We start from the raw sequence: 64067 nt of genomic DNA on the forward strand, positions 1-64067 counted from the left end.
TAATAGAAACTTAGAACTTTGAAGGTTATGCATTCCTGGTATTTTGGTTACAAATTTTTCGTAGACTAACGTCCATCTCCGGAGTTACATGTACATTCTAAGGAACTAGTACTTTGTCATAGGGGCCCTTCAAGTATTACGTAAGCACTATAGGGGGGCGGGGGGTCTTTTCTTTGCTTATTTTGGATGACATGGGGGTGGGGGAGTCTGTATGATGATTACGTCATCGGTCGTAATTTAATTTTTTACACGAATGGCAACCCTCACATTGTCTTTGCTAAAAAAAACAATACATTAATTGAGAAATGTTTACGTAAGCATGGGGGGAGGGGGGAAAGAGCTTTGCTTACTTTTGCTGACAAGGGGGATGGGGGTAAATAATTGTGATAAATCTGCTTACGTAATACTTGAACAGCCCCATAGTGGCAGTATTGTAATTTAATTTTTTTTTATTACTCAAGATCAAAAGATTCAGCCTATTTGCTATTCTAGATACACAAAAATCTTTGCCTTTATTATAAGCGTATTTAAAATGTAGTTCAATTACTCAAGACCAGAAGAATCAGCTTGTTTCTCATTCCATTTGCCTAAATTTTTATTAGAATTACCCTACTTAATTAAAACACAATTTAAAAATGTCATTTTATTCAAATAAACTAAGAAAATCATAAACATGCAAACATGGCTGTATAGCCGCAGTTCCCTTTACCTTGAATGATAAACAGAAAAAAAGTTTGTTTGCCATTTACCTAAACCTCTTTGCCTCTATTAGGAGCATATTTAAAAAATAATTTTCAATTGTCATTTTTAAAAATAGAACGTGACCTCTAGATCGGGTAGAAAGTGCATCTAAGACAGATGCCCGCGCACCTTGCCGGGAGCCTGCGTTTTTGCGCGCGCATCTGCCCAAGATAAAGGTCCAGGTTCAAAGAACTCTGATTAGTAGGATCATGTTGTTATGTACTCATAGAATTGTATAAGAACACCTTGGACTTCTTCATCATCATCATCATCATCATTACATAGTATAAAACAAAGTTGCTGTCGCTGTCCGTCCCTATGTATGCTTAAGTCTTTAAATCTACTCAACGGATTTTGTAGCGGTTTTTTTAAATAGATAGAGTGATTCTAGAGGAAGGTTTATATGTATAATACATGTACACCCGTGTCGGGTAGCTATAAAAAAAGTCTAAAACTAAGTCGCTGTCGCTGTCCCTATGTATGCTTAAATCTTTAAAACTACACAACGGATTTTGAAGCGGTTTTTTTTAATAGATAGAGTGATTTAAGAGGAAGGTTTATATGTATAATACATGTACACCCGTGCGAAGCCGGGGCCGCTAGCTAGTTACTTTATAAAACATGCAACCGATTCACTGTTCGAGTCTTCGTGTTTCTTTCGCTTTATATGCATGTAGTAACATCTTTACTAATATTATGTTCGACCAATATCAATTAAAGTTCTCAATATTTATACTAGATGGCGCTAGGTGAAATGTACAACGCGCTATAGTTTCGTTTTCTTTGATTATGACCACTGTACGGAATTTTGTAATTATCGAGTTCGATTTACACCCGAATATATCTTTGTTTATTATCCAATTCGGTGTTGTTTGATTTCTTGGCCTCGAGTAAAACAATTATAAATGCGAAAATAACTCTGTCTGTCGCGCTCTCACGCCAAAATTACTGAACCGATTTAAAGGAAATTTAATATACAGATAGTCTAGTCCTTGAGAAGGGACATAGGGTACTTTTTAATGCGAAAAATCGGTTGTAAGGCATTTAAAGGGAGATGAAATTTTATGGAAATGTCGTCACTTTATAAGCGAGAAGATTGAACTTATTTTTTTAGGGTGTTAATTAAATATAAATAAATATGACATTCAAAGTTTGCAAAATTTTACCCTTGGGGTGGTAATTATTAAGGTAAGGGGGAAAATCATTTTATAAGCGAGAAGATTGAACTTATTTTTTTAGGGTGTTAATTAAATATAAATAAATATGACATTCAAAGTTTGCAAAATTTTACCCTTAGGGGGGTAATTATTAAGGTAAGGGGGAAAATCATTTTATAAGCGAGAAGATTGAACTTATTTTTTTAGGCTGTTAATTAAATATATAATTAATTAAATATGACATAAAAGTTTTTAAAAAAATTACCGTTAAGAGTGTAAAATTATTATTAAAATAAGGGATGAAAGTTTACATCGAAATTCGTCATGTTTGAAGCTAGATCTATGAAACTTTTTTAGGTTAGATTGTTAAATATTTTATGCTATTCAAAATGGTTTCCAGAACCACATAGAGATCAACCTGACATGGTACATTGCTGTGGGTTATCAGTCCACATTACTAACAATCTCCTTAGGACATGTGTCAAAGGTATGTAAGTCAAGAAATTTATATGAAATAACAAACAATTTAAAAATTAATGACTCTAAATACCAAGACTGAACTTCATTAGCAATATTAAATGCACCAAAGACATCCTTTGTTTGAGTATCATCTGCCGATCTTAAAATAAAACCTACCCTTGTTGACATGCCTGAAAATAACAACAACTGTTTCTCCGCTCTTCTAACTCGTATAAATGAAAAGAGATAGATATATCGTTCGGTGCGCGAGCGTAGAACTCGCTGTAGATGGAGAATGACAGTTGTTGGGGTTATGGAGTAGCAGTTGTTATGGCACTCCGCCTCTAGGGCCAGTCGCGTACGGACGTGTCGTGCGTCGCGTAGATAACGTTAACCGCAAACTCGCGTGTAGTGTTCGTGCGTTCGATATTTAAATTTCGGATATTTCATAATCTGTGACTCTAGTTTTTATGTGCTCGATATGAATCAATAGAGAAACGAAATTATTTTTTTTTACGTTTTGAATTTGGAATATAAAATCTTTTTAAATGATGGGCGTAAGCAGCTGCATGAGCGTCCGGCAGGCGAGGGGACCGTGCCATTGCCCCGCTTGCCCTAGGGCTTCGGGCCATGGGGCTCAGTTGCCGCCACCGACGCTCGTGCTGCCCCCAATGGCCCTTGAACCGGAGACGACCCCCGTCAAAGACAAAAAGGGGTCTAAAATGAAAGTGCTGAAGAAAATTAAGAAAAAAATTGGACTCGGTAAGTTTTATAGCGTTGTAACGTTCGTAACGGTTATTTTTAACAAATATTTAACGCAATTTGATAATTTGCTTTTTGATTATTGAATTTTTTTAGAAATTAATATGTAGGTAAGAAATATGATAGAAAATCTGTTTTTTATACGAATGAACAGAAAGTATTTTGGAAAATGGTTGATTTTTGTACTTACTGTTACGGTTGTAGGGTAAGAAAAGGTAATGAAAGTACTGGGATACGAGGCATGATACTATAGTCATCCGGAATGGCAATATTGTTTACATCAACCAGCGCTATCAGGATGTTTGCCATTCATTGAAATTTGATAAAAAAATAAATATATTTTATAGTATAAATATTACAAAATCTACCAGGATAACACAAGACTCATAGAAGTTACATCTCTCAATATTGTACCTAATATATTCATCTGCTGAGCGGAGACCTATTTGGTACTATAAATTAATTTAAACCTATATAATGTAACTTAAAATTTAAAAATTATTTTATTATTGTTATGTACCGAATAAACAATTTTCTTTCTTTTCTTTTCTTTAATAAGGATGGGGGCAATGAGTACAGTAGAATAATAAAAAATAGAATTAAGGAATTAATTATGAAGGAAGTAGAATTACGTAACTGATATACTGATATCATCGGTCACCGCAAATTTAATGTAGTTATCAATATAGATTTGTATGATTACATATATGTATGACCTTCATACAAACAGATTAATAAAACGGTTCAGTTTCCGTTTAAATCTATACATATAAATAAAATTGGAGTGTCTGTTTGTAATATTGAAGTAACCGTTTTTTACTACATGCATATGAATATAAATACGGTACATACACTAAAATTTTTCTTTTTTACAATTTTGGTCTGCCTGTTTGTTCCGGCTAATCTCTGAAATGGGTGGACTTTTTTTGGCAGGTAGCTGATGTAATAAGGAATAACTTAGCTACTTTTATTTTAGAAAAATATATATAATAGCTAGTGTTTTATATAGACTGCCTCGGTGGTCTAGCGGTTTAGCACTATCGGATGGTCGCGGGTTCGATTCCTCGCACGGTGCGAACAATTGTATTCATGAGTATGATTGTTTGTATCGGTCTGGGTGTTTTCTATGTATATTGTATGTATTTATATCAGTTGTCTAGTACCCATAACAAACTCTGCTTACCGTGGGACTAGATGGTTAGTGTTTTATATGTTTGTAACGAATGAACTCAAAAACTACTGTATCGAATTCAAAAATTATTTCACTGTTCGAACACAGAATTATTTATTACAGTCATTATCAGTTAAGATATTGAACAATAAACAAAAACTGGAGGGTAGATATGTTAAAAATATCTACGTATAGTATTAATATTAACTTTAGCAAAAAAGTACTAGTTTAGAATAAAAAAATAGGTAATTAATTGTTTCGGGAAAAAGGCGGGAAACGTTAAACTTGGCGGTGGCATAATAGGCAACACTAGCCTCTTGCTAAAGAAGAGAAAAAAAAAAAACTAACTACCGTCGAATTTCGTTGCCTTTATCCAATACTACAAGACCGTCCCGGCTTCGCACGTGTGGAGTTTTATATAAAACTAACTGACGCCCCCAACTTCGTCTGCATCACACGTACTGGACATTTATCATTATATTTCGCCCAAATAACACAATATCTTTAAATTATAGTCATAGTCTAGCTACCCACCAGCTATTATATGTATAATACATGTACCCCGGCTTCGCACGGGTGTACATGTATTATACATATAATACTTCCTCTTGAATCACTCTATCTATTAAAAAAATCCGATGCGTAGTTTTAAAGATTTAAGCAAACATAGGGACGGACAGACAGCGACAGCGACTTTGTTTTATACTATGTAATGATATGTTATTCTGATGTATAAGCTATATTATAGTAAAGGTTCATCAAAATCTGTTGAGTAGTTTTTGCGTGAAAGAGTAACATACATACATACATACTCACATAGCTTCGCGTTTATAATATTAATAAGATATAGTTTTTATTGATATATGTCCAGGGTTAGACAACTTACATCAATAACATTGCTATATGTACTATATTTACTTCGTTCTGTCTAAATAACTACATCAATATCGATCCAGCAATGACCTTCACATCTATACCTCCAATATTGTTGATTGATGGTTAAATGATACACGCTATCGTACTATTTGGGATAGACAGAGAACACAATTTTTTATCTTACATTACGACATTCGTCTATCATATATATAACTCAAACGTGACTGACATAGTGATCTATCAACGCACAGCACAAACCACTGGACGGATCGGGCTGAAATTTGGCATGCAGGTAGATGTTAGGACGTAGGCATCCGCTAAGAAAGGATTTTGATTAATTCTACCCCCAAGGGGATAAAATAGGGGATGAAACTTTGTATGACACTTTGTCAATTTTAAACCGATCGAGCTGAGACTTTGCATGCATAAAGCTGCGTAGTTGGCATCCCCTAAGAAAGGATTTTGATAAATTCCACCCCTAAGGGGATAAATTACCGCGAGCGAAGCCGCGGGCAAAAGGTAGTGTAAGTATAAACCTTTGAAGTAAGCATTAATCTCTTTTGATAACTAGTTTTCAAAACTTAAGTTTATTCAATTTGTTTGACGATCCTCGGTGGTTTAGTACACCGCTTGACGTCCGATGATCGCGGGTTCGATACTTCGATTTTTTTAAATCATTTAAAGAGGAATAATACTTTCATATATATTTTTTGGGTAACTTGAACCGTTTACAAATCAAATATGAATAATTTTCCCCGTTTTTGCAACATCTTTCATTGCAGCTCCGCTCCTATTGGTCGTAGCGTGATGTTATATAGCTTAGTCTTCCTCGACAAATGGACTATCCAACACAAAAATAATTTTTCAATTCGAACCAGTAGTTACTGAGATTAGCGCGTTCAAACAAACAAACTCTTCAGCATTATAATATTTTATTATTATTCTGAATTGTTCTAAATTAGTTAATATGTATGAAAATACATAATTAAGTATAATAATTGAAAAAGTGACCGAACACATCTGCTGTGTCCTTTAAGACGAGGTAATGATACGCCTTTTTTTTATACAAACAGCTGCTCGCACACCTTGCTTCATAAGTAAGCGTAGGTAGTGTTACTTAAGTTTAGTTTACTATATGTTATGTTGCTATATATCATTGATGTAAAGGAGCTTTCTAACCGTAACCGAATCCGAAATAAAAGTTTCGGATTATATCGGATAGGGGCGGACCCTAATTGAGACACGTCATGTAACCATTTTATTAGCTATTTGTATTTTACTTTTGGAATTCCTTAAAAAATTAATATCCGTAACCGAAATTATCCGAAACTAACGGATAATCTGAAATAATTTCATATCCGTATCCGTATCCGGTATAATAATCATTCCTGTATCCGAAACCTATCCGTATCCGAAATTTCATATCCATATCATCCCTGCTTGACTTTGTATGTCATCACTTTGATACTATCTGAAATTTTATTTATAAAGTAACAGTCAAAGACAAAACTTTATAAATGATAATAATGACTTTCTAGAAAAAAACTAACTTAAAATTCATAGCGCTGACAATATTATCGGATTGCACAACGAATGAGTGCGTGTTTCTATGTTGATTGTCGCATGCCTCCTCATTGTTAATACATATTTACTTAGAACAATATTTATTTAAAAGATCAAAACGCAAGTTTCTGCTTTATTCTTCTTGTGATGCGTCTGCGTGTCTAATGAGTGGTAGAATACAGAGGTATAACTGTTTAAAAGTAAGTTTATTTGAATAAACATTTTTCCAAATTTGGATTGGGTTATTTAAAGAAGTACGTAATTTAAGTATTTGATTATTGAATGAAATTAAAATTAAACTGTTTAAAAGTAAGTTTATTTGAATAAAGATTTTTCCAAATTTTGATTTAATTATTTAAAGTAGTACATAAGTTAAGTATTTGATAATTTAATGAAATTAAAATAGCTTTTTTTTATATCTATACATGACATGACTTGATGACTTGACTGATGATCATGACTCGCAGGCGCCTAGGCGGTGTGGAATAAAAAATAAATGAAATTTTAAAATAATAGTATCCCAATTTACTCCTTGAAAGATTAGCTATCTGCGAGTGATGGTCCTCTCAAAATCGGTACAGCTACTTCAGAGATTAGCAAGAATAAACAGACAGACAAAAAAATTGTCTGTCTGTTTTGTAAATTAATTTCTGATATACCTAAATGCCTTATGTACATTCATATGCATTTAGTGAACAACTGTTAATTGCATGTCACATACCTATATTTCAATTTTGTTTAGTCATATAGATAATAAACGTAGATAAAGTTAGAAATAGTTTTTATAACAAACCGTTTTTTTTTATATTTATTCTCTTTCTTTCTTTTATTCTTATTCTAAATGTGTATTGTGTATGTTATATATTTATTTATTTTAAAACGCAAGTTTCTCGCTCGAGCGGTAGAAAAATAAATATGACTATTCAAAAGTGCTTATATTTAGTTTATTCGAATAAACATTATTTCTATTCTATTCTATTCTATATCTAATTAATGTTATATATGAAGATAGCGTGACTTAAAACTGCGAGAAAGGGATTCACAATGAATAATTTTATAGTAACGACTTGGTCACGACTTTCGTTGTATCACCACGTTAATAGGTGGGCAGAACAAAGAGAATTATGTACGTAAACATTTAGGCGTGTGTGCCGGCGTTTATTGGTATAGTAGTCACTTCCGATGGTCGCGGGTTCGATCCACGCACGGTGCAAACATTTGTATTCATGAGTGTAATTGTTTGTATCGGTCTGGGTGTTTTCTATGTATGTTATTTATGTGTTTATATAAAAATGTATGTATGTATTTATATCAGAGCTATCTAGACCTAAGTTAAGCCAGCTAAAGCTTGTGTTATGGGTACTAGACAACTGATACAAATACATAGATATTTTTTCGTAAATACATACATATTGTACATAGAAAACAACCAGAATGATACAGATAATTATACTCATGAATATAAATGTTTGTGTCGTGCGAGAATCAAACCCGCGACCATCGGACGTAAAGCGGTGTGCAAGACCGCTAGACCACCGAGGTTGTCAAATATAAATAATGTTTCAATTAATCATAATTAATGTTTGTGTCGTGCGAGAAATCGAACCCGCAACCATCGGAAGTAAGGTGTGCTAAACTGGTAGACCACTGAGGCAGTCAGATCTTCTTGATACAGCTGTCTTGGTCTTCTCCTTCCTTTCTTTCCTCCTATTTTAGAACTTCGATAACATTGATAACTAGGGGAAGTGTATTGGTAGTATGTTATATGTCAGGTTGACCTCCACGCGGTTCCCCCTGGAAACCATCGTGATAAATTCCTGGTGAATTTATCACGATGTGCTAACTGACCTGACCTCATCATCTTATCATCCTCCACTGGTGCTCCGCCAGCGTAAACCGTTAGCGCAGGCGGATGCTCTATTCCATTAACATCCAAACAAAAAAAATATTTGTAACTTCGTTGTATCAAATAGTATTGTTTCTCAAAGTAAGGTAAATTTTTTTTCTTTACCAACATGTGTAAGGTAAATACATTATTCCTATGGCCAAGAACAAAAGCTTGACATCTGGCGTTAGTGTAAAACTTGGCAATAATCGTAACGCATCTGGCACTATCGCCAACTTCCGCAGTTATTGTTCATTTCCGAACCGGACCATCTGGCCGACTGATGTATTACAATTCGGGGATTTGAATTTGGAACCTTTTGTTTTCTTTTGTCTAAGGCGTAAGGTAATTGCTTTTTAATGCCACAATGCTAGCGTAACCATACGGCCATTTCTTAAACCGTTACAGTAGTCTATGGACGCCTGTAACTTAAAAAGCCTTGCATTTGCCAGTATTTACATTAAGAAAATAAATTTAAAAAGTTTTGTATGTCTGTCTGTAACGGCCGGATTTTGACGGGACTATCACTCACAGATAGCTAATCTTTCAAGGAGTAAAATGCTGCCAAACAAATTAAATTGCAGTTTTAGCATAGCCAAGGAAATAAAGTAATTGAATTTTTCAATATAACTGTTACTTGATCTAGCATTTCTTGCCAATCTCATCATTTGGGGCGTAATGTTTTTCTCTTCCATTCATCTCTGTTCGCAGTCATCTCGTTATTTACTCCCTTTCTTACCATATCATCTTTCACACAGTCCATCCATCTCTTTTTCCTCCTTCCTGTGGCTCATAACCATTTTTTTTTCTTCAAAATATTCTTTTCATATTACTGAACCTACCAGGATAACATAAGACACGTAGAAGTTACATCGAATAATAATATTATTCCTTATTCTATTTAATTTCACGCACACGGCTCTCTATATACTTTTTTTTTATTTCAAACTTACGCAAAGGAATTCTATTTAATTTTCGCATACATAAAGCATATTGACGCAAACTGCAGGCCAGTATTTCGGTCCTTTTTTTACTGTATACGACACAAAAAGGACAATGGTACAGCTGTGCGTTCTACTTGAAATGTTTTAATACCACCGAACAGATGACTTGTAATAGATGTAGGGCTGTCAGAAATCGGCTTTATTTTTAATTGAACGGAACGCGGACCGATCTTAGAAATCAGATTTGCACTCTTTGTAACGATACTCCTCCGAAACGGCTTGACCGATCTAGACCAAAATTTCAGCAAAGGTCAATCATCGGGCTTAACGCGCTCCCCTCAACATGTGACCACAACATGAAAATCGTACCTATCACAATAAACTAGGTTTGTTACCAGTTTATTGTGATAGTTACGATTTTTTTGTATTGTTTCTGTGTTAGCATCTATCTATATGTTATCTGTGGTCAACTGATTTTAAATCCATTGTTTCTTATATACAACGTTTTTTGTCGGATATTAAATTCTCTATGAAATGCTTGTTTTGTGTTGGTTCTTTAGTAGGTAGTAGTAGTAGGTAGTTCAAATAAACAATTAAAAAAATCTACCAACCATTTTTTTCTAGGTAGATTTTTTTTTTTGCTATAAATTGTACGCGAGTAAAACCGCAGACACAGCTAGTTACTAAATACGAAACTCAATGTGGCAACCCTAGCGCGGGTAGCACTTCAAGATCCCGTTGCGAAACAGCTGTTCCAAGTTTGAAAATGTAAGAGCGAGACAGAACATTACAGTATAGTGTAAAAGAGAGATGGCAATAGGACATATGTTTGTGAATGATAAGACGTATCTTTTGTAGTGATAAGGCGTGCTTCTATCGTAACACTAAGATTAACATCCGACTATGCCTCAGTATATTGATCAAGTTATGTACTGAGTCTTTTTGCCTCATTGTGGTACATATAAGGTCTCATCCATAAATAATCCTTACATAGTATAAAGTGACGTCGCTTTCGCTGTCTGTTTACCTAGATCTTTTAAACAACGCAACCCCCATGTGAAGCCGGGGCGGATAGCTAGTCACATAAATTTTAGATGATATTAAAATTAAGTAAATATCTATTTTATTGAACCTTTTTTACCACGGATTAAAAAAAACGAGTATTCAACTTGAATATTTTTCTTACCGATTTTGATAGTTCTTTTTGTCATAATATTTTATAAATAGTGTATATATACTAAAATTAGTCTAAAAGTATTTTTCTGTTGGTTTGCTACCTTTCACCTATACAGGGTGAGTTAAAGTATATAATAACCTATAATAAATATGAAGCAACAATAAAACAGCTGCTCCATCTTCCATCCTTAATAGAGTGAGATAGAAAATATTCCGTTAATGTCAGCAAGAGACAGACAAATGGTAATTGCAGTTGCTAGAAAAGGACGGGCAATATCCTAGCAATTTTGAATGAGACAGGTAAACCAAAGGTGTTAAGAAGACAGCTGATTTTGTACCCATTGTAATGAGTATAACGTAGTTTTTTGTTAAATGTAAAATTCTCTTTGAAATACATTATTTTTTGTATTTCGAATTTTGGTAGAAAGCCGTTAAAATTCAAAAATCTACCAAATGTGCTCGTTTTGGTAGAATTCGATTTCAATTCAAATGCGTTCTATAGTTTCAATATTTGAATTGGTATTCTAGAATTCGCTAAATGAAATTGGAAACCGTCCAAAATTACGTCATTGGAATAAAATATGATTTCTATAAATGTTTTTTTATATGTACAATTAGGAAAAATTGTAGTATCTTACAATATATTTTTTTTTATCTACCGCTCATTCGAAAAGCCGTCCTAAGCTTTTCGAGTGGTACATTAAAAAAAGTAACTATGACTTTTAAAAAATGCTTGAATTAAGATAATTGAATAATTTTGTATTCTATTCTAGGTTTTAATGAATTAGTTTCTATCTAACTTTACAGTTAGTTGCATCTCGTAGACCACAGATTATCTAATAGCAACAGAATCAAACGGAATCCAATGACCTATAGGTAGACCTTTCATTTATGTCCTCCTAAATCACTGACTAACGAGACACTCAGACGGCACTCGATCATTTTGACTTCTTGATGCTCATCCTCATTAGGTAATATTGAGAGATGTAAACTCTATGCAGCTTATGTTATCCTGGTAGATCAAGTAATGAATTGGATATCATTATTTAGTATAAAATAAAGTCGCTGTCGCTGTCTGTCCCTATGTATGCTTAAATCTTTAAAACTACACAACGGATTTTTTAATAGATAAGTGATTCTAGGGGAAGTTATATATAATACATGTACATGCGTGCGAAGCCGGGATGAGTAGCTAGTTTTAAATAAAGAGTTCTTGCCCATCCGCAGTATTTTAAGGTAATATTGAGAGATGTAACTTCTACGTGTCTTATGTTATCCTGGTACATCAAGTAATATAAAGAGAATATTAAAAAAGTAACTCTTGTGTTCTATGATTTTTTTTTAATTATTTTTATATTTAGGGACCTTTGCCAGTCCCATTGTACCCTAAAACTACCAGTGAACCCTCTCCAGTGAACAAATTGCCATAGCCGCACTGTCTGTAGGATCGACTAAAAGTTCTATGATAAAAATGAAGTTTTATTAAGTACCTCTGATAATTCTGCAGTTTATTCATTATATTATGTTAATAAACACAGTTTTGATATAAATTTATTTGTGTAAATATCTAACTAACTACAGAAGAAACAGAATTTGACAGATCAGCTAATTGAACTGAAATGTTGTCATTTTATGCCTATTTCTTATTGCTGGTGGTCACTCTATTCTCCCAAATTTGAATTTAAAATGAATCTGTATTATTGTAAACATGTACAACATTTATTTGAAAAGAATACGAGCTGAGTTTCTCGTCAGTTCTTCTCATCTCGAAATCATTCCGAACTGACGGTAGATTTGACATATCATAAGTCTGTATTAGACGTACTCGAATAAACATATTTTGAATTTGAATTTGGAATATAGTATATTCTACTAAATAGTAGATTTTGATCCGACCGCCATTACTAAATTAATTCTACTAAAGAATTCCAAATCTTTGAATTTCGAACGCGGTTGGCTCGTCTTCGGAACATTCCAAGCTCGATTCCCACGATCATTAGCTATCGGCCGCTCGGACTGCATGGCGCATGGCCGGTTCCGAGTTTTGAATTTGGAACCGACCGTGATGATCTAGCGGTGTACCATCTTAACTTACGCAGGTTCGAATCCCGTATAGTATAAATATGATTTTTTGATTACAGTTAGTTATTAAAGTAATTTGCATCAACTTTGTCTCGCCAAGCAGCTTGCTTTGAAAGGTGAAATATAACAGTGAAATTACAGGGTATATTAGTACCCACAAATGACAACGCATAAGTATCATATACGTTATGTGACTATATATACCTGTAGATGAATTCATGTAGATAGGCGACGGTTATAGTATATCATCAGGCGAATAAGCTTGTGTCCAAATCCAATAAAAAAAAAACAAAATGATAGTTTTACTTTCACACATACATCTATACATATAAATAAAATTGATATGTCTGTTTGTAATATTGAAATAGTTTTTTACTACATGCATATATATGAATATAAATACGGTACATACACCAATATAACATTTTTTACTATTTTTGTCTGTCAGTCAGCTTGTTCTGGCTAATCTCTGAAATGGCTGGACCGATTTTGACGGGACTCTTTTTGCAGGTAGCTAATGTTATAAGGAGTAACTTAGACTACTTTTATTTTAGAAAAATATACAGTGGACCCGCGGTAATCCGGCCCCTGTCTAATCCGGCCCCCCTTGTAATCCGACATTGTCTATTATTTGTTATTGAATATTACTTTGACAATATACTTCATAGTGCATATACATACATACATATATAACATAGAATCTTATCACTGGATCTGTAATTTGTCGGAATACAAGATACTCTTTTGTAAAAAATTCCGGACTATAAGCAGAGGACCCTTAAGCAGCACTCTATAATCCGACAAATACGATGGTCCGACACTGCCCTGCAAAACGTTTGTCGGATAACCGGGGGTCCACTGTATATGTATATAATATAAAGAATCATCATTGGATCTATAATTTGTAGGATTTAAAGGTACTCTTTTGTAAAAAAAATCGGACTATAAGGGGTCTTAGGCAGTACTCTATAATCCGACAAATTCGATAGTCCGACACTGCCCTGCAAAATGATTGTCGGACTACCGGGGGTCCACTGTAGTTAAATTCCACGCGGACGAAGTCGCGGCTGCAGCTAGTAGTAACTAAAACTGGTAGGCACCGACAGAGGTGTGAGCGCGATAGGTCGCAGGTCGTGGGATGAGCATCTCGGTACGCAGTGCCTACATTAGCAATACCGTTCACCGCTCCAGTAACTTTATGCAATTAGTTGATGTAGAGAAAGATTTGTTTGTGGTTACTTTACAGTTTACTAGTTAGCCACCCCGGTACGGTACCTTCGCACGGGTGTACATGTATTACACATATAAACCTTCCTCTTGAATCACTCTATCTATTTAAAAAAACCGCACCAAAATCCGTTGCGTAGTTTTAAAGATTTAAATATACATAGAGACAGCGACTTTCCTGCCAGTCGCGCTGCCTGAAATATTGGCGACAACTGAGCGAGAGGGCTGAATGTAAAAACACGCTGCCACTCGCGCTGCCAGTCCTTTGACTCGCGCACGAAAAACCGACAATCGAGGGAGCGCCGAGCAGCGCGAGTGGCAGCGCCAATGGCATGGGAAGTGTTTCCATCCGTGTTTACACTCTCGCGCTGCTCACTTCCCTGAAGCCACTCGGGCTGAGTGTACATTGGGCATTATGTTATCCTGGTAGGTCAAGTAATATGAACAGGATATAATACAGAAAGTAGGTCTGGATTGTCTACCCTCATTAGGTATTTTTAAGTAATTATTTAACTAATTGTATTTTTAAGTAATATTGACAGATGTAACTTCTATGCATCTTATGTTATCCTGGTAGGTCAAGATGAAGAGGATATACAGAATGATTGCCTATTTATTTATGTATAAGTAATATTGAGAGATGTAACTTCTATAAGTCTTATGTTATCCTGCTACGTCCTTTAGTAGGAAGAGAAAAATTTAAAGAAAGTAAGTTGTTGGCGACCGACCCTCTTGATATTTTTATTGTTTTTAAATCTACATTTTTAGAACAGTTCTTTTTAGTCGTCATGTTTTTTTATATATTACAATTATTCTATTATTGTCCTTTTGATAGTTCACAACTGCACATTAATATATTATATACTACGAGTTTTCAACATTTTAGACACGTATAGGTGTCACCAGTCCATCATAAGTACTTCTTGATGTTGCCTATCCTTTCATATAGTTAAAAAAAATATATTACTCTCTTAAAAAAAATAGTATGAAAGTAATCTTTATAATTATTTAATTAAGCTCTATAATAGAGTACTGTGCTTTCCCACGGCTAAAAACTTCAATCTAATTACTTTTAGGATAAAAAACGAGAGGTTGCGCGCGCGCATTACTCCTATACAATTCTGATCACGAACCAGAGATTATAGATGCAGAACGTCCACCCAAGAAATGTTTTTAATTGGTGAAATATTATTTTTATATAACTAGATGGCAAATTAACTTACTGCCATTACGGTAAAATCACGAGCATGTTGACCTATATAACCTGGTAAACCATAGGAAGATGTAACTTCTATACGTCTTATGTTATCCTAGTAGGTTGAGTAATATTTATACTTGTTTTATGCTATCCTGCTCGTAACCCATCCATCCTCCTTATTGAGTACAAAATAGAGACATGTATTTCTATGCGTCTTATGCTATCCTGGTAGGTCGAGGAATATTTATACTTTAAAATACTAGCAATTGAAATTTAAATAGAAACTTAGCCTACCTGATGGTAAGTTCTAACCGTCGCCTATATACGGTCATCACGTTATCATGTGATAACTAGGTGGCAAATAAATTGGCTACCTAGTGGTAGATATAACCCATACTAATCGGGTATAACACTGTGTGTTTTATGCTATCCTGGTATATATCCCATACTTATTGTGTATGAAATATAACTTCTAAGCGTTTATGCTGTCCTGGTAGGTCAACTAACATTTATACTCTAAAATATTACTTTTTAATAGAAAACAAGCTTACGGTCTACCGGATGGCAAGTAGTAACCATCGACTATATACATGAACAGCACCACGGTCATCACGTTATCATGTGACATCCGTAGTACCCCCATGTGTAGTAATTTTACTGACAAATCTCCCCAGAAGGTAGTTGTAATAGGGACTTGTGCTTCACCTTCCTTCCTCTACCTTCACCTATCATCACCCCTCCCCCCCACCCTCCTCCTTTTTCTCCTTATCTTATCAGGTCGATCTCTACGCGGTCTCCCATGAAAACCATTGTAGTTGATTCCCAGTGGGAGAATTCACCATTGAGTGCAAAAATATTGTCCTAACAATATTTTAGTTCGAAGAACAAGTTATTACAAGTCTGCGAACAAAGGTTTAGTCACGCTCTTGTTTTTGTCTTTTAAAATAATTTTTCCTTAAACTTGTTTATAATATTTGAATAGCATAATACCCTTTATGATTTTCTCACAATCGTTACATCTGTACAACAGATGCGTAAACCCTTTGAGTGAACAAAATTTTAAGTTCTCCAAAAAAATCGTGGGAATAACGTATTTAGTAATCCACGACATTTTAATTTTGACTCTAACTTTAACTTAATAAGGTTCGAAATCAAATTTGTATCTGTCATTTTTGCAAATGGCGACAATTTACGAATTGTTACTTTTTAATTCACAATACTTCCGAGATGCAGCTGTTTTTATAAACAGCTTTATATTGCAATGACTTTCTAAGTATATTCACGGCACTTATATGTGGTACTAGCTGTTCCCGCGACTTCGTCCGCGTGGAATTTAACTTTGTTTAAAATAAAAGTAGCCTAAGTTTCTCCTTATTACATCAGCTACCTGCCAAAACAAGTTATTTTGGAGTCTGAAATTCAACTTCAGTGACTTTATAAAGTCTACTTAGGTAGACTGTACATAGTTATGTTCTCCTAGTACCACTAGAATCAATCTATACATATAAATAAAATTGGAGTGTTTGTTGTAATATTGAAATAACCGTGCATATGAATAAATACGGTTCATACACCAATCTACATTTTTTTCTGTCTGTCTGTCTGTTACGGCTAATCTCTGAAATGACTGGACCGATTTTGACGGGACTTTTATTGGCAGCTAGCTGATGTAATAAGGAATAACTTAGGCTATTTTTATTTTAGAAGAATAATGGTAAATTCCACGCAAACGAAGTCGCGGGTACAGCTAGTCTGACATAAAGATAAATATAGAATTTTCGGATATAGTCTATTTTTATGTTAAAAATACAGACGAAGTCACTAGTAATAGTTAGTCTATTAAAAAAATATATATTTATGTCTACGGGTGTTAAGTTTTAGAGCAATATTTTGATATCTCTAAGTGAATTCTAAGTAGGATGTACTCGATGCTTGGAGATACGATTTTATCATTTTCGACAGCGGCACTCGTGCTCTACGCACATTTCGACACTCACAACTGTCTCTTTCCAGCGCACGGTGTCGTAACACCTTTCATTGTGCGTCCCTTTCGCACATGCGCGCCGCTCGCCCATTCTCACGGAACCGTGGGAACCTCACCTTTGATGCGATGTATCGATTTGTCATTCGATAGTACTGCATCGATATAATATCGATTGCTTTGTAAACATTAGTAGGAAAGTGGCTTTCAATGGAATCCTGTAATTATGAAATATGTGGTTTCTATATACGGGTATAAGTTTTTTGTTTATAAACAGATTGGAAATAAAAAACTAAATTTCAAGTGGATTTCAAGTATCACAATACATTAGCAACGGCTCCAGTGGTGGTATACCGTCTGTGAAGGATGGATACCAAGACGACGAGCGAAGCAAACGGCACCGATATAGTCGAAAAATATTATGTAATATAAAAACAATATAATATTATAAAAAACATAGATAATAAAAAAGATATAAAAATAGTTCGCAACACCGCCTTCCGATAGTCGCGGGTTCGATTCCTCGTACGGTACAAACATTTATATTCATGATTATGATTGTTTGTATCGATCTGGGTGTTTTCTATGTACAATATGTATGTATATACGAAAAAAATATGTATTTGTATCTACCCATAACACAAGCTTTAGCTATCTTAACTTGGGTCTAGATGGCGCTGTGTGAATTGTCCTGTTATAAAAATTAAATCCAAATCAGTTATGTCGTTACTTCTCTATAACGACTTAACCGATTTAGCGCACACAAATGCAGACAGATCAAAATTACTTCAATCTTTGTTTTGGATTCTACTACGTCAATAATATCTCATACAGTTGTCATATATCTTCAATTTATTTAATACAGTTAAATTCTAAATACATGTATAAATTTTAATTGCAATGCATTATCATTAAAAAAAAACAGATTAAGACTTACCTAGTATTAATCGAACTTATAAATGTAAAAACAAAACGGACACATTACCTTTATAATCGTAAACATACACTTGAATCGATATAGATTATAAATAAAACAAAAACATGGCAGTATACACGGTAGCCAGTAGTCTTCTCACGCAGTCAATAGTAAAAAAAGTCATCCTGTCACACGGTATAGAGTTGCGAATTGACAGATCCGTCTGGACTGATCGATTTAAATGTGATAGATTCTAGAATCGATTATATTTTATTAAAGCAAGAAGCCGCTCGATTGAAGCTGAAAAATAAGAATTATTAAATTTTCGACTTTAATATAAAATTTTATAGCGTTTTTTTAATATTTATAATTTAGGAGTTAATTAATAAAATTAACTTTTCAAATCGTAACTATAATGGTGATTTATATTTTAAAACTAGCAATATTTAATTTTTTGACTATTACTAGCTGTTAATGGAGCTATAGGTATACATTAGAAACAAAAAATCGAATATTTCTAATTATATTAATTAATTTTATTAGATAAAAACTACAATAAAGTAATGTCTGTCTGTTTATTATCATTTCATGACCAAACTACTGAATTACATGTTAGATTATATCGCGAGGACGGACAGGGTTTCTTATAAAAAAGACAGACGAATTCGCTGGACACTACTAGTTCTACCTATAAATTATTTTAATAAAATACCTTTAAAATGCGATAATTAATTACTGCGAATCGAATATCGATTAATCAGTATAATCAATTAAAAATAAATTCCCAATACTGGCCACTGCTATAAACAATAAAAACTACAACCGCCCGATGCGTAAAAAAGTAAAAAATAAGAAAATGGCGTCCTCAATATGAGTTTGTAAAAAGAATATAAGCGACAATTACGTGGGAAACGGGATGCAGTGCCGTTACTTTAAGTGTAGATCTATCTGTTGTTCGCGATTAGGGTTCCCCTTTTAGGTTTCTGAATAGACTGGTAAGAAGTTGACTATGAGCGTATCTCATTCGCACGTCTCAGCCACCACACATATTGTTTTGTAAGATGTGTTTCGGTTTTTTTTTTATGAAGATAATGTAATGGGGCACCTTTCTGTGCTAACGGTATACGCTGGTGGGGCACCAGTGGAGTATGATAGGATGAACATGAACTCGGATCAGTCCAGTTTCTTCAGTTGTAATACAGTGAAAGTACCAGGATAACATGAAGTTACAGGCAGTTAGATGATTTCTTTGATACTGTTCATATATAGGCGACAGTGGACACTTTTTGTAGAATCGAAGATCGTCCATACTGGAATAGTATACCCGCCTGAGTTTGGGGGAAGGGCATTGTTAGTACTGAGAACTCATGACCCCATTACTAGCAATATACCATGTCAGATTGACCTCCACGCGGTTCCCCTGGAAAACGTGATAAATTCCTGTTGAATTTGTCACGATGGGCTACCTGACCTGACCTTATGCTCATCTTGTCATCTTCCACTGGTGCCCCGCCAGCGTAAACCGTTAGCGCAGACGGGTGCACCATTACACTATCATCCGTAAAAAACCCGCCTGCGTTATAGGTATATGCTGTAGGGGCACTTAGGAGGATGTTAGGATGAGCATTAAGGCAGGTCAGTTAGCAGGTTAGATTGGTCAAGATGTTTTCCAAGGGAGGACTCCTGAAGGTCAACCTGGCATTACTACTACTAGCATTAGCAATGGACACAATAGTTTCCATTACTAATAATCCCCTCTCCACCAAAAATTGTCGGTTTCAGTGGTACACGACGGTAAGTGTATGATGGTAAGCTAACGGCAATCAGCTGGACTATCCAGGTTGTCACCATTCTCTTATAAAATAATAAGTGAGATACAGTGAAAGTACCAGGAGAACATGAAGATATAGGCAGTTTGGTAATGAATTTGGTAATTCATTTTGGAGTTCTGTACAATACCAGACTACTTGTATAATCATGTCACCCTAGTACTTTCAGTTTATCTCATTTATTATAGGAGATAAAATCTTAACTCTAAGCACAGCTTACAATATACCATCAGACGGGCCTTATCTATGATTGCTACCACTATGGTATTTATTATATCTTATATATAAAATTCTCGTGTCACACTTTTCGTTCCCATACTCCTCCGAAACGGCTTGACCGATTCTCATGAAATTTTGTGAGCGTATTGAGTAGGTCTGAGACTCGGCCAACATCTATTTTTCATCCCCCTAAATGTTAGGGGTACTCCACCCCTAAATTTTTTATTTTATTTTAAGGTAAAATGTTTGCCGGGACAGCTAGTAAAATATATATTTTTGAGGCTTTTTACTATGGAACCATATGTTGCAATGCTTATTTTCTCTAACAACTTGCTACTATAAATACCTATTAAACATAGTGGACAAACTTGGCCATTAAAAACGCAAAATCAATACGAAATAGTCTTTAACTTCCTAATATTAAGGTGCATAATACGTTGACATGGTACGATTATAACCGTGTAGGTTTTTCGTCCTTGCCACTAGTGAATGAACGATATTTTTTATCTGTTTTATGAACTAGTCTAAAGGTGTGTGCATACTTGTGTAGGTAACTGCATAACCGGATGCAGTAGTATGTTAACTTGCTACTTCGTCTGTCTAAACCCTTATTTACTCCTTCATGATTATTTTTTAAGCCAATACAGTACTCGAGGTACAATCTATGTGTCATGTTTAATTTCTAATTTCTACTCGTGAAAAAATAGGCAGACTGAGACTCTTTTATATTTATAACTACCTACTCGCCCCGGCTTCGCACGGGTGTACATGTATTATACATATAATACTTCCACTTGGATCATTCTATCTATTAAAAAAAACTGCTTCAAAATCCGTTGCGTAGTTTTAAAGATTTAAGCATACATAGGGACGGACAGTGAGAGCGTCTGTATTATACTATGCAATGATGTTAGTATGGAAATATGAATGTAGAATGTCCTTAGTCTATTCAAATTATATATAAAATAAACTCCTCAAACTGCACTGTCTACCTCATAACGAACCTGACGTGAAGATGGTTTAGATATACCTATATTTTAATTATTTAATTTTTATGACTTTCTACAAATATGGCATTATGTGAAATGTCCTTTGTCTAATCAAATTATAAATAAAATACACCATCTAACCGCAGTATGTTCTTTGCGTATGCTTTTATGAGCAATAAAAGAAATAAGTGTGTATTAAACACGTTCTATTTTCAAATAGCGATGGCGTGTTATATATTTTTTATTACGAAATTTGAAGTTCAGTGTGTAGCGAAAGTTTGAAGGTCCATGCACTTTGTCTATGGCCATTATGTTTTTCTTTTTTCAAAACTATTTGTACGAAACTGTGTAGGCAGTTCTTTTTTTAGAATCATTACAAAGTTTATGCAGACGAAGTGGGATAACAGATAATCTGGAATATACCTTATTGTTTTGATCATAATAGCGATTTCAGTTTGTATGTTACAAACCAGTTTAACTGACCTTCCACGTAGTACGTTCCCACGATCATTGAAGCGCTTGAACAACGTCAGTGTAAACGGGTACGTTAGTGGTAGGCCTATGTCTATACTAATGGTATATTAAATAAACAGATATATGCAATTTAAATGACAAACAGGCTGACGAACCACCGAAATAACAAAGTACTGTTTTTCTTAATTAAAAAATATATAAAATAAAAGTAGTTACTCTATGAATCTGCCGACAAGCTTTTTTTTTATTGTATTAAAAAAAATCAAAGTCAAAAACTTTGGATAAGTTACAGCTTATAACATTAGCTATTTGCGAGTGGGAGCCCCGTCAAAATCAGTCCAGTTGCTTCAAGCATGATTAATAAACCAACAGATAAACATAGGTTATGTGAACTATAATATAAGGGCGGTACTAATATATATATAAAACGTAGTTGTTAATTACTCTGTGATAAATATACCTTTACACGGTTTTCTCACAGATCTACCGCAATGCGATAACCATAGATTAATAAAATTACACTTACGCCATTCAGTTTAATGAGCATGTCACGATTTTGGCGGTAAAGTAACGAGTTGGCGGGAAAAGGCGGCGTGTTAGAAAGCGACCGCCATTTTGTTTGGCTATCAAATCTCATCAGATTTTATTGTTTGTTTGTTTCATTGGAACACATTAAATTGAAATGTACAAATTTATTTACAGTAATACGAAAATAATACCAAAGACAATGGCCGTATAGGTTGATATCTTTTGCCTTTTCCAGCGAAGGAAAAAAATAACGAAAGAACCGCGAAAATGCTGCTTTGGTTTTGAATTTGTACTTTTAAATTTGGAATGTGTTAAAATTTAAAATTGCCATCATAGAATTTGCTGAGTCTCTGATTGCACATTTTAGAAAACATAGTTCATATTTTAAATTGTCAAGTTTGTAAGCAAAGGAAAATATGTTTACGACTTTATCTTGAAACGGTCCTCCAACTAAAATCGTCGGTTTTTGTGGTAAACGACGATAACTGTACTGATAGTGAGCTGGTGGTAAGTGTACCATCAATTGGACTGTCCAAGTATTTACTATCCTCTTCGAAACTACTAGAATAACATGACGATACAGGCATTTTGATAATGTACCAGACATTACCAAACTGTCTATATCTTTATGTTATCCTGGTACTTTCACTTTGTCACCTAGGAGATAGAATTTTACCTCTAACTACAATTACAATTTACCATAAGATGGGGCCAATTTGTAAGCAAAGGAAGTGTATACGATTTCATCTTAAAACGGTCCGAGCATCCGTCCGAAGCCAGTAACGAAGTGATATTGAGCGGGTACTGGATCAAGTTGATATCACGTCCGTCGGTGCACCCATCCTGTCTGCGGTTAACGTATCTATGTTTTATCTATTCTTTTTTTAAATTCAATAATGTTTTTTAATTATTTTCTTTTAATATTTGTAATTTTTATGCAAAGGAAGTTTGTGAGTATGGATAGATGTTTGTTACTCTTTTGCGGAAAAAGTACTGAACGGATTTTGATGAAACTTTACAGTAATATAGTTTATACATCAGAATAACATGTAGGCTATAATTTTAAAAGTTATTATATAAATTGGGCGAAATATAATGATAAATGTCCTAGTATATACATATAAATGGCCAGTCTCAAAATAATTTCTTGCATGTATTTTGTATTTACTTAAAATTTAACAGTTTGTTTGTTATTATTATGAGTATTACTATATAGTAATATAACACATAAATATAGTCGAAACAACGGCTGAATAGCTAAACTCTATAGAATTTTAATAATAATCCCAAAGAAATCCCCCATCAATTTCTACAGTTCGAAAATAAAAGATTGTCTATGCGCGGGGGAGTGCGCCATAGAGAAAACAGAAGTGATTCTGCTGCAACTGTCGCGCAGATGGCGCGGCCCACGGGGATTATCTTGTGGGGGTCTACTGTTTTGGGAATTTATATTTCTTTTAACACATGGTCATACTAGTACTTTATTTAGTAAGTTAAACTTAAATAAGAAATTTTAACGTGACATTCATAGTTAAAAAAGATTGTCTATGATTGTATTAAAATAGTTTGCCGCCATTTATTTGAATTAGGAATTCTTGAATTCCATTTTTAAGTATACATTACGAAAACCAATTTCTAGTGCCACTTATGTTCCTGGCTGGACAAAACCTCTTTTTCTCTAATGTTTGAATTAAAAATATCTGGATTCCATTTTTAAATGTTCATATATTACGAAGATTAAAATACCTACTCCTAGTTTCTACCTACCTGGTACTTTGCTGTATTAAGAAGAACTTTCGTCCTCTCTACCTACCTCGTACTGTAGATCTGGCGTGAAGATATATCTTATTAATATTATAAACGCCAAAGTTTGTGAGTATGGATGAATGTTTGTTACTCATTCACGCAAAAACTACTCAACGGATTTTGATGAAACTTTACAGTAATATAGCTTATACATCAGAATAACATATATGTTATGATTTAAAAGAATATTATGCAAATTAAGTGTGATGCAGACGAAGTCACGCGGGTCAGCTAGTACGAATATAAATAAGCAATATTACCTTCCTGTTGTTAACTCCACAATTGCTCAGCAATCTAGTATAACTACGTGATTTTTTTTAACAACCATCGTTTACAAAGAAGACTCACTCTATCAAGTATATAATATGAATACCACACGCACGAACATATATCCGTCTCTCTCTAACCTATAGTTAATCACAGGTGGTCGCGTGCAGTCTGTCACGCGTCGTGGTTTTTTAGATCGTCACACTTGAAGTAACATCTTCATTTATTATCAAACGATATTCGACTTTATTCCTATAAGAGTAAAGCTGTTAATATTTGTACTTGTTCTTATTGTTTATGCAATTACATCGCGTCAAGATTATTACTTTCATCGAATACTTAAAATGTTAAACAAATGTCTATGGTACCTATCTATAACTATAATAGATTAGTAGCCTCATTGCAATGAAGTAATATCTGGTCGACATCCACGCGGTTCAATCTGGAAACCACCTTTGTTAATTCCAAGTGAATTCGCCAAGATGGGCTAACTGACCTGACCTCAAGTTCATCCTCCACTGGTGCCCCGCCAGCGTATACCGTTAGCGCAGGCGGGTGCACCATTACATTATCATTACCCACAAACAAGAACTAACATAGAAACCTAATTAACATTACAAGTAAACCCTAATCATGCGGATGTTGCCCTTACCTATTGGGTACTAAAACTAAAGATGTAACTTCTATGTGTCTTATGCTATCCTGGTAGATCAAGCAATATTTAAACTTGTTTTAATCTACCATGGTACCGTAACCCCATCCTGAGAGATGAAATTTCTATTCGTCTTATGATATCCTGGTATATTTATAGTTTAAATTAATGTTTGTAATTTAAACAGAAACTTACGGCCTACCTGATGGTAAGTGATAATCGTCGCCAATATACATGAACTGCACTACGGACATCACGTTATCATGTGCCGCCCGTGATACGCCTCCTTGCAAGAAAATCGGTTTTGATATTTTCAAATGAGCAACACGCAAGTTTCTTGCTCGTTCTTCTTGTGATGAGACAGCTTTCCGAATTAGCGGTAGATTAAAAACAATAACTATTGCTATTCAAAAGTGCTTAAATTAAGATTATTCGAAAATAGAATCTTCTATTCTATTCTATTCTATTAAAATAATTTTAGATCGTAAGTTACTTACGTTATTTCCAATTTAACAAATCACTACGAACGAATTAGTCGAAAATGCGTGGAATTGAAGCCGAGAATAATGTTGATTTCGCGGTAAATTTTTAAATATAGAACATATCTAATCTATACTTTTTTTTTTCTAAAATGTCGTAAGAAATAAAGTCATTTTAGTATGGTCGTAATGATAATATTCTGACTGATTTGCACAGATGCATTACAAATTGTTGAATTTCTATGCTTGTTCTATACTATAACACACATGTATTATATATATAAACCTTCCTCTTGAATCACTCTATCTATTGCTGAAAACTGCATAAAAATCCGTGGTGTAATTTAAAAGATATAAGCGAATAAAGAGGCCTCGTCTTTTTCTGTAGTATGTAAATATTAAAGTGTGTTCAGGTAAACATAACAAAAGAAAATCTTTAGCGAAGGCTACTACACATCCTATACAGTTTGTAACCCACTCATGCATAAGCGTAATATCTCTTTTGGAAAGTTTACACTCTTTTCCGAGGAGATAAAAACCTTCGCTCCTAAAAGCGAACTTTGAAAAAGGGCGAGCACAATAGATCTATGTAGGTCGCAGTGCTACAGGTCCCAGCACTTGACAAAAGTCCAAAACCCACAATAAAAAAATACAAAAGAAAAAAACTATTAACATACTGCTGAAAATATTTAATCAATTTGACATTCTAAATTTAAAATGATTCACCGATCACATACAGCCAAACCAAGATGGACGTTATTTTTTTTTATACAGAATCGCGCCAACTCGCGCTCAAAAGATAAATGCACAGTACCATAAACAAAGATCATTTAAAGGAGTATATACAAAGCGCTTTGTTTAAATGTGAGTCATGAATAATTGAGATTATAATTAACTTTATAAATGAATAATTGACGCTTTTATACTCTTTTATGGCTATTTTAGGGCAGTATATTAAAGAAAAGTAATAAAACAATGACTTATAGTCAATGAAAGGAATGGAATACTCTGTCTTGTTGACAATGAATTCATTCCCACACGCTACAACCTAAGTGGTCTCGGACAGTGCGGTTTCAGAGGAGCTTCCTCCCGCGTACACTTAGATTGTGCAATGAACTACCTGCCGAGGTTTTCTCTAGAGACTACAGCATGGGGGTTTTAAAGAAGGGTATATTAAGGTTTCTTAAGGGTCGGTAGCGCGCACGTGACTTAGGCGTCCATAACCGTTTATCACCAGATAGGTCGTATGACTTGTTTACCAAGATTATAGTATAAAGAAGATTAAATTAAATACATAAAAAAAATTGTTTCACAAAAAACAAATTTATATCAGGTACAAGTGACTAATAATGTAGTAAATGTAGTAAATTCTATTACAAAAAGAATCTTCGAAATGCTTTTAGAATGTGTAAAGATATCGCGTCACATAAAACTAATATATAATAGATGAATTAACTCCCTGTATAGTACCATAGACAAAATTTAAATGGATTTAAAAATGTAGGGTCAGAAGTGTCCTTGACTTGTTTTCGAGGGTTATTTGAACATTTGGGCACGAGTGTCTTTGTAATGGAGTTTAAATTTAGGAAAGGCATCGCTATGGATGTGTATTCATAGTGTTTTTAAATAACTGAACAACTTGGAAGCATAAACAAGATGATGGTAAACATTGTTTTTACACAAGTACATCACAAAATATCTTATGTCTATATTTATTATTTTAATGTTTTTCGGCACTGGGTGTAAGTCCTTTTGAGCGATCCGTGGTATTACTTATGCATTTTTTTTTGTATATGATAATGAAATGGTGCACCCGCCTGCGCTGACGGTTTACGCTGGCGGGGCACCAGTGGAAGATAATAAGATGAGAATGAGGTCAGGTTAGACTACTTATGCATTAGCATTCGTTACCATTTTTTTAATGGTTGAACATCCAGTGGTGCTTTTGTTGACGTTGGCGATGGCGGGGCACCAGTGGGGGATGATAGAATGGGGATGAAGTCCGTTCTGGGGCTGCTAGTTCCTATGACTAACCTACCCAGCCATCTACAAAAGGCTGGTCGTATGCGTAAGTAAGAAATAGTCAAATGATATACAGTGAAAGTACCAGGACAACATGAATTTGTAGCTGGTTTAAAGTGAGTCTTTGAAGTTATTCGGTACTCGATATACATTCCGAATTTGTCATCCATTTAAATTTTCCAGAGCGGATCTAATAATATAATTGAATTATGACCATAAAGTTCGTCCGTCATTATTGTTTTCAACGCAACTCGAGTTTTTAATCTGTGGCTCGGTCACGCTCAGCGCGTTAGTGCCGCGAGGTCGTCGACTGCAACAGTCTGCTCATGCTTACGTTGCAGGTTTAAAACATACGTGTGTTAGAAAAAAACATAGATACATAGATAGATAGAATATACTTTTTTTATAACTAGCTACCCACCCCGGCTCCGCACGGGTGTACATGTATTATATCTATAAACCTTCCTCTTGAATCACTCTATCTATTAAAAAAAATATTCTTTATTGCACTAAAAATTGTACAATTTGGCGACCTTAATGCCATATGGCATTCTGTGCTAGCTAACCATTAGGTAAGAACAGAAAGCGGTCGATGGGCAGTGGTGGGAAAGGACTAATCTATAATTTTACCTGACATAGGTAAATACTTACAAATATACATTCAAAAAATTAAATATATGCGACATATTTATACACCAATAAAAAGAAATAAAAGAGATATTTACATATATATTAAGACAACAATAGATATTTAAAAACCATTTTGTTCGATCAGAAGATAATCAAAAATTTTCCGTTTGAAAACAGACTTACTCTGTGCCCTACGCAGGGCTACAGGCAATCCATTCCAAAGTGAATAATAGTCTGTTTTAATAAAAAAATCATAGTTAAGATCGAAATTCTCTAAAATTCTCATCTAATAAAGATTCTATTCCGCCATTTTTACTCGTTGACCCTTGCATTCGTTCTGGCGCGAAATAACCCAATTTTCCCGCCATCTGTGCCGCCATTAAAAGTAAATCGAATGATATTCTCAAGGGTACTGGATAGGTCGCCCTTATAACTATGTATATTAACGTATAATTTAAGATTTCATTTTATTAATATTTGAAGATGTCTGAACAGTGCTTCTTTTTATTCAATATTTTTACGGCCCTGGATCTGAGCAGTACGTTGATAGAGTTTACGAAAAAAAAATTATGTTGGCGCAAATTTCTTGTCTATAATATTTTATTTAAGCGAAATTGGTGAGACTTCGATGAGTTTTTTATAAAAGTGTATCTTGGCGATGCTTAGTAAGGCAGAGTGTTAATATCTAATTCTTTTTTTTTATAAATCGGTGGGCAGGCAAGGGCAATGTTTATAAAATGCCTCAGATGACGGGAGCCAGAAGCTACTAAGAACAACTTTGTTATAATTTTATATATTTCATGCTACAATGAACTTGCACGCGTTGAATGTGATCTCTTTGATGTATATATACGGTATGAAAACGTCGTAGATAGGATTCATAAGATACTACCTACTCGCCTCGGCTTCGCACGAGTGTACATGTATTATATATATAATACATGTACACTTACCTACCTATAGAAACACTCTATCTGTTAAAAAAAACCGCTTCAAAATCTGTTCCGTAGTTTTAAAGGTTTAAGCATACTTAGGGACGGACAGACAGCGACAACGACTTTGCTTTATACTATGTAATGATATCCAGTTCATTACTTGATCTACCAGGATAACATAAGCTGCATAGAGTTTAGGGCTTCTAGGTACGAATTATTATTCGTACCCAGAAGCTCTGTCTGTGTATTCCTTCACCTTCACCTAGAAAACATGACCTATTGTCGTATTTACTGAACGTAGGTACTAGGTCATCATAAATTTAAAAAGATTCCACCCTCGCAGTTCACTGGGCACCCCTCGAGACAAGGTTTTGTGTAGCGTTAATCCTAAGGGCATTACTTATCTGGGGTGCGATGAGGGTGCTTCTATTAATATGTAGGTTGAATTTAATTTAGAAATAATTCTTTATACCTACTGCTTTCAGCAATGAGACCGCCTTGTTGTATTGATACATATATTTAGTTTACTTATATATAAAATTCTCGTGTCACAGTTTTCGTTCCCATACTCCTCCGAAACGGCTTGACCGATTCTCATGAAATTTTGTGAGCGTATTGAGTAGGTCTGAGAATCGGCCAACATCTATTTTTCATCCCCCTAAATGTTAGGGGTAGTCCACCCTTAATTTTTTTTTATATTAAGGCAAAACAACGTTTGCTGGGACAACTAGTTAATTATATGTGTCTTTGTATACTGCAAAATATTGTATCTATATATCTATCCACGGTGGTCTAAAGGTTTAGCATACTGCTTGACTTCCAATGGTCGCGGGTTCGATTCCTAGCACGGTGCAAACATTTATATTCATGAGCATGATTGTTTGTATCGGTCTGGGTGTTTTCTATGAATACTATGTATGTATTTACAAAAAAATGTGTTTATTTATATCAGTTGTCTAGTACCCATAACACAAGCTCTGCTTACATTGGGACTAGATGGCGCTGTTCATTGTTCAGGGTTGTTTATTACTAGCTGTTCCCGCGACTTCGTCCGCGTGGAGTTTAACTTTATTTTTCTAAAATAAAAGTAGTCTAAGTTACTCCTTATTACATCAGCTATCTGTCAAAAAAAGTCACGTCAAAATCGGTACAGCCATTTTAGAAATTAGCCGGAACAAGCAGACAGACAAAAAGAGTAAAAAATGTTGTTTTGATGTATTTACCGTATTTATTAGTAGTAAAAAACGGTAATTTCAATATTACAAACAGACACTCAATTTTTTTTATATGTATGTATAGATTAATCTTAAATTGAACATCTTAATCATGCATATGTATTGTATATAGGCGACGGTTACACCACATACCATCAGGTGGTCACCATTTTCATCATAAATATTTCAAAGTACTAGAAGAACATAAGTATATTAGAGGTATTCTGAATGTAGGGCTCAGCGTGTTAACTACAGTAACTCATTAACACTCGCTAATAAGTTTCTAGTTCGATTAAACAGAGGAACTCACAATTAGATGCAATTACCGTTACCTCTTAAAGAATTCTTGCGGAGTTATGTGTCCCTAGTACTTGTTAGTAGTTTTTTTTGGTAGTGTTTTTTATATGGCTTTGTCATGTCAGTTAGACCTCGTCGCGGTTCTGCTTAGAAACCTTCGTGGTTATATCTCCACAATTGTCTACCTAACCAAATTCCAAGCTCATCCTATCATCCTCCACTGGTGCCCCGCCAGCGTACCGTTAGCGTAGGTGGGTGCACCATTCCATTATGGAAGACCTTCTGTTCTCCAACCGTCGCCTATATAAATAAACAGTACCAAAGTCATCACCCAACTGCCTGTAACTTCATGTTATCCTGGTACTTTCACTGTGTTACACTTATTATTTTATAAGAGCATGGAACTGACCTGACCTGATTTGACTGGCTGATCCTATCATCCTCCACTGGTGCCCCGCCAGCGTATACCGTAATCGCAGGCGGGTGCACCATTACAAAACATAGTATAAAATGAACCGCTTATGCTGTCTGTTCGCTTATATCTCTTAAAGTACGCAACGGATTTTAATGCAGTTTTTACCAATAGATAGAGTGATTCAAGAGGAAGGTTTATATGTATAATACGTGTACACTCGAGCGAATCCGGGGAACTTAGCTAGTCATGTATAAAAGACTAACGCTTTCCTGTTTTGTGCCAAGTGAATCACTGATTTTCTATACTCAGGGATGTATAAATTTCCATCTGATTTCTGCTGTTTCTTTCTTTTAGAGAGAATTATAGGATATTGTTATAAAATTATACATTTTAAAATTATACTTATAAACAATATTTTTTACCAAAGATATTTTTTTTTAATCTCGTTGATGTCTTTTCTAAGACGTCGCAATTACAAGACATTAGTGTTTCCTTCATTTTTTATTTCTTCAATTACTTTTATACTAAGTAATGAAGATATCATTACTTAGTATAAAACAAAGTCATCGCACTTGTCAGTTCGCTAATATCTTTTAAATTACGCAACGGATTTTAATGCAGTTTTCAGCAATAGATAGAGTGAATTAAGAGGAACGTATATATGTATAATACACGTGTGTTATAATATAGAACAAGCAGAGAAATTCAAGAATTTGTAACGCAACTATGCGAAGTCGTGACGTATAGTAACAATATAAATTGTGTCTGAAAATGCAAAAACAATACTTCAATTTTACAATTAATAATTGAAAGTCTCCAGCCTCCAGCAAGGTGGACCGAAGATCTGGTTAAGATCGCTGGAAAGCGTTGGATGCGAGGACCGATCGTCGTGGAGATCTTTGGGAGAGGCCTTTGTTCAGCAATAGACGTCTTCCAAGCTGAGATGATGATGATGTTGAATTAAAAGTCTACAGTTTTATTTATAGCATGGAACAATTCAAAAGACAGTCCAGAATATTTAAATTAATGTTACAAATTTATTTTTTGATTATCAATCGACATGCCATGACAAATCGTTGATGGAGTAACAAATGTTTTTCGAAATAAAAATGTAGGCAATTTCAATTTAAAATAATTAAAATTGTATGTTTTGTACTTGCGAATAATTATTTAATAATTTGACTGTATGCTCCTGTACAATTATTTGTATTTTTGTTATTTATTTCCACTCTTACGACTAATTTCACAGGTTTAATATCCTAATACAATAGCGTAACAAATATATACTAACTAAGAATCTGCCATTTTGGATTCTTAATGACTTATCCATGTGACATATTATCTGACCCGCGTAACTTCGTCTGTATCACACTTTCTTGACATTTAGCATTATATTTCGCCCAATATACATAATATCTTTTTAAATTATAGCCTTATATATATCTTTATAAAATATAGTATGTGCTATACTGATGTATAAGCTATTAGGTCGTTCGGAAAGTAATTTCGTTTTTTCCTAACTTAGGATTTAATTGTATTTTTTGTGGTCAATTTCTTTCTGGCCTGATCAGCAATTTTGCCCTTTCTGTAGTAAAACAGTAAGATATGTCTAAAATGCTGCTTATTCCTCTCTATATTTAAAAGAGCACCAACCAAAAAGTACTGCGTAGAATTAATGAAACAATCTTTGCTATATGAACTCTCAAAGCATATAAAAATTATGCGGCTTAAGTGTGAAGTTGAGTGCAAAAAATACAATTAAATCTTATGTTAGGAAAAAACGAAATTACTTTCCGAACAACCTAATAGCTTATACATCAGTATAGCACATACTATATTTTATAAAGATATATATAAGGCTATAATTTAAAAAGATATTATGTATATTGGGCGAAATATAATGGTAAATGTCAAGAAAGTGTAATACAGACGAAGTTACGTTAATATATTACTATAAAGTTTCAGCAAAACCACTGGTGCCCCGCCAGCGTAAATCGTTAGGGCAAACGACAGCATCATTCCATAATCATCCATTAAAAAACCCAATACATTTTTGCTTTATCGTAATTTACATCAAGTTAATAACCTAACCATAGGTATGAAACCTTAAACAACCCTTCCAGCTAACAATGGTTTAGACATGTTTGAAAAAAAATCTAAACGCATCAATGAACACCCTACACTCGTTCACCAGATTTGTAATAGAAGGATGCCTAGTGCATCGGAGCATATCTCCGCAGCGGTAAGTCCAGTAGCTATATTCACCTTTATTTATTTTTTCTTTACGTACGTAAAGAACAGAGTTAATAAATTCCATACTAGAGGGTGTATCTAAAGCAGCGCTAGTATATTCTTACCGAATTTGGTTGGGCAAGGAGAGTAACAGTAGGAATGTTCACATTTAGTTCTTTTTTCTTACGTAAAGAACAAATTTAATAAAATCTATATTAGAAGGTGTATTTAATGCTGCACTAGCAGATTCCTACCGAATTTGGCTGGGCAGGAAGAGAAATATTAGAAATGGAGGAATGAAAGAAGGAAAAACGGAGGAACCTGTGGTTCTTTTTTCTTATCAAACGTAAAGAACAAAGTTAATAAGATCTGTACTAGAACGTGTATCTAATGCTGCACTAGCAGGCTCCTATCAAATTTTGCTGGGCAGGGAGAGAAACTTTAGGAATGGTCACCTTTAGTTCTTTGTTCTTTACGTACGTTAAGAACAAAGTTAATAAGTTCCAGACTAGACGTGTATCTAAAGTAGCGCTAGCAGGCTCCTACCAGATTTGTCAGGACAAGGAAAAAAACGCGAGAAAGTTGTTGACGTTGACGACAAAATATAAAAAATGTCATTCTGAACAACATTAATTTAAAGCAACACGCAAGTTTCTCTCTCGTACTTCTTGCGATGAGTCTGCGTTCCGAATGAGTGGTAGAATAAAAAATATGACTTTTCAAAAGTGTTTATTTATTTATTAAATGAAAACCAAGCTTAACTATACACGTGTTGAATCAATATAGAAAACACTAAAGCACTGACAGACTTTCGCAAATAACAACAGATTAATTAATTGTGTTAAATTCGACGACACTACATGTAAAGTCAACATAATTAAAAAAAATTAAGTTAAGTTTATTAGAATAAAGATTATTTATATTTCTATTTAATTATATAAAAAAGACTATAGGAAATGTCAGCCAAGTAATTACAAATGTATTTATTGCTCGATTAAAATCCAAAAACGAAACAGACAACGCTGCGCCACCGAGATGCGCACGCGCATTATAATGTCACTGTTTGCGTCAGAGGCTTCCTGGTGCAATCCCTAATCTATGTTTAGATTATCTGACGTCAAAACTGATCTAGATAACTGGCTAGCTCCTACACTGTGTTTAGAAATACATGTATATTTTATGGACGATAATGGAATGAAGCACTTGCTTGCGCTAACGGTTTACGCTAGTGTGGCAGCAGTGGAGGATGATAAAATGAACATGAAGTCAGGGCAGTTGTCCCAAAAATTCCAAATATTTGTCATTATGGTTTCCAGAGGGAACAGTGGAGGTCAACCTAACATGGTACATTGCTAGCAATGGTCAACAGTCCACATTACTACACACTACAATCCACTTCCGCTCAAATATTTGAACTCGGGTTTGCATGCCTGCTGACAAATAAACTGCAATTGTAAATACTGTCATCATCATCATCTCAGCCCGGAAGACGTCCACTGCTGGACAAAGGCCTCCCCCAAAGATCTCCACGACGATCGCTCCTGCGCTGCTCGCATCCAATGCCTCCCAGCGATCTTGACCAGATCGTCGGTCCACCTTGCTGGAGGCCTTCCCACGCGTCTTTCGGTCCTCGGTGGCCACTTTACTGCCCCGACGGCCATCTGTAAATACTGTAAGATAGATAAATTATTTATTTCAGCCGCCAATCATTTTTTTAACTACAATGGTGTCAAGCCTATGGGCCATCAAATGGTAACCGGTTACCGTAGCCTTTCAGGCGTCGAAGTTTAGTTAAAAGCAATTTAGTTAGATTTTATGAGAGACTACTTGTGCCCACGACTTTGTCTGCGTGGAATGGTGTTTGTAATATTGTATAGCAAAAAAAGCCAAAGAAAAGTTCCTTCGTTCTAGCCTTAAAAATTACGATATTTCTGTATAACCTTTCATGTCTCCTTTCAATCAATTACAACCCTTTTTTCGCACGACAAACGACATTCCTTGTCTCAGGAACTAGACTATCTGTGTACCAAATATCATTTAAATCGATTCAATAGTTTTGGCGTGTAAGCGAGACACACCGACAGACAGAGTTACTTTCGTATTTGCAATATTTGTAAGGTTTAAGATTTGGTTTAATGACAATTGAACAGATGCCCGTATTTACGAAAATAAATGTTCTCCCCCAAAATAAGGGATGCACAATTAAGTAACGTAGCCGGAGGGGTGCGTAACAAATTGCAGTACATTAGTTCCATGGTTTAGCGGAGTTATTTCTGCAACTAAACTAATACGGGACACGTGTCCGATAAATTTGGATCGTATAATATTTTCGACCAGAATCAGTTAGCTTTTTGAACGATATCAAGGGTACGGTACAAACGAGTTTGTGGCTCATCTGATGGTAAGTGATTATTGCCTATGATCACCCGCAACTCCAGGTGGATTGCAAGTGCGTTGTCGGCCTTTTAAGAAGGAATAAGCTCTTTGAAGGTTACCATAACGTATAGGTTCGGGATTGCAAATGCGTTGTCGGCCTTTGTAGAAACTCATTGAAGGTTACAATATCGTATCGGCTCGGAAATACCATTGTTGGAAGGTGATTCCACAATCTGGTTGTGTGACAAAAGCGATGGTCGCACGTTCTGTTCCCCGCACGGTGTATATGTATTAATGAGTCTGATTGTTCCCATCGGTCTGGATGTGTGTTCTCTATGTAACATGTATTTTTTTTAAAAAATATCTGTTGGAAATTGTTTTATAAACCTTTTTTATTGTCTATATATTCTTTATAATATTATATTGTTTCATTATTACACAATTTTGTTACGACTATATCGGTGCCGTTTTGTTTTGCTCGTCATCTTGGTCTCCATCCTTAACAATATCTAAGTATTTATATCAGTTGTCTAGTACCCATAACACAGCTCTGCTTAGCTTGGTACTAGATGGCGCTGTGCGAAATGTTCTGGATTATTATTATTATTATCCTACACTAGAATAGGTATATTTATAATAATAGAAAAAATAAAAAAAACATTAACCAATATTAAATTGATAGCTAACTTCCGATTTTAAAACTAACGATTAAGAGAAAAGCTGAACAGCTTCCGCCGGATGTTGGACCCCTCGGAACCAAAATGGCGGCCACCCTCGTAATTTTTTTTTCAACAACAAACCACCTGGCTTGTGCCCCTATTGTCACGTTTGAACCTGACTCCGCCCGCATCATTGTCTGAACGTGATCTCGTATTTTTAGACTAGTTTTTAACAGCAATTAAATCTTTATATAGAAAAACTAGCTACTCGCCCGACTTCGCCCGGGTGTCATGTATTTTTTTTTTTTTTGTGGATGATAATGGAATGGTGCACCCGCCAGCGCTGACGGTTTACGCTGGCGGGGCACCAATTATACATACAAAAGTTCCTCTTGAATCACTCTATCTATTTAAAAAATCCGTTGCGTAGTTTTAAAGATTTAAGCAAACATAAGGACGGATAGACAGCGTCAACGACTTTGTTTTATACTATGTAATGATTACGTATCACGTTGTTTGTCCGCGATGGACTCCTAAACTACTGAACTGACTGCAAATTTGATTTGCACATTGTGTGCAATTTGATCCAACTTGAAAGATAGGATAGCTTACATCTCAATTTATAGTCGCAATATTATTTTATTCAAGAACCTTAGCGTAGTATTCAGTAACGCGTGGCCGGGTCTTACTTATTGTTAAAAAGTATATAAAATTTACTAGCTGTGCCTGCGATTTTACCCGTTTGAAATTTCACCTATGGCCTATATGTCATTGTAATGTTTAAGCTATATTATTAGAAAGCTTAATCAAAATCCGTTCAGTAGTTCTTGCGTGAAAAAGTAACATTGTCCGCTGAAAACCAGCGTCGTGGCACCCCGTCACGACATATGCTGAGCGGAGACCTAGTTGGTACTCTAATTATTAATATAACATGTAAATTAAATTTTAAAAATTTTTTTTCAGTGTACCAAATAAACAATTTTCTTTCTTTCTTTCTTTCTTTCTTTCTTTCTTTCTTTCTTCTTTCTTAAACATTCATAGATACTTACAAATATTCGCGTATATAATACTAGTATGTTTTTTCTAAAATTTAAACAACACTAGCATTGTCACCGTTCACCGCTCATGGGGAACACCCCACGGGTTGTATGCACACGTGCGCCCACTTCCGATGGTGTTTGAACGCTTTGAATAGTCAGGAAGTAGGGAAGAAGCGTAACGAGAGATTTCTTAAATTATTATTGACTAGCTGCGCCCGCAGTTTCCCCTGTATAGATGGGTGCAATATAGATGTTATTCTGATGTGACTTATTATTTATTTATTTATAATTGCACATGCGTATACATAAATTTACATATGATAAATTAACTATACACATGGACACTGTTTAAAGAGTATGGCACTTTCGTAGATGACTCATTCCCATCATGAAATTTAAAATTTAGATCTGTTGTAGTGTCCAGTTAGCTTCTATAGTACGTCTGGTGAAAATTATTTTACTGTATAGTAAGCTTTGTCGGTCAGTAGTTCTTTAAGCCTTTTTTTTAAATAAATTAATTTTATCCTCTTGTTTTATGGTTTCCGGGATTTTATTATATATTACAATGGATCGGTAATACGGACTCGCCCTAAATATTTCTATTTTAGGTTCTGGTAGGGCCAGTTGGCTTTTTAATCTGTCATTACATTTAAAATTAAAATATGATAAATGTTCATGAACAAATACAGCTATCTATCTCTATATATTAATATTATAAACGCGAAAATTTGTTACTCACGGAAAACCTACTGAACGGATTGTGATGAAACTTTACAGTAATATAGCTTATACAACAGAATAACATATAGGCTATAAAATTCACACGACAGAAACATAAGGCACAGCTAGATTCAAATAAAAAATGTATCATATACATCGGCGACTTTAATTTAAACGTCGAATAGCGAAGCTCGGTCGCCCGGATACTATTAGTGATAATTACATCAACAAGGAAAACTGTTATTGCATTTTTTGTCAAATATTGTCAATCTTATCTGTACGTAAATAAAGTATGTATTTCATTGTGAAGATATTTTTTTAATTAATTTATGAGTTATTAAAAGTCTTATGACTATAGTGGTAAGGTTTATGTTTGACTGCTGCGCACGCGCAAGCTGGCAGCGGTACGTACTTCATTGCGAATAAAAATTTCAAATTAAACAGTCTTATGGCTGTTGTAGTAAGGTTTATATTTGAATGCTGCGCACGCGCAAGCTGGCAGCGCATCTGTCACGCAGGTGGGTTTTATCGTAGGGGAGCTACAATGGCCCGCTGTCTTGGGGTGATTTGAGGGTAACAGTACTGTACTACAGTTTAATTTTAGATTCGTGTGTATTCTGTGGAAACGTAATTCATGGTAATTTTTTTTCGGACTACTCTAATGCTGTTGGCCGCAGCTGGTATTTACAGCTTCACCGGACGATGGGGGGCGAAGGCAGATGGCACTCCAAACCTAAGGAAGGACTTATGGAGCGGCTGAAGGCCAACTCTCGCCTGGCAGATACGACTGTAGTCTGAGGGCACGGGTAGGGGTTCGAACCTCGGCTCAGGCTGTCGTAATTTCGATCCCTATTTGAATTGGACGGGGATTTATATTTATTTTATTTAAATAACTTTAATGCACGTTATATAAATAAAAAGTACATAATTAAATGGCGGACTTGACATCTAGTGGTATTTTGTACCAGGCAACCATGAGTTGTGCAGAGATAAATTGTTGGTGGTACAAATAATTAATAAATATACATAAATAGACGTGGTCGCTAACTATGGGCTCCATCAACAAGCTCAGAGTCACTCAGAGGGCAATGGAGAGGGTTATGCTCGGAGTTACTCTGCGTGATCGAATCAGAAATGAGGAGATCCGCAGAAGAACCAGAGTGACCGACATAGCCCGAAGAATTGCGACTCTGAAGTGGCAATGGGCAGGGCACAGCTCGTAGGACAGATGGCCGTTGGGGCAGTAAAGTCCTCGAGTGGCGACCACGGACCGGAAGACGCAGCGTGGGAAGGCCTCCAGCAAGGTGGACCGACGATCTGGTCAAGATCGCTGGAAGGCATTGGATGCGAGCAGCGCAGGACCGATCGTTGTGGAGATCTTTGGGAAGGCCTATGTCCAGCAGTGGACGTCTTCCGGGCTGCGATGATGATAATGATGATGATACACAAATATATCATATATCCCACAAATATACATAAATACATATAAAACATACTATACATAAATACATAACTAATAATCTGGTAATGGAATAGTAAAGATTTTGCGCTGTCTATGGATTTAAGGGGTAGTCTCTGAAATCAGAAGTCGTAATGTACAGATCTACACATATATATAAAGGAATTACTGTTCGTTAGTCTCGTTAAAACTCCAGAACGCCTGAACCTATTTACCTAATTTTAGTTTTAAAATATTCGTGGAAGTCCAGGGAGGTTTAAACGGTGATAAAATATTTAGAAATTGAATGTAAATTAGTAAATACAACAATTTTATTTTCCCAAACAACCGGCTGATACCTGTCAAACAGGAAAAAATTATTGCGTAACTTCAGCTTTTTTTTTATGGAAGATGGGTGCAATGTAATGGTGCACCCGCCTGCGCTAACGGTTTACGCTGGCGGGGCACCAGTGGAGGATGATAAGATGAGCATGAAGTCAGTTAGCCCATCGTGATCGCGGAGTCAGCTAGTAGGTATATGTATATACAAACTGACACGTGTATATTATACTAGCAACGCGCCCCGGCTTGTTAACGTATATATATTATATAAGGATTAATATCATGTTTATAAAGACACTTTCACAAATAATGCACTCTTTAGAAGAAATTTTATTACCATGAATAAATGTTAAAGGAAGTTGACCTTAAAAATTAGATATATGTAGTCGTGGACTTTTTTATGGGCTATTAAAGAAACAAAAATTTCTATTTCTATTAGCATCTGCCAATTTTATTAAGTGGTGTATTTATTTTGTTTCAGCGCCCCGCACTTCCTGTACTGGAGGGACACCCAACAATCTGCCGCCCCTCGGCTTCCACAGCGTCCACGGTGAAAACATCAGGGTATCTCGCGATGGTTCGATAGCGAGACGCGTGGAGAGTTTCTGCAAGGGTGTCGCGTTCAGTGCCCGGCCGGTTAGAGTCAATGAAAAGGTGAGACCTGCACTATATGCTTTTATAACTTGACGGCCTCTGTGGTGTTTAGCATACCGCCTTATTTCCGATGATTGCGGGTTTGATTCCTCGCATGGTACAAACTATAGAGGTTTGTAATTTCAAGAAAAAGATAAGTAACTGTTACATGGTAACGGTTTACGAATTTTATGCCCAATTTACACTCAGCCCGAGTGGACAGGGAAGTGAGCAGCGCGAGAGTGTAAACACGAGTGGAAACACTTCCCATGCCATTGGCGCTGCCACTCGCGCTGCCCGGCGCTCCCTCGATTGTTGGTTTTTTCGTGCGCAAGTTAAAGGACCGGCAGCGCGAGTGGCAACGTGTTTTTACATTCAGCCCTCTCGCTCAGTTGTCGCCCGGCAATACTTCCGGCAGCGCGAGTGGCAGGGGAAGCGGCTGAATGTAAACGTAGCGTTGTAAACATTATTTTGGGTTCACAAAAACTCTTAAAAAAAAGGTTTCTACATGAGTAATGATTATATTATTTAGATTTTTTACTTTCCTGTTTTCCATGCCAGTCATTATCGACGCCTTCAGTGGTCTACCGGTTTAGCACACCGCTCTACTTCCGATTGTCGCCGGTTCGATTCCTCGCACGGTACAAACATTTGTATTCATGAGTATGATTGTTTATAACGATCTGGGTGTTTTCTATGTATTATTATATATATACTAGCTATTCGCCTCGGCTGCGCACGGGTGTATTATGTATGTATGTATTATATATATAAACCTCCCTCTTGAATCACTCTAACTATTAAAAAAAACGGCTTCAAAATCCGTTGCGTAGTTTTAAAGATTTAAGCATACATAGGGACAGACAGCGACAGCGACTTTATTTTATACTATGTTATGATTTACAAAAAAATGTATTTATATCTCTTGTTTAGTTCCCAAATGATTAAAAAAACAAACTTACAAGGATTATTTAAAAGAGCAACACACAAGTTTCGTTCTTCTTGTGATGAGACAGCTTTCCCAACGAGTGGTCGATAGAAAACAAATTGTTATGACTATTCAAAAGTGCTTAAATTAAGTTTATTCGAATAAATGATTTTCTATTCTATTCTATTCCCATAACACAAGCTCTACTTTGCTTGGGACTTGATGGCGCTGTGTCCTGAAATATCATTATTTTTATATCATTACTAGCTGTTCCTGCGACTTCGTCCGAGTGGAAATTAACTTTATATTTCTATTTCTAAAATAAAAGTAGCCTAAGTTACTCCATATTACATAAGAATACCTTATCATACAGAATCGGTTCAGCCATTTCAGAGATTAGCCGGAACAAATGACAGACAGAAAGACAAAAATTGTAAAAAATGTCAGTTTGGTGTATGTACCGTATTTACCGTATAAGCGGCTGAATGTAAACGTAGCATTCCAATCTTTACATCGACTAGCGCGTTTCTCTAATACAAACATTTGTATTCATGTATTTGATCTGGCCCAGATAGTCTAAGATCTTCTTCTTCTATTTCGTTTAATTCTGCCGAATACAGCTGGCTTTTATGGCCCACTTCCTTGATGGTGGAGGGATGAGTATTAATAGAGTAAGGAGACAACTTAGATCTCAGAAAAGGCAACGCATCAAGACTATGTTCATATATATAGGCGGTTAGTTTTCGTCAAGAGGATCATCAGATTGTTTGTTAGTCCCATTAAATTGAAAAGATATACTCGTAGAACTTTTTACTAATCACAAATTCTTTGGCTATTCCAGGTGTGCATCCGATTTGTGGGGATCTCCAACAGCTGGAGTGGAGTCATACGTTTCGGGTTCACCACCCACGATCCAGCCACATTAGCCCACGCGCTCCCCAAATACGCCTGCCCAGACCTCACCAACAAACCAGGAAACTGGGCTAAAGCTCTAGGCGAAAGATTTTGCGAAAAAGACAACATTTTGTATTACTACGTCAATTCCGCCGGAGATGTCCATTTCGGGATCAACGGGGAGGACAAAGGGCTGTTTTTCTCAGGGGTCGACACAAGAAACCCACTATGGGCTTTGGTAGATGTATACGGAAACTGCATGGCAGTCCAATTCGCTGATCCCCGAGTGCCGAACCAAATTAGAAGACCTAATCAAAGTCCGATAGAAGAAGACCGATTAGTCGGAAACATGAGGTCGTTAAGCATCGAGGAGGCGCTGCCACCACCGAGGTATTCGAATCCCCTCGTACCTCTAAGTCTACACAGAACAAAAGGAAGAAACGTCCAGTTCATAAACGATAGAGGTGTAGCAGCGAGAACTGAAGCTGAGTTCTGTCAAGGTTACGTGTTCACTGCTCGCCCGATGGGACCCGGACAAACGATCGTCGTCCAAATACTAGCAACGGAATCGGCATACGCTGGAAGTCTGTCGATAGGTCTAACATCTTGTGACCCAGCGACTCTGAGACCTTGCGATTTACCTGACGATGCGGAGTTGTTACTGGACCGTCCTGAGTATTGGGTAGTTAGGAGAGACGCGGCAAACGGTCTTAGAAGAGGCGACGAGTTGGCCGTCACTCTAACTTTAGACGGTGAAGTCCGTGTGAGCAGAAATGGGTCCTCACCCGTTACGGTTATGCACGTGGATCACACTTTGAGGTTATGGGCGTTTGTGGATATATATGGAGCGACACAAAAGGTTAGAATGCTGAGCTCTCAAGTAGCTCAGCCGGCGCAGACGCCACCGCAGCAGTTGAGGGTTTTGACCGGGTCTGCAGCCCCGATAACAACAGGAGCTGGAGGGACGGTGCTTGTCGTGAGTCTACCGCCGCAGAACGGTGCTCAGAACGCCGCCAATCAGCAAGGATTGACGCTAGCCAGCGCTCATTATATTGAGGTAAGTGACTTCATAATTTATTAACTTTAATAATAATAATAATATAAATAATAATAATATGAATTTTATTTTTTAACAATAATAGTCCCGAAGACACCTCACACATCGCCATCTAGTCCCAAGCAAAGCGAACCCATGTATAAACCGATGCTATAGTCTCTCGAGAAAACCATTCTACAAAATGAGAAGATTTTTAGTAAAACAAATTAAAAACTTGAATTATAGAAAGAATGTGCAGAACCAAAAAGGGCAGTCTGTAAATGAATAATTTATTATCAGAGACAATATCTGTTTGCTCTATGGTTGATTGGGAGAAAATACCTTGAGTTGTTAAGTCCGCCATATGCACATTTATTTTTGTATTTTCTTACATTAATGTATTAATAAATAAATATAAAATCCTTTAAAAACAAATGTATAATGTCTTTTCTTTTCTTTGCAGCCAATTCAGGCATCATCTCAGCTCTGCCTGGCTGGCCTCCAGCCGATATCAAGTCCCCCAATAGCCCCTATACAGCAGCAGTTCCAACGGCCAAGAACGGACGCTCAGTGTTCATCGACCAGCCAAAACAACTGCAACGAACAGGTCCAAATACCCAACGGTCACACGGAACCTCTAAGACTTGCTGATAGACTCCAAAATGGGCCTTCCACCAGCAGAGCGCATAATATATACTCTGTTATCGGTGAAGGGAATTTGACAGGTACCGAATGCACTATTTGCTATGAGAATCCGATAGATAGCGTCCTATATATGTGTGGACACATGTGCATGTGCTATAGATGTGCCGTTCAGCAGTGGAGGGGGAAGGGGGGAGGTCAATGCCCCCTCTGCCGCGCACAGATTAAAGACGTAATACGCACATACAAGTCCTGATGTGTTAACCGTCTGTTATGCCAAATATTTGAGGTTATGTATTATATTATCTGTGCTGTTCTTTTGGCGCCAATTTCACGTACGTGCATCTAGTATGAAAGGATTGTTTATGGTTGTATGTAGGTTTTTATTTATAAGTTGGCGCTATTGTTGATGACAGATTAATGGACTATGATGCAAATAGATTTTATGAGCGAGTCAGAAATATTGCTCCTAATGTGTACACGAAAGAGATAGCAATATTTTAGTCGCGTATAAAACATATGTCATAATTTTTATTGTTCATAATGTTTACAAAATCTATTTGTCATTCAGCGTTCTATTGTACTCACATAAAATTGGCGCCATTTTGAATTCGGAACGCTAGGGAAATATTGCGTTGCCATTAAAGGATCTGTTAATATGACTGTATGGATTAATATCTTTGCTTTGCTCTATGACAGAAAAATTTAATACGGCGGCCATTTTGTTATTGGATATTGCCAAATATAAAAAAAGTTAGCAATATTTTAATGACGTTCCAACATGTATGTTTTAGTAATAGGTATACTGATATTCAATGCACTAGTGTATATTTTTGATTTAGTTAATATAAGTTAAGTACATATTAGTGGAAATATCATAAATAATATATAAATCAATATATCTAGGTGTTTTTAGGTTCGCTTGTTAGAAAAATTTGATTTTGGAATAATATAAAAATTGACAATTATTTTAGGTTATAATTTGAAATGTTATTAAAAAGCACGGAATCTCAGAAAAAATTAATCAATTTGCACTTAATTCGAAACTCCGAATGTTAAATGTTTTTTTTACTTCTACATGAGACGCTCAGGAAATGATGAGTGAATTGACCAAAACTCCGAATGTTAAATGTTTTGCCAGATCAGTGTTGCCAGATCTAATATTTTAAATTATACCATTAAAGTATATATATACTTGTAAATTAACCTGTATCTGAATCTAAGCTAAACAGCTAATATTTTTTTAAACAGATCATTGTGCTACCAACACCAAAGCAATAATTACTCAAGAACTTAATCTTAAAAAAACGTAAAACTATTTCGAACATTAATTTTAAATAAGCACAGTTATTAATATAAAATAGGCCTCATGTTGAAAATTTAAATTTCGAATTTAATAATGGCAACACTGCCTATGACTGACGGAAATGACAAATTGGCGCGTTAAACCAATCTACAGTAATAATATCGTAATTTAAATTTTATAATTATATGTTAAATCGTTTCGAACTGTTATAGGACAAAACATTCATGGATCAATATACATCAATGTTTCCAATAATAGATAAAAAAAATGGAATTTATAATAACACATATGTATTTTTTTATAATGACATTATCGAATAATTTGGACAATTACAAAATGTTTTCTTAGACTCAAACGAATAATAAAAAAAAATATTATTGACTATTGTTTTCCATTGCATATATATTATTTAGGACTTTGGCAACGGACGCTCTTATCTTCATAAACGCCGGTTGACATAATTTATGGAAAGTACTGGATGACTTTTTTTTATCGTTCGGAGAAAATTGACATATATGTTATCCCGACTTCGTATGGATGCATTAAAAATGTTTGAATGCCTTTAACGGCTCAATAAGTCCCTACTTTGGTTTGGAGTACCATCTGCACTCGCTCCCTGTCGTCCGGTGAAGCTGTAAAGGGCAGTTGCGGCCAACAGCAGAGTAGTTCGAAAGTGTTATTTCTTAAAGACATACTGAGTATGTATTATACTTTCGATTTTCAAATAATTTGAATCGCCTATACTTAATATGTCATATTTTTCTCTGTATAATAAACAAGGTCATACCGCATTTAAAATGTCAAAATGGTTGTCAAATAAAAGTAATTTTCTACTACAGACTATATTTACCTACGTCCATGAGTACGTGATAGATGTAATGCATTTAATAATTAATTTACAAGCATATCATAATGTAATTTTTATAATAATGTTACCAGTAAGGTTTTGCTATCGGAGCGGTAGGTGTTATGTTCATAAATAGAAGTTATTGTTAATAATAATCATCAAACAAATCATCATCATCATCATCATCATCATCATCATCTTCACCATCATCACATTCATTTGTGGTCGGCATAATATTTTCTATTCCATTCATCCCTGTTCGCAGTCATCTCGTTATTCACTCCCTTTCTAGCCATACCATCTTTCACACAGTCCATCCATCTCTTTTTCGGCCTTCCTCTGCCCTTATAATCATCCACATTCATATGTAATATTTTTTTAATGTTTAATCATATAATAGTGTCTAAATGTATGCACATAATTTTTTTTTTATGTATGATTTTTTTTCTTCTTTTATTTACTTCTTTGGCAAGTTTATTCTGCTTAGTACATCATATAATGACAAATCATGTACTATGTTTAATACCATAGATAATTTATCTATATCTAGATGGTACATAGCGATTTACTACCAGGACTTCATATGTTTAATGTAGTAGATGGTTTTTCTGCACTTGTTAATGTTACCAACACCGACGCTGCCTAACGCATACAGCTATCGCTCTGTTAGATTTAAGCAGGAGTTCCTACAAAATGTCTATATGTTATTTTCTCAAACAAACGATCAGGAATTTAGCCGAAAAGAGTTGGTAGATAATAAGCTACTATGCTAAAACCAGCGCTAAATATTCACGAATCGCCATTAGACGAGACAATAAAAAAAATAAAAGAATTGGCGGCAATAATTAAACGTGGAATGCGCGACAGATAATATTTGCGCAGTAATTGTTTCTTTTTTTAATAAAAAAAGATGAGCGTTTATAGGTTGCCAGTTGTTTCGAAGTTTCGTCGTAAGGAGGAGATATCATATAGAGATTTTGACAATAGAAATATTGAGATATTAAAATTAAATTGGCGTTTCATGACTGTAATAATCATTCCTATATTGCTCAATAATTTTACATTGACAATACCACGATCTGTATCACAATGCTATAAATATTTCTGTTTAGTTCGATTAAAAGTACATTTGAATGATAATGTAATACAGATTAATGATAAGTTGATAATCTGTGGAAAACATTGTGACTTTAATTTTAATACAAATATGTAATTCGTCTTTGTTATTAATAATACTTTATACTGACTGATTTTCCTTCCCCTTTTTGCAATCCATAATGTTTTATAGTTTTAATTTTAAATAATACGAATACAATAAGAATTTCCTTTCTTTAAAATGATTTCTCGTTTGTTTTTCGCCGATTTATTTCTGTATAGATACATCACATATCAATAAGGTCGTAACTTTTTTACCTTTTCTTAAATACTTTTAATATATAGTGATTTATGTTTTAGAACTTGTTTTGTGTAACTTTGTGAATTATTTAATAATTCCTCTTACCATACAACACATTTATACCAAACATTCAAGCCAGTTTTCTTGTATATTATTTCGTAATAATTTATTGTAATTATGTTAACAAAACTGATCACGTATACAGTGTCTTGTCGAAATTAAAAAATAAAGCAATAAATCTGATATGACTCATCAAATATTAAATATTTCCCTTGAAATTGGGAATTTTTTTATATCTTTATTAAGAAAGAACCATTTTGTTACACAGAATTTCAGTCATATCATATTTATTACATCAAGGCTACCAGGGATGCATAATCCTGTTGAAGATGTACAGCAAATTGGCAAGATAGAGAAGAATATACAATGACATACGTTAGAGTGAGACAGACATAGTATCTCACCAACATAGTTTATAAGTTTGTTTTACAATGATATTTATTTATGGTACGGTATATGATACTGAGAGAGAAAAGTGACTGTTTATTGCTGTCTCTCTCACTGCTTTTCTTATAATCTAATACAGGGTGATATGTAAAGGGTACATTAAAAGTTAGGTTATAATACTCATGATTGAATCACATTCACCGAGAAACAAAGTGGAAAAATGAGAATGAGGTTATAAAAATTATATTCAATTTTCCACTCTATTTCTTTAGAAATAATGTTCAGTCATAATTACTATTAATGCCTTAATGTACCGTTTACAGCTGACACTGTAATTTGAACCGTATTTAAATAACAATAACTATTTTTGTAATTCAACATAAAACTCAATTTCTAAGTTTTTTTAATTTATTATACATAGATATGGAATCTCGCCTTAATTAATCTGTGTTAATTGTTACAAGAAAGAGATGTAGCTATGTGTGCGAGTGAATAAGAATGATTGTGAATGAGAGGGAGAATAGCTAGCTCTTTCTTACAAGTAAACATGAATACCAAAATAATGTGTCCAGTAAAAAAACACCACAAATGTTTCACAAGCCAAATCTAAATAGGTTTATATTAAAATTGTAAATATATTAATAATAGTGATATGTTGATATATATTCGAAACAATATATATACATATATATACACTTTAATATTTTGTATTAACTGAAAAATGTTTTTTTAAAATAACAACTTAAAATTATTGTTTCTAAAGACGACATTCCAAAATTAAAAAACATATAATTAGAAACAAATGTTGAACGTGCTTTTATAAACTGCATAAAGCATTTCGAAAAATTTACTCTAATATTTTGATATTAAAGTTGATTTTCCATAATTACATTATTACTAAAAATGGAAAGTCGTTTTTAAGACCAAATATTTAAAGACTATTTTCCAATAATTATCTTTTTTAGTTAATGCAATTTATTATTGATATATATGTGACCATCTTTGGGCCCCATTTTTCTTTGAAAACTCTTGCTTTTTTAATATTCATAACTGGCCACTGTCTCGTTGTTCCGGAAACTACTCCTATTATATATGTACATTGCACTTCTTGTCATATGTATGAAATATCTTCTTAGATTTTGTATAGCTTTAACTTTTGTATAAACGGAGATGGCTTGGGTACAAATTCTGTTGTGAAACTCAAAACATATCCAAACATAACCTTCAAAATATATCCTACACAATCGCTTGCCAATATTTCGCGCCAAATAAACATTTCATACAAATTATGTTGTTCTAAGCAATGTAAGTTTCTCATTATTTATTTATTCTAAGTTTTCGAATATGTATCAACAAATCATAGACCAAGTTTTGTGATAATATTATTTTTGTTCTCCATTTTGTTTTTTTTTTTCAAGCTTGGTCCATGTACAGCGTTGTCATCTAGTCGTTAGTAATTTATTTCTTTTTTATGATTATTTTGAAATAAAAATACGCATTCTTTGTAAACGATGTTGAAGGTTTAGATTAAGTTTTCTAATAAAATGGTTATCGAACTATTTTGTATTTTTTTATTATTGTTGTTCCAAATACTTACTTTTTACTATCTGTAAATAAATATATAAGGTACTGTCATTCTTTCCATTCCATAATGCATCCATATACATCTATGCGAGGGGGGAATGGTATTGTTAGTATGTGGTCTCTTGACCCTATTGCCAGCAATGGACCATGTCAGGTTAACGTCCAAACAGTTCCCCCTGGAAACCTTCGTGATAAATTCCAGGTCAATTTATCACGGTGGGCTAACTGATCTGAACTCATATATCGCTCTTATCCTCCACTGGTGCCCCGCCAGCGTAAACCATTAGCGAAGGCGGGTGCACCATTTCAATATCTTATTAAAAATAAATCTATGCGAAAGGGAAAAGGGATTGATAGTAATTTGGATTCATAACCTCATTAATAGTAATGTACCAAGTCAGGTTAAATCCTGGTAACCATCGTGATTAATTGCTGGTGTAGTTTGTGGCTTCCCTCCGATCGATCCCCCGTCCAATTCAAACGGGGATCGAAATTAGACGGCCTGAGCCGAGGTTCGAACCCCTAGTGGTGCCCTCAGGCTAAAGTCGTATCCGTCAGGCAGGAGTTGGCCTTCAGCCGCTCCATAAGTCCTTCCGCGGGTTTGGAGTGCCATCTGCACTCGCCCCTAACGTCCGGCGAAGCTGTAAAGGCCAGCTGCAGCCAACAGCATTAGAGTAGTCCGAAAAAAAAAAGTTTGTGGCTGTAACTGAAAATAAAACACTAAAATGTAATCAGTTCTTCACTTTATACTCTTAAATAAATTTTACAATTTTAATATAATTAACTAAAATTACTACTGTAATATAAATTCACCACAGTAGAAGTAGTTCTTAATCTCTGTATCATGTAATCTTATTTAAAAAAATATGTATCAGATTTTAGGCGCCAAAAACATTTAGTTTTTAGTTACTGTAAAGGCAAACGAAAGACTATAAATATAAGAAAAACCATATAATAGAATAGAATAGAAAATCACTTGTGATTGATTTTATATTCAAATTATAAAGTCTTAACAGCCTAGTAAATATAATGATATAAAATAATTAATAGTTACCGTTTATTCTTCTTTTTTTATTATTAGATTTGGGACAAGTATAAATTAATTCTCTCGTATCGTAACGGTTATCATTATCATAGAGTAATCAAAAATGTTCTCTATTCGTCCAAATATAAGAAGTTTCTTTATCAATTTAAATTTCTTTACACATTCACAATTGTATGGCTTTCAATAGCCAATACGTACTATCTAATCAATTTGTTGTATCAAACGACTAGTACTATAAATCTTCTTTGTAAAAACAAAAAAAATAAGGTTGGTAACCCAGTTCCCGCCTCATATTTCCCTATAATTTGGGAATAGATTTTGTTACGATTAAAATCTATAACAAATGTGTACTACAAATATACTAAGGATGACAATAATAAAAAGATATCGATTTTATTAAACGAGGAGTAAACGAGTATATGTTGTTTTTGTTAATTTTATTCTGCAGTATACTAAAATGTTAAAGTTGAAATTTATGCTTGTAACACTCAAATTAAACGTCAAAAAGGTGACGCTTCTCTTGCGTGTACTATGCTCTTAAGTACAATACGCTACCCTGTACTCACCTAAAGATTGATTATCTGCAATAGTAAATTGAACTTTCTCTCTTATTTAATAAGGTCTAAAATTTGTATATTTTATTAACATGATAAGGTCGCTATTCTTGCATGACAATAACGGGCCGCCGCGTTGAACGGACGAATGTCGAGTACTGTCGACTGAAAACTTGTTATTATTAACAAAGTATAACCTTTTATTCTACGTTTTCTATCATATTTTAATGTTCATAGATTAAAATCATCCGCGAAACAGTATTATTTTGTGATTATTGAGTGTTTTACTTCTATATTTGTACATTAAGTGTGTTTAAGGTGAGATATTCAGTTATAATTGAGCATTCCGCTGTAATTAGATCAAATTGTAGTTACGCGGAACTTTTAGTGGCATGTGCAGTTATTCTATGAGATCCGTTTTATTGTTTCGTACTTTTATAAATTAACACGCCATTTTGTGGTACACTCGTGTTTTTATATTATTCTAAGGAAGTGCTTTTGTTGTGTATTAACATCGGTTAGAAAATTTAAATATCGAATCGTATGTATTGTTTATTTTTTATAAATCTGTCGGTACAGCCGGCGAGTACTTTTTAATTCATTATTCAAATTATATCTGGCCAGTTCGAATGTTAATCATTTATATCACATCTTAATAATAGTGTTTAATTACTTAAAAATTATGGACTTTGGAAAATAAACTTTAAGGTTTTGCTTTAATGTATAATTTTCAAAATTTGTAATTTATGTATTAATGCAATTTATTACTGAGTGTGTAATATATGATTTTTATGTTTTATGCACACCTATTAAATATTTCTGATTATTATATTTATGGTATTTGTGTAGTGTGTTGCTATATGCAACATAATATAATAATATAAAGAAAGTAATAAGTTTAATTTTTATATCTTTATATTGATTAATATTACTATATTATTCTTTTATATATTTAATTTTTCTGGGTTTTTGAAACTATAACATATCTACATATAATTTTAATTTACTCTTTCATTCTATGCTTTCCCCTTCCTTAGGTAATAATAATTACCCTTCACAATTGTTATCAAGTCCCATACTAACCAGAGCTTGTGTTATGGAATAGACAAGTGACAGAAACGCGGGAAAGGGGACTATTAGTAACATGGACTGATGACCCCATTGTTAGCAATGTACCATGTCAGATTGACCTCCATGTGGTTCTTCCTGCAAACAATCATGTTAAATTCCTGGTGAATTTGTCACAATGTGCTAACTGACCTGACCTCATGCTCATGTTATCATCCTCCACTGGTACCCCGCCAGCGTAAACCGTTACCGCAGGTGGGTGCACCATTCCATTATCATCTATAAATAAAAAAAAACTGACAGAAATAGGGGAAAGGGGATTGTTAGTAACCTGACATGGTACAATGGGTAACACCATTGCTAACATTGGGGTCATCACCATTGTTAGCAATGTACCATATCAGGTTGAACTCCACATGGTTCCCGCTGGAAACCGTCGTGAGAAATTCCTGGTGAATTTGTCAGGATGTGTTAACTGACCTGACCTCATGTTCTTCTTATCATCCATTAAAATATGACAGAAACACTGAAATACAGTATTTTTGTAAATACATAATTAAATTCATAGAAAACATACAGACTGATATAAACAATCACAATTACTTAATAGGAGGAGTCAAACTTGTCACTAGTCAGTTAACTAGTACCCATAACACAAGCTTTAGCTAGCTTAACTTGGGTCTAGGTGGCGCTGTGTGAATTGTCCTGAGGTTATTATTATTTTTTTATATATATATTATATATCTCCCTTTGATGGATTGTTAAACTTGTCATTGCGGGTGAATATCACCAAACAATGACAAATATTATTATTATTATTTTATATACATATATTATATATATCTTATCTGTAAAAAAGAAGATATATAATTCAAAATTTTGAATTTTGAATTATATATTTTCCTTTTTACAGGGGTAATACATTCAAACACGCGGGCCTTAGCCAAGCGTGGATGAGGTTAAAAGTTATATGTGGATGATGAAAGTGAAGACGACAGAATTTCCGTACAATGCGGCATGTGTTGAGAATGACGGCTTTTTGTAATAGGTCTATTGTAGAGGCGGGGATTTGCAACGTATTATTATTATTATTATAATTAAATCAGTTTTTTATCACTTCCAGATGTTCTGCATACAAGAGAGTGAATCCCACACAGAGCCATTTTCAGACAAGGACCCTCTATGTACGAGCACTCAATCGGAGTCCAGCGATGAGGAGCCCCAAGCCAAAAGACTGAAACCCTTCACAAGTCCATCGTTAAACTTAAAAGTCTACCAAATACCAGCGTTCAACACACCAAGTTCTCTATCCATATTCCCAACCACAACGAATACATTACCCAAATTCGTTAACAACCCCTTAAATTTAGCTAATCCATTATCGTTAACTGCAAGTAATATTAATGGAAATAATGTAGTTAAATCGTTGCACAGCAGGTATTCCTTGCCATCTAAGTTAACGATTACACCCGTACAGACGCCCACAAAGAGTGTGGAGACGGGAGAAGTTGTGAGATATAAGAAGAATGGAGAGATAGCGAAGAAGAGAGGTCCGCCTAAGGGTTATAAGAGGAAACCGAAAGTAGATTTATCATGTAGTTTAACTAACGGAGCTCTGTTACAGGTGAGTTTTTTTCCTATAATGGAATGATGCATCAGTGGAGGATGATAAGATGAGCATGAGGTTAAGTTGACCTTCAGTTCCTCCTAGAAACCATTATGTTAAATTACCAGTGAACTTGCCATGATCAGCTGCCTGACCTCATGCTCATCCTATTATCCTTTACTGTTCCGCCAGCGTATACCGTCAGCGATATAATAAGAACATAATATTTTTATTTGATTGTTTGGGCTATTGTCAGGTGCTTGGACCTGTAGCACTGCGACCTACATACATCTATTGTGCTCGCCCTTTTTCAGAGTTCGCTACCTAGACCCGTCAGGGACAAGAATTGAGTGATATTCTTAGGAGCGATGGTTTTTATCTCCTCAGGATAGTGTGTAAACTACAACTACATAGGATGTGTAGTGGTGTACCATTATCATCCATAATAAAAAATAAAAAAATCGCTCAGCATAACTTTAATATTAATTTAAAAACCTTAAAACCGTTTTTTAATTTTCAGCCATAAAACATGAATCTGACCAGTTTGCTAGAATTATATGAGAAAGAAATCTATTTTCAATTTTCAGGCACAGAATACAATTCTGACTAGTTTGTTAGCGGCATCCAAAGTTCTTACCACCGTACCACCGACCACCAGTTTCGTGCCTCCTTCAGTCGTACCAAAGATTGAAGTTCCCGAAGGTAATATAGTTTTTTTAATGCATTATACCACAAGATTACATGTTAATAGATATACTCTATACTAATATTATAAAGCTGAAGAGTTTGTTTGTTTGTTTGAACGCGCTAATCTCAGGAATTACTGGTTCGAATTGAAAAATTCTTTTTGTGTTAGATAATCTCATCTAAATGTTAGATAATCTTTTTGTGTTAAATAAAAAGAGCAACACACAAGTTTCTTGCTCGTTCTTCTTGTGATGAGACAGCTTTCCGAACGAGTGGTAGATAAAAAACAAATTGTTATGACTATTCAAAAGTGCTTAAATTAAGTTTATTTGAATAAATGATTTTCTATTCTATTCTATTCTAATCCATTTGTTGAGGAAGGCTTAACTTAAGCTATATAACATTACGCTACGACCAATAGAAGCGGAGCATCAGTTAAAAATGTGTGCCGAGTGTGTTAAATACGCACGTATATCGTACGTTTTTCCACACACTTGATTTTAAATAAACTCAACCATAAAACAATGATGCACACTGTTGCTTTCCCGCCGTTTTATTTTTTTAAATCAGCGCGCTGCCTACTGGCGGCGCTGCACGGTCTATGTCCAGCAGTAGATATAGGCCTTTCCCAAGGCACGTAACTGGGACCTATTTTCATCCCTTCTCGTTTAGCTTAGATAGCTAGATTAGTTATTGCCAGCTTCTGTCCTTCTCGTCCAGTTATTACCCGCAATCCTATGTCGTCGCTTCACCTTACTCCAGGGCGTCCTACACTACGTTTAATTTCATATGTCCCATACACACGACACCGTCCTCGCCGGCGAAGACGACGACCTCGACAACACCTCCAGCGCATTCAACCGGGTGTTCTCGGTCGCCTTACCGATCGCCTTGTCCAATACAAACGGGGATCGAAATTACGACGGTCTGAGTTAATGATGATTCATTTAATTTCACGGTCCCCACTCTAGAACACATCTACTCCAGTAACCAACCGTTCTATGACTGATATGACTAATAAAAGAAAATTATATGTATAATATAATAACAGCATATTATATCTATTTTATATTCAGGTACTGAACTCGTGGAGTTACTCCTGGACCCTGAGGACTGGTTTCCGGCTGAACCCTACAAGATGGTGTTTAGCAGAAAAAAGAATCCGAAATGGAAGAACTTTCCATATCGGTGCGAGCATTGTTTTAAGGTAATATATATTAATATTTAAAAAAAGACGCAACGTTTTAGCATTCCAAGTATTCATCGTGCGGGTGCCGAGTCCATTGTGTGAGAAGGAAACTCCGAGCAGTTCCCGGGAGTTGTGACCCGGGTGTAGGTTTAAGGGGCTCCTCACCAACGCACGTCAACACTCACCTCCACCGCTCGTGTTTCTCTCCTTACCCAGACAAATCTGGCAAGAGTCTGCTAGTGCAGCTTTAGATACACGTTCTAGTATAGAACTTACTGCAGTTCTAGAGAGACTAAGATCTTTTAGAAGGTTCTAGAGAGATTTCGCTGGTATACTCTCACTCCCACTTCGACCGCATTTAAATTAACTACATAACTATTTTTCTTTAATTTAGTACTTTATTAGTTTTTAATATGGAGTGCCTATATCTGTGCTCGACCTAATTTTAGTTCGGAGCTATAAAGGCCACTTACGGCCAACAGCATTATTATAGTACGTAAAACAGTGTTATTATGGTTGATAATGGTATGGCACCAGCCTGCTCTAACGGTTTACTCTGGCGTTCAAAATTCGTCTTGACAATGAAGGTGTGATGAGCCTTGTACGCGTAATTTCAAAGCCTTTTTCACGCTTCAATCGACACCGTCCTCGCCGGCGAAGACGACGACCTCAACAACTCCAGTGCATTCAACCAGGCGCTCCAAACGGTGTCACAGGTCGCCTCTCCGTTCGATGCTTTGTCTAATTCAAACGGTGATCGAAATTACGACGGCCTAAGCCGAGGTTCGAACCCCTAGCGGTGCTCTCAGACTAAAGTCGTATCTGTCAGGCAGGAGTTGGCCTTCAGCCGCTCCATAAGTCCCTATCGTCCAGTGAAGCTGTAAAGGCCAGCTGCGGCCAACAGCATTAGAATAGATCGAAAAAAAAACTACGACTTAGCACAGTGTTTGATGGAACTTAGAATTACTATTGCTAATTTGATGTTTGTTACCAGGGCTATCGCGTAGTATCAACACTCGTAACGCATGCGGCCGAACGGCATGGCAGTGTGCCCCGCGATCTTGCGATACCGTGCCCATGCTGCCCACACGTGTCCACGCGACGGAAGCAACACAAGAAACACCTGGAGTCCCACGAAGGGAGGAAGCACAGGATATTCTGTTATTACTGTCTGCCACCGCGTGAGTACATTTCTATTCTGATTTTTTCTGGATTTCATCGCGTTTGACTGAAATCTCACCTGATGTGAGGGATGCGGTCTAAGCTCTTCCAAGCTGTTTTTTTTTATTGGGGGGGTTTAGGCTATTGGCAGGTGCTTGGCGACATACATAGATCTATTGTGCTCGCCCTTTTTCAGAGTTCACTGCCTAGACCCGCCAGGGACAAGAGTTGAAGGACATTCTTAGGAGCGATGGTTTGTATCTCCTCAGGATAGAGAGTAAACTTTCCAAAGAAGATATTTCGATTATGCATGAGTGGGCTACAACCACATAGGATGTGTAGTGGCGTTAAAGAAGGATTGTTAGTAATGTTGACTGATGACCTCATTGGTAGCATTAAAGTGATTGTTTTATCGATCTGGGTATTTTCTATGTATATTATGTATGTATTTGCAAAAAAAAAGTATTTATATCAGTTGTCTAGTACCCATAACACAAGCTCTGCTTAGCTTAGGACTAGATGGCGCTGTGTTATTTGTACAGAGTTATTTATTATTATTATTTTTATTTACAGAGGACCTGTCAGAACCATACGTGAAAGAATCAGAGAAGTATCCATTCGACAAGTTTCCACAATACTGGTACGCCTCCGAGGAATCTCTTCGTCTACACAAGAAAAGAAAACATCCATACGCAGCTATGTACAACTACAGTTGGTACTGTACGTGGGGAGAAAACATGCCTAATAGTTAATAAATCCTACCATTTTAGTAGTTTTTTTACTACGCTGGCAACACCAATGTTTTGGTAAGTTTATTACGTAAGATGTTAATGTATATATTCTTAAGAATGTTAGTTTGCGCCGCGGAATGTTTTATTTAGTTCGCAGTTCTTTTGCGATATAGTTCGCTCGCTCGCGACTCGCGATAAAGGCAGTATTGGCTATGTCTAGACCAGAGGTTCCCAAACTTTTTAGTGTCGTAGACCCTTTGGCATGTTCTTCGGTTTTGGGTAGACCCCCCATTCTTACCTGGTATTGATTTTTTGTAAATTTCTAACTAGTAAAGTTTAGTGTTAAAAAAATAAAGTAAAAACAACAAGATGACCGCTGTAGTAGAACCCTTGCAGTTCGATATAGATCACTTTGGGAATCACTGATCACTAATCTAGACCATTAAACAGTTTCTGACCGAAGTTAAGTTTAATACTTATATTACCATTGTCATGTGTGAGACCACAAATATTCAGTGTGGAAACCTGACCACCGCTACTGGAAGCGTTACGACCTTTATTATTAGTAAAAATTGGCCGTTATTGGGTCTACATCCCCATGAGGTACGCGCCTGTAATTAAACTTCTTTTTTTAGTCCACAAATGTGTAGTATTTTTAAGCGGTGATGGAGATTACTGCTCGCTCCTTGCCTTCTCACTTCTTCACAAGGGGGGACCCTTGGGCGTGGACGTAACGCCTGTGAGAGTGTATATATTTTTTAATACTTAGCTTCTATAATATATATAACATTTTATTGAACGAACTATAAAGTGAAAGATCTGCGAACTATGTTCTTCATCTTTCGAAGCGCTCTTCTTGAACTAGTTCATTTTGAGAACTAAATAAAACTATAGTATTCAATTCTCCCGCCAAAGTTAGCGTTTAGTTTAAGATTACATACATAATATACGGGTTATAAATAATTTTAATTACATGAAAATCATGCAGACAATTATGTGTTTTAAGTTTAACGGCGTAAAGTAGCTTTGGGGTTATCCATAATTTACGTCGTTCATTATTTTAAATTCCAAACCATCATCCTTGTCACAGTAGGTCACATCTGTGACATTCTCCCTTCCTATATACAAACAGTTTCCTATACCTATTTCATATTTGACGACACGTCGATGATCGCAGGTTCCATTCCTAGCCGTTATACATGTATATGATTGTTTGTATCCATCTGGGTGGAAAAAATATCTATGTATCTATACCAGTTGTCTATAACCTTCAACACAATGCTGCTTAGCTTGGGACTATATGGCATTGTGTGAATTGTCCTGAGATATTATTATTATTATTATAAAAATCACACTACATCGATTCCACCCTCTCCTATCCTTTTTTACCTCCTACCCTTTTCGGGCTGTTGTCAGGTGCCAAGACCTGTAGCACTGCGACCTACAAAGATCTATTGTGCTCGCCCTCTTTCAGAGTTCGCTACTTAGACCCGTCAGGGACAAGAATTGAAGATTATGAAAGAGTGTAAACTTTCCAAAGGAGATATTTCGTTTATGATCCTACCTTAAATGTGAGTCGTAAATTACGTCCCCATCTTAGTATTAAATGTAAGACTGTGTTTATCCATACATAAACCAAATGCAATATAATATCTTACGTAATAGATAAATTCCTACAGTATTTTGGCAGCTGGCGAGAATTTTAGTAGTTTTTTATAATGTCACTCTGGCAACTTTATGAATGTATAGTAGTTTTTATATAAATCATATTTAAAGCCAACGGTGGCGACCGGCTGATGTAATTATAGTATTTTTTAAATATTTTACACTGGCAATTTTAATTAAGTATAATATTAGAATAAGCTCGGTATATACATGTTTTATAATAAATAAATGATTGAATTATGCTCAAATTAAAAATACTTTATATAAACTTTATACATCACAGTACTTTGTCTCTTTCTATCAAATGAAGAAATTACTGTATAAGAAAAAGACAGAACAGTTCATTTCTTGAAATAGATTTTTTAATAGTGGAATTATGATTATCTTCATTCAACATAAGGGTATGTTACACTATCATATATATAAAATAATATCTATACCAATCAATTTATTTTAAAGTCAAAAACATTTAATTATATAGGACACTTCGAACTACTATTTAGCATTTTGAGAATTTTAAAAACAATTGTGTTTTGAAGCCGATACAGATTACCGATATGATTATATATATATATGATAGTGTAAACCCCATAATAATTGTATACTGGTTATGTCTAAATTGTTAGCTACCTATATATTTCATATAATAATAGTATACCTGTGCCTCATATATACCTCATAAAAAAATACTTAATACAAATAAATTGTATATTTTGAATTAATAAATAAAATTTCCAAACTTTATTATGTAACTTAAAAAAATCATGGTACAACACTAAGTGTGAGTGTCTTTGGAATTGCATTATTTGAGGCCATAATAACGTATTAGATAACTTTGTAACGATACAGTAGAACATGGCGAGATTGACCGTTACATTATGGACATTATATTACATTATGGACATTATGTTGCATTATGGACATTATGTTACATTATGTTACATTATGGACATTATGTTACATTATGGACATTATATTACATTATGGACATTATGTTGCATTATGGACATTATGTTACATTATGGAGATTATATTCAATTTTTCAATTTAATTTATACGGGAAGAAGTCTACATAATGCTCTTAAAACTATAGTTATTCCAAAAACACCCCGTCGTTTCCAGCGTGCAAAAAATTACAGTAATATTTTAAATCACATTATTAGTCTGACAATTACAATATGGTACTGAGTCTAAATAAAACTTGTAATTATTATTACAATACAATATAAATACATTATTGTCATTTAAATAATCATTTGTGGAATAATAACATTTATTTATGGACATTATATCATATTATGGACATTATATTACATTATGGACATTATGTCACATTATGGACATTATATGATATTTTGGACGATTATTTTTGTACAATAGACGTTAAGGTCCAATTTTATAAATGAACCCGGCCAGTATTTTTAATGTAAGTAATATTTTTAACGTATCTAATAAGACTGTAGCCTGTTTAGGGCTGAATAAAGCAGCTATATTGTATATATTTTAGATTATGGAGTGTAACAGTGTATTGAAGCAGCTAAGGTGTATTTATTGTATACTAGTGGTAGCCCGCGACATTGTCTGCGCGTAGTGTATTGTAGCCGCCATTTTTGATGACAAAAATAAAGTAAAACAAAGCTATGTATTTTTATAACAATATAAAGCGACAACCTCGCTAGTCTAGCTATTGAACATGTTAAAGATCGCATGCCCACCGGTGGGACACTCCGCAACGAAAGTAAATTTACACATTGGTACCGGGAGATCACCCGTGGGCAGTTTAAATGAAATAAATGTAGGGGTTAAATAAAGTCTACCTCAAATTATTGTACACTAAAAACGTATTTAAAATATAATATATGTATTTAAAAACAAAATGCCGGTCCCTATGTGAGAAATAAGGATTTTCAATGTGGTCTTCACTTATATATGTATATATAGATACTTACGGCTATAGTGTTCAACTCCAATAATTAGCTCCTTCGCAAATGAGAGGTTATGAGGTACCACTTTGAAACTCTCTCACTGTCTGAGAGAATTTCTAGGCACATTATTTCAAATAGACATAGGCTGTATGTAGAAAACATAGTACCATAAAATACACTATTTGTGAATATATAGATTAGTTCAAAAAATATAAATTAATTTAAAAATTAAAATGTCAATATTTTGAGATACATCACTTTACCATTAATTGTATTAATGTAATTAATAAAACAGGAATATATACAAAGCAATATACACTAGATTTTGATACGAATTTTTAATGCATTTATTAAAAATACAAGTTAATAATGTAAGACATAATAATATAACATGTAAGTATATTTGAAAACGTATAGAAAAAGAAATTTAATGTAAAATCGTTTGTTCATTAAAGTGAATACACATTTCCGATAAAAATCGGACGGTTTATTCCGACGACGTAGTTTGGCTATGGACCGTCCGACATGAGCCTTTTTTATTATAGGGCGATTTGGGCTATTGTCAAGTCCTGCATAGATCTATTATGCTCGCCCTTTTCAGAGTTCTCTACCTAGACTCGTCAGGGACAAGAATTGAAGGATATTCTTAGGAGCGATGATTTTGTCTCCTCAGGATATAGTGTATACTTCCTAAAGGAGATATTTCATTTATGCATGAGTGGGCTACAACCACATAGAATGTGTAGTGGCGTTTCCTCTGTCTTATTGGGTATTCATAAAATACGTTACAATAATTTATGTAAAATTAATATTTTACAAAGCATAGTTATGTGATACCATTTTTAATCCAATATGTCGGACGTCCATCAAAGTGTGGAATATACATATTTGGTAGTTGTACATGATAAGTATGGAAGTATTTGTTAACAAGAATGCAAATAATAAAAAGACATCTCTTTAATCCAATATGGCGTACAAGAAAAGCTTGTTTTTAATATTTTTTACTATTAAATTAATTTAATTAAATTACAATATCCTTATTCCTATTTATTGAAGTAATAAAATAATACATCTTAATTTCACATCTAATATAATGTATATGTGATTTGGCAATTAATATAAAATCATAAATATAATTTAATTAAACAGTAATTAAGTTTTAATAATAAAATATTTTCTTTATATAAATTGTACATAATAATTAGACATCACGTTAGATTGTTACATATACATAGATATAAATTGATGATGTGAGTACATATATTTGTATCAAATCAAATCAAAACAAAAATCATTCATATAGGACATTTTAGCCGCTTATGAATGTTAAGTTTTTGTATTAACATTTGCGCCAACAGTTTACGCTGGCGGGGCACCAGTGGAGGATGATAAGATGAGCATGAGGTCAGGTGCCCATCCTGTTAAATTTACCAGGAATTTATCATGATGGTTTCCAGGGGAAACTGCGTGGCGGTCAGCCTGACATGGTACATTGCTAGCATTGAGGTTGTAATTCCTCATTATTAACAATTCCTTTCCATATCTTCGCGAAGCAAGCAAAGTGAGGAAAGAAAGAATAAATAGACCAAATAAAAGCTAAAAAGGGCGTACACCTTCAGTCTATGAAGATTAACGGTGTAACGGTAAAAAAAAGACAATTTATATCTATGTTTGTGATTATAATTAGGTTGGAATACTATACTTACAGGTGAACAAACAATATTATTGTACTGGAGGACTTTTCTATCGTACGGAGAAAATTGTATACATTTATGTACTAATTATGCCTCTTTTTTTCAGGGGGGGAAGGTTGGGTTATTGTCAGGTGCTAAGACCTGGAACACTGCGACCTGCATAGATCTATTGTGTTCGCCCTTTTCAGAGTTCGCTACCTAGACTCGTCAGAGATAAAAATTTAAGGATATTCTTAGGAGCGATAGTTTTATCTCCTCAGAATAGAGTGTAAACTTTCCAAGGAGATATTTCGTTTATGCATGAGTGGGCTACAACCACATAAGATGTTTAGTGGCGTTTCCTCTTCAGTTTGGAATCTATGCAAGTCATTATATCCGTACGTTACAAAAATCTCCAGTATGATTTTTAATTACTGTATTTAAACCAAGGGTATATAAAAAACAAGATTTTTTTAAGCATATTTTATTACAATCCGTTGGTGTTACCAGCAATACAAATGACAGTATTAATTAATAAATAAGTTATAATATATGTATTACATTATCAAATGTATATTAAGGGGGTCATCCACGTTACACGAATTTCATAATCTTTGAGCCCCCTTCTTTGTCACGATTGGTCACATTCAGACCCAACCAAGTTGGGGGCTGTTCAAGTATTATCAGATTTATTACAATTATTTACCCCCATCCCCTTGTCAGCAAATTAAGCAATGTTCTTACCCCCATGATTACGTAAATATTTAAATAGTTTTTTTTAATAAAAAAGTAAATAACTGCCGATGACATAATCACCATCTAAACTCCCCTACCCCCATGTCATCCAAAACAAGCAAAGTCCCCAGTTCCCCAAGACCCCAAGACCCCCAAGACCCCAGTGGTGCTTACGTAATACTAGAACGACCCCATGTCTAGATGGCGCTGTGTGAATTGTCATTCATGAATTATTTTACACATTAACTGGGCCCTCCCAGTTAATGTGTAGTGTCCGTGGGTGGAGAAAATGTGACAAGGGACGGAAAGGGACCTATATTTTTTTACGTCACATTTCAAAATTCATTATACCCTAATAATTTCTAGGTTATTTTTAGTGGGTAGGAATCCCAAACACCCCTTCGTTACCCCTCTGTCGGAACGACGGTTTTTTGAATATTTGTGAACACAATTAAAAACAAGATATTTGCAAAATATATGACCGTCACTCTAGGAGGGGAGTGTGTGACGCTGTGAGCACAAGTGTGATCATCTGTGAGAACGCCGGGGTAATCAAAAATTCGTGTTTTTATACGTAGACCCCAATTGTCTATTATAGCTGTGATTATATATAT

The 64067-nt window shown here is 35.0% G+C and overlaps 2 protein-coding genes across 4 annotated transcripts; both read left to right on the plus strand.

Moving 5' to 3' along the window:
* Positions 1–2675: 2675 nt before the first annotated feature.
* On the plus strand, positions 2676–44964 carry LOC131840756 (protein neuralized). Its single transcript, XM_059188949.1, has 4 exons — positions 2676–3119; positions 40183–40355; positions 42104–43213; positions 43656–44964. Exons 1-4 carry the CDS (start codon positions 2906–2908, stop codon positions 44088–44090), a joined length of 1932 nt encoding a protein of 643 aa, XP_059044932.1. The 5' UTR covers positions 2676–2905; the 3' UTR covers positions 44091–44964.
* A 6241-nt stretch (positions 44965–51205) lies between these two features.
* LOC131840751 (uncharacterized) lies at positions 51206–59352 on the plus strand. Of its 3 annotated transcripts, XR_009357428.1 has the most exons (7): positions 51206–51331; positions 53205–53705; positions 54275–54389; positions 55451–55581; positions 56558–56744; positions 57298–57530; positions 58930–59352. XR_009357428.1 is itself a non-coding variant. In XM_059188943.1 (6 exons), the coding sequence occupies exons 2-6, from the start codon at positions 53205–53207 to the stop codon at positions 57474–57476; spliced, it is 1113 nt and encodes a 370-aa protein (XP_059044926.1). In that variant the 5' UTR covers positions 51206–51331; the 3' UTR covers positions 57477–57842. The 3 variants fall into 3 exon arrangements, 2 of the variants coding, with proteins under 2 accessions (XP_059044926.1, XP_059044927.1); XM_059188943.1 differs by lacking the exon at positions 58930–59352 and having other exon boundaries at positions 57298–57842; XM_059188944.1 differs by lacking the exons at positions 51206–51331; positions 58930–59352 and adding an exon at positions 51480–51554 and having other exon boundaries at positions 57298–57842.
* The last annotated feature ends 4715 nt before the right edge of the window (positions 59353–64067 follow it).

The sequence above is a fragment of the Achroia grisella genome, unplaced genomic scaffold, assembly GCF_030625045.1.
Source record: "Achroia grisella isolate CSIRO2021 unplaced genomic scaffold, CSIRO_AGI_Agris_v1 utg149, whole genome shotgun sequence".
NCBI lineage: Eukaryota > Metazoa > Arthropoda > Insecta > Lepidoptera > Pyralidae > Achroia > Achroia grisella.

Bases quoted from the DNA above. Each gene is read 5' to 3' on its own strand.
- LOC131840756 (XM_059188949.1), top strand. From the start codon at position 2,906: ATGATGGGCGTAAGCAGCTGCATGAGCGTCCGGCAGGCGAGGGGACCG. The intron at 40,356-42,103 runs GTGAGACCTGCA...TGGCTATTCCAG, and splicing joins CGGTTAGAGTCAATGAAAAG to GTGTGCATCCGATTTGTGGG. The intron at 43,214-43,655 runs GTAAGTGACTTC...TTTTCTTTGCAG, and splicing joins CCAGCGCTCATTATATTGAG to CCAATTCAGGCATCATCTCA.
- LOC131840751 (XM_059188943.1), top strand. From the start codon at position 53,205: ATGTTCTGCATACAAGAGAGTGAATCCCACACAGAGCCATTTTCAGAC. The intron at 54,390-55,450 runs GTAATATAGTTT...TTTTATATTCAG, and splicing joins AAAGATTGAAGTTCCCGAAG to GTACTGAACTCGTGGAGTTA. The intron at 55,582-56,557 runs GTAATATATATT...GTTTGTTACCAG, and splicing joins GGTGCGAGCATTGTTTTAAG to GGCTATCGCGTAGTATCAAC.